At 33.8% G+C, this 72,089-nt stretch overlaps 4 protein-coding genes across 6 annotated transcripts; 1 reads left to right on the forward strand and 3 right to left on the reverse strand.

Moving 5' to 3' along the window:
- LOC109711197 (DNA-binding protein BIN4) lies at nucleotides 7,788-26,123 on the forward strand. Its single transcript, XM_020234125.1, has 10 exons — nucleotides 7,788-7,896; nucleotides 9,488-9,698; nucleotides 11,523-11,590; nucleotides 11,922-11,972; nucleotides 13,744-13,861; nucleotides 15,088-15,134; nucleotides 15,228-15,254; nucleotides 15,684-15,759; nucleotides 24,464-24,606; nucleotides 25,726-26,123. Exons 1-10 carry the CDS (start codon nucleotides 7,849-7,851, stop codon nucleotides 25,825-25,827), a joined length of 891 nt encoding a protein of 296 aa, XP_020089714.1. The 5' UTR covers nucleotides 7,788-7,848; the 3' UTR covers nucleotides 25,828-26,123.
- Nucleotides 28,091-36,039, reverse strand: LOC109712189 (putative clathrin assembly protein At5g57200; the record flags this gene model as incomplete). The annotated part of the gene is given in 15 exon segments (XM_020235621.1): nucleotides 28,091-28,682; nucleotides 30,147-30,271; nucleotides 30,504-30,579; nucleotides 30,665-30,847; nucleotides 31,679-31,759; nucleotides 31,861-31,941; nucleotides 32,051-32,116; nucleotides 32,197-32,262; nucleotides 33,312-33,362; nucleotides 33,559-33,651; nucleotides 33,749-33,876; nucleotides 34,002-34,140; nucleotides 35,371-35,468; nucleotides 35,765-35,834; nucleotides 35,915-36,039. Coding segments are annotated over 15 exon segments (1,701 nt in total). The 3' UTR covers nucleotides 28,091-28,328.
- LOC109711845 (PHD and RING finger domain-containing protein 1-like) lies at nucleotides 42,691-55,897 on the reverse strand. Of its 3 annotated transcripts, none has more exons than XM_020235143.1 (7): nucleotides 55,746-55,896; nucleotides 48,907-50,044; nucleotides 46,716-46,776; nucleotides 46,505-46,620; nucleotides 46,271-46,361; nucleotides 44,246-44,293; nucleotides 42,691-43,252 (listed from the first exon to the last, which is right to left on the reverse strand). In XM_020235143.1, exons 2-7 carry the CDS (start codon nucleotides 49,920-49,922, stop codon nucleotides 43,181-43,183), a joined length of 1,404 nt encoding a protein of 467 aa, XP_020090732.1. In that variant the 5' UTR covers nucleotides 49,923-50,044; nucleotides 55,746-55,896; the 3' UTR covers nucleotides 42,691-43,180. The 3 variants fall into 3 exon arrangements, with proteins under 3 accessions (XP_020090732.1, XP_020090733.1, XP_020090734.1); XM_020235144.1 differs by having other exon boundaries at nucleotides 48,907-50,060; XM_020235145.1 differs by lacking the exons at nucleotides 46,505-46,620; nucleotides 46,716-46,776 and having other exon boundaries at nucleotides 55,746-55,897.
- On the reverse strand, nucleotides 60,285-71,376 carry LOC109711723 (probable aminodeoxychorismate synthase, chloroplastic). The gene is made up of 13 exons (XM_020234911.1): nucleotides 71,029-71,376; nucleotides 69,662-69,793; nucleotides 69,486-69,553; nucleotides 67,962-68,026; nucleotides 67,332-67,398; nucleotides 66,798-67,109; nucleotides 66,611-66,718; nucleotides 65,994-66,245; nucleotides 63,680-63,759; nucleotides 63,456-63,558; nucleotides 63,157-63,239; nucleotides 61,648-62,277; nucleotides 60,285-61,073 (listed from the first exon to the last, which is right to left on the reverse strand). Exons 1-13 carry the CDS (start codon nucleotides 71,324-71,326, stop codon nucleotides 60,548-60,550), a joined length of 2,724 nt encoding a protein of 907 aa, XP_020090500.1. The 5' UTR covers nucleotides 71,327-71,376; the 3' UTR covers nucleotides 60,285-60,547.

Consider the following 72,089-nt stretch of genomic DNA (forward strand, 5'->3'; position numbering starts at 1 on the left):
GGGGTATTAATGTCGGAGTTATTGCTCCACATTATTTCGAGGGGAACTTGTCCTTATCGGTCTCATAAAGGAGCCCACGTGATCGATGAACTCGGCACCGGATTTTGCTTCTTAGTCATAATACGACAAGTCGTCGCCGAGTTCTATATAACGAAGTCGGCGTTGCGTTAGCTACTCTGCCGGTTTCGTTGAACGCTTTGGATTCTCCTTGCCTCGGTTACTATTTAGGAGACAAGTCGTATTAACGGATCCAAATATTTTTCAGAATAATCCACAGAAAAATATCGAATTAAATTTATAAAAGCCAAAATTAGAAAGGATGGAAAAATAAAAATCTAAAAATTAGATATAATGATATGACATTAAAAATATATTTTTTTATAGAAAAAATAATCTAAATATTTTTTGTCTATTACTTCCGCTAAAATATGTCTAGTCAAATTCTGCCAACATATATATAAATTGAGCCTCAAAATATAACCGTCTCAACAGTAAAAAGAGCTTTTTGCTTATTTATTCCGACTATTATTCAAAATTTTTAAATTTATTCTAAAACTATCAAAATATCTTTCTAAACTCTAATTTTAATTAGTAAACTCTAGGGATTTAGGGATATTTTAAAAAAAGTTTGGCATTTCAGTCAACTATTGGTATACTAAATATTTTTGAAGTTTTAAATAACATCTAGAAACTCTTATTAATTTTCATAATTTTGTACACGTGGCAAGCTTACCTTAACTATTGGCTGTGAGGCCCATCTCATTTATCCTTTCTTTGAACCTATCAATTTTTAAAGATCATGTCATTTTTCCTTCCGACTCTTCAGTATAATAGAATTATCAAAGACTTTGTGGTTACTCATTTCATCTGTTCGGTTTTTGTGTTTTTCTTCTAAACTCATCAAAATTTAACTTGAAATCCCACTCATCTTTTACCTAAACTCTTTACAAGTTCTCTTCCCCTTCCTTCACCGCACTCCCCTCAGCGCGGTGGTGGCGCAACTGAAATCGAGACCAGGAACGTGACAAGGAGTATGACCCATTTCCCCTTTTTCAACCTTGTCCCTCCCCAATCTCTTTTAAGATCATGAATGATCGATCAAAGAGGAAGAATAAGCGATCAAGATCAAACATATTGAGAGATACGAAGATCGATCTCTAATTGAGCTCAATTTCATCGATCGATCAATGTAGATCCCTAATTTTGGGAGAACGATTACGTACGGAATATATAAACCCTAATTAGAGATATGCTGCTCCAATAAATATTCATTCGACGCATTGTATGGGTCCCTGCACTAGTATATTAGATATTATTCCATAGTAAAAAAACTAGTATCAAACGCATATGATACCACAATGTACGATAGGAGAACATTCTATTGTGTTGCTGCTTAATTATTGGACCTATTTCGAAAAGAGTTGTATTAGATACATTTTTTTATTATTTGACTAAAATAAAGAAAACCATATGCAAATACCTACTTCTTCTTTTTTTTCCCTGACTTTCAAAAAATTTATTTTACCCTCTAAAAAATTTTAAGTTGATGCATTTAGCGCCCCCCCAACCCCCCGTTAAGGTTCCGTTCACTATTTCGTGTACTTCTTATAATTATATCAAAAATATATTTAAAAGTAACCAAAATATTTTTTTTCTTATAAAATAAATAAGAACAATTTGATCATTTCGCCCACTCTATTAATGCTGTAATTTTTTAAAAATCTTTTTAAAATTTTAAAAAAATAAAATATAGATTTTTGAAAGTTGGGAAGGAAAAGTGAATACAAAAAATTTTTGCAGAATTTTTTTTTTTTTGTATTTTAGCCGTGTTATTTACTTGGTAATAAAGAAAGAGAACATTGCTCTTATTATTGTTGTATTAATACGTTGAGTGGGATTTCGATCCACAATAGGTCTAGCGGCAAGAAACCCTACAATAGACCTAACGTTTATGTAGGCTAAGTCAGGTCGAAATTCGTGAGCGCTGTAGCTGAGCCGCCCTTAAATGCAATAAATGCGCTCTCTCTAACATCATATAATTTTGGAACAAGTGATTAATGCTTACCACCTATACTAATGTTCATAGGTCTCTTCCTATATATTTTGTCCCCCTTTTTTTTTTTGTGTGTTTAGAACACAAACTAAGATTAAGACAAAATGAATCTTTTCATGCATTAATAAGATTAAGACTAAGTTTAGAAGTACATAACAAGACCTTTTTTTAATGCACGTGAGAGATGGAACCCACCATATTTTGTCCTTGCTTTACCTACATCTCACATGGTGGGGACTCCACCTAGTTTATGGCGTGACACATGATTTTGTCATCACCTCTTCAATAATTAATGTTGGGGTGTAAAATGTACCAATCTCATTCAATTGATTGGAATCCAACAATAAATATATATGCTTGTCGCTTTATAACCAAACCAATATGTGACGGCCCAATAATCACATATCATATTAAAAAAATTTATAATTGTGAATATCAGAATCATGGTTTCTAATTCTAATAATTAAGTTTTAAGCATTTTAGATTGGGATTTGGGCCTAACAGGTTTAATCGACGTCAAATGGATATTTTTCTGATTATAAATATAAAAAATAAAAATTCGACAGATTCGAATTTGGATATGATTTCTATTTGTACCCGCCACCAATCTAAACCCGAATAAGTTTTATATTATATAATATATAAAAATTTGAATTTGTACATTAAAAAATTAGATTTGATAATAATACTTTCGGGTTCTGGTTTTTGGGTTCGGATTTTTGGTTTCAGATTTTTTGTCAGGTTAGGATTTGCAAATGGATTTTCATAAACTACTGGTTTCAGATTCGAGTTAGGGTTTCGGTATTAATAGTCGGATTCGGGTTCGAATTTTTGAAAATAATTAATTCTAAACCCGACTCGTTGACATTACGAACTGAGTCGTTATATTTGATATGAAAGTTGTTCGCAAGCACCCATCTCATATCAATTAAACATTTTTATGCTAGAAGAAGGATAATTGATTAGTCTACAAATTACAATGAAAAAAAAAGGGCCCAAAATCAACATGAATTTTAGGTAAATTGCAAATGTTAATTAAAAACCTAATATTACTTAAATACCTAAGTTACAAGATTAATTATATAAATAATTATTTTGTTTCTGTTAAATATTTTTTATGTATTACTATCAAAGTTCCAAATATTGTCAGCACAGGAGTATCACATGGTTACAAATAATATGTAAATTCCGACCTGAACTTACGCTAAATTATAAATCATTGTCCGAACTTTTTTTTACCTTTGGTGCTACAAAGAAAGTTTTTTTTAAAAAAGAAAAAACCTTTTTCTGTATGTGATAGTTATGTGTCGACATTATTTGCGAGATGCGACAAAAAAATTTGAGACAAATGACTGATTCTAATAAATTGCTCATTCATATAACAAATTCAATCTTATTTAGATAGCGATTTGTGTTTGAGATGAAGTTTAATAGGTTTTGTAGTTTTTTTCTCATTCCAATATTTGAAGAAGCATATGGATTTGGAGCCCAATGTTATTGGGTTAAGGTTTGGATTCCAAAATGGTTCGGCCCGAATTCGCCCCGATTTCACCCTCTGGTGGGGCTAAGCCAAGTTGGCCGTTTTGATATAACAATTGATTAAATACAATCATAATGTGACGTTCTCAGGATTTGAAATTTATATATAGTATAATAAGACTAAATCTTTTTATTCGATTATACCATTTTGGGCTATGGTTGAATTCATGATATTAAGAGGATTAAGTATGTTAGGGTTAAAGTAGTTTTAGGATTTGTGACTCCTTTTTTGAAGCAGGACATCACAATTGGTATCGGAGCCAATCATTAATCGGAAGTATGAGATGGATCTTGGCTGAGCTCAGATCATATAGCGGGAAGAATATTGCTCTCCAATTGACGACTGTTGTGGGTAGAGCACAGATTCCGCAAGATGGCTAGTTAAGGCTAGCAATACGAGTCTCAAATCGTCTGTTGCTTGTGAGTGTACTTGAGCCTTGCAAGGACGTCAGAACTTAAAAGGAAGGAATATGATACTTTCAAATTTTGAAATAGTCATGTGTATATATATGGCAGTGTTTGGATTGGGGATAAGGGGAGGGATAACCCCTTATCCCCCTCTTTATACCCAAATGCAAATTTTTTACCCCAGAATAGTAGTAGTTCTAGGATTTCTGAAATAAGCTGGTATAACTATCTCCACTAACACCTCTATTTTTTATATATAACTATCCATTATTTTTCTTATTCCATATTATCTATCCAAACACTATTTTTCTTATCCCCGGGAACAACCCAATTTTCATCCAAACGCTATTTTGCTTATTTCCATACTTGTACCTATCCCTGTAATAGCTAGTTCTTGCTTATACCCGAACCAAACGGGATAATATATGATATGACCAAACTTTTTAACCTGGTTATAGCATTTGGGATGGTGGCTAGATCTAAAAACTTAATAGGGTTAAATGTGGTAGAACTAGAATAGTTTTAGAATAGATGACCCCCCAGAAAGCAGAGTGTGACACATGAATTGTTCGTCTTTATCCTAATTAAACATTAATAACATCGACATTATGGTAAACAAAATTCCCATTTCCATTAGCTGCATTTTCTTCTTCTACTTTTAGCTACAGTTATTTTTTGCAGAATGTTTATCGATGCAAAAGTTTGGATCCAACTGTGGTATAAAATAGATTTAAGATTTCACAATTCAAAAACAATGCAATTTCTATAACTTTTCCAAATGGGCCTGTACAGGAGATCTATGCTTTCATCTTACAAACTTGCAAAGCTTAAGATCTAAATTGGCAAACCAAGCCAACAGGAGATGCTGGCAAATGCTCCTAGGGCTGTTTGGCCTAGATTTAAAGTCTCAATTTAAATTTAAAAATTTGAGTTTAAAATTATATTCAGATTTTAAAAAGCAGACTTTAACTGCTTCTAATTTGAGCCTCTAAAATTAAAAACTTATTTTAGGAATCAAAATCAGATTTTAAAAAAGAGATTATTAAATTCTTTATTGAAAGAAAATTCACTTTTAACCTTAAAATCACTCTGCTTAGATGAAAACGGACTTTGGAACGGTCCCTTTCTATGTGCCATCTTATGGCTTGCCCAAAAGAGCCCTTATTCCAGTTGTTGTGGTTAAGTTTGAGATACTTTCATACAAATAAAAAGGTAAAAATATATAGAATATCCTTGACTTCAAAATTTAAGCTAATTTTTTGCTCCAATGAATTTGTAATTGCGTGAATTATAAAAAGTAGGCTAACTAAATATATAAAGATAAACGTCAAATTTGAAAGTCGAAGTATCATTGACTGGCTCAAATCAAATAAATTAAAAGATTTGATAGTAAATCAAAATTTTGAAAGATTATATATTTAATTCAAAATTATCCATAATTCAAGTAAGTTACATATGTTTTGACCCAAATACTGTCACTATATATTATGCATGTATTAATGTATTATTAGCGCTCCAAAGTCTTAGAACTTTTTGCTGTGTGCAGTAGGCCCATGAGACTAATAAATTAAGTTAAATGAGTCCAACGTTGAGTGGGACTGTGGTCCACAAGAAACCTAACGTTAAGATGGATTCAATTAGGATGAAATCTGTGAGCGCTATGGCTGAGCTTTTAAATGTGATGAGTGCGCCCTTAGTATTAATATGTACTTTTAGAATAGTTAGTCGGCGCTTACGATCCAGATTCGATCTCCGGTGCTCCTAGGGATGTCAATGGGTATGAATAACCGAAATTTTATCTGAACCCGAACCCGAATGAAACGGATATATCCGATATTAAATGGATATGAATATCAAAAATAGAAACCCGACGGATATGGATTCGGATATGGATTTTGAGTTTACCCGACCCGAACCCGAGCCCGACCCGAAACTGAATTTATTTTATATTATATATAATATATATATAAATTCGATGTTATCTTTGAATTTGTATTTTAAAAATTTAGATTTAATATAATATATTTTGAAATATTGAAAAAAGAAATACTTGTTTCGGGTTCAAATTTTCGGGTTCGGGTTCGGGTTCGGGTTTCGGATTTTTGGTCGGATTCAGGTTTGGATATGAATTTTTAAAATTTATCGGGTTCGGGTTCGGGTTCGGGTTCGGGTTCAGGTTTTTGAAAATCCGCCCCAAATCCGACCCGTTGACATCTCTAGGTGCTCCTGTGGTTTTGGAGGAGATTCTTGCTGTTCCAATGGCCACAAAAGAGAGCAATTCTTTCCTCATAAAGATTTCATAAGCCTAACTGGCTGAACTAACCTGGCCCAAAGAACACTTGGCACCAGGTTTTTATACTCAAAAAGTGGATTAGATCCTAATTGTTGGTCCAACAATTCAAAGTTGTATTACTTTGGCAGGGCCAGGTTTGGGGGTATACTTTGAACTTCTAATCTTTTATATACTCTCTTCTAAAAACTTGAGAAATATCTAATATATTTCTGATTGACCAAAATTCTCTTCGAATTTCAAATTCTTTTTTGAAAAATCCAAAAACTCTTAAGGGTTCGGTAATGGGATTGGATTTTAGAAAGATATTATATTTGAAAATTTCGAATAGTTTTGAAGTATAAATTAATAAGCAAAAGCTCCTATTTTGTTTATTTTCAAAACACTATATACTAAATTTCCTAGATAGAAGTATCATGATCATGGATAATGTTTCAATTATGAGAAATATCTCACCATAACTTTTTGCTGCAAAACAGGAATAAGATTTTGCCCTTTAAAAAAACCATTGTAGAATAGGAATAAACTTTTGCCTATAATCTTCTTTGTCTAGAACATGAATAATCTCTTGTATCTTCTCTTGCAGCGAAAATAAGATCTTTACCGCCACGGTTATTAATTAAGGGAAAAAATTAAAATTTTTGGTAAATTAGTCCTCAAACTTTAATTTGTCGTAATTTCTGGTTCGAACTTTCTGAATTATTGTGATTAAATTTCATAATCCAATTTAGTTGGCTAAATATCGTCAAATTATTGACACGGAAGTATTGCAGCATTTTAATTATTGTTGCATTATTAATCACGATATTTTCACATTATGTCTACATTAATAATTTATTATTTAACCAACTAAATTGGGTTGTGAGACTTGATTACCAATAATTCAAAAAGTCCGAGTTAGAAATTACAACAAATAAAAGTTTGAGAATCAAAGTGACACACGTCTCATTCTTTGAGGACTAAAAGTATAATTTATCTTAAATTTTTTTTGTTCCATGTTTGTTGATTAAAGAGAAGAGATGTTGAGAGAAATCATTGATTAGAAAGGAGAGATACCCATGAATAGGGATGTCAACGGATCGAATTTTTAAAAATCCGAATCCGAACCCAACTACAAACCTGAAATCCGAACCTGAATCAAAATCCGACGGATTTTAAAAATCCATATCCAAATCCGAACTCAACCAAAAATTTGAAATCCGAACCCGAATCCGAAAACTTGAATCCGAAATTGTTATTTCTCTTTATCATATTTCAAAATATATTACATTAAATCTAAATTTTTAAAATATAAATTCAAATACAACATCAAATATTTATATACGTATAAATTTATACCCGAATCCAAATTTGTCATATTTTTATTTTTATTTGTTTTATATCTCTTTCGAATTAAGTAAATCCACTTTGTTCGGATTCGGATTCCAAAAGTTATCCGCACCCGTTAACATCCCTAATCGAGTCGCGCTCGAAACCTCTCTCTACACCTAAAAAACGCACTGTTAAAAAGAGCGGCAAAACCCTTCTCTCTCTCTCTCCTCGCTCGCGTTAATTCGCCATGAGCGACTCCCGCGAAGGATCTCCCGATTGGCTACGAGCATTCCAGGTCAATTTCCACCTTTTTTTGATACAATTCGTACGCCTAATTTGTGCTTTTAATCCTTTGATGCTTCTCGAATCATTGTTATTGTTCTTCGAGTGAAAGGATCAAGTCGAAATTGGAAAAAAGCGGAATAAATCGGGGTTAAATCCTCTTTTTATGGTGGTATATGCTTTTTTCTAGCATGATTTGTAGTTTATTTATGTTAAAATTTTGATCTTTTTTTTTTTTTTTTTTATCTTAGGAGTGATTATTGGTAGTATTAGTGTCACATTACCTCATTTGTAGCAATTTAGGGTTCATTTTGATCTTAAATCTTCATCATTTCGCTGAATATGGATGTGGGTTTGGGACATTAGAGTTTATTTGGTATCTAAGAATTTTTATTGGGTAGTATGATTAGAGAGTGTTGGTTTGGAACTTTGTAAATGAATTGGGTTGATAGTATTTTTTTTACTCTTTTCTAGGATTTATCTTTCCCAATTTGGATCGCCAATTCACGAGGATCATCCAAATTTACCCTTTTTTTTCCAATCCTTTCTCCTATTTGAATTTCTGTTCTTGGTGATTCAGGATGATATTTCTTATTGTTATTTAGATATACATTTTTTTCTTTCATCCAAGTCCCTGAAGTTTTAGTCAAGTTTCACTTTATTGAACTTGTAAGTAGAACATATGTCATTCCAAACTTTTAGAATTTCTTCACTTTAGTACGTAAACGTAGAGGAAAAATTGTTTCGTGCATCTGTGCATCCATTCACTGTGAATCTTCAGTCCTCCATCCAACTTAATACTTTCAGTCCTCTGTCTCATTTGTAAGTGGAGTCTGATTTGCAAGTGGAGATAAAGTTGCAAGTCAATGGGTGGTAGCGATCGAAATATGAGATGGATAACGGAATGGTTCTGTGGTGCACGAATGTACGAATGCATTGGGTGTAGGTAATAATATCTCTTCTAACAATAAATAATGACGAGAACTAAAGTGAAGCACTTTCAAAAGTTTGAAATGTCGGATGCCCAAGTCAAAAGTTTGTGGACTAACGGACCACAATGAGACTTGGCTAAAAGCTTAGGGACTAGAGGTGCAATTTACCTAAGAGAATATATATATCTGATCTAGCATATCCTATAATGAGCTTCTATGTTTCTGCACTTTCACTACTTATCCAATTTTTTTACCTGTGAAAGTAATGCAATTTTATGTTGCAGTCTATTTGAAGATCTGGTTAGTTTATTATCATTCGATTTCTTTTTTTTTTCTATTGCATCCTACATACTTGTAATTGAGGAAGCAAATTTTTGGATTCAATAATTTGTATCAATGCAAGTGATTCTTGTTGATACTATGAGGTTAGCAACTAATAGATCACGTTTCTTACATGATTTTCACGAGAATTTTGTTGGACTTATTATCTGATGGAGATCATACAAGTTTTTTAGAGTGCAAAAAAGTCTCTGGTCATCTGGTGTATTTACTTCTTCATCACTGCCTCCAGTTGTTTTAGTTTTAGTGGATAATTGAGAATTTAATGTGACTTGATTTTGAAACTGAATTCTGGCCTTATTCTATTTCACAACATTCCGCTTTCTTGAACAGGCACCTAATAGGGATGTTGTGACACTATCTTCTGGTTCTGATTCTTCTCCCAGAAATAGCCCGTCGAGGCCTACTACTACGCATGACAAAGCACCAAAGAGACATCCGGAGAATGATGACTCAATAGTTATTGAAAGTGGAGAAGATAGTCAAGTTAAGGCTAAAAAGGCAAAAAATGTAAAAGTCGAGAACTGTCCTATTCTAGTAGAAGGTAAATTTAAAGGGATTCAAATCTATTAGGTAATAATGCAACTGTTGCAGCTTTTAAGTGTACAAATGCTTGTGTGCATGCGTGCATGAATTTTTGGAAGCACTAGGGTAACAGTGCTTCTGCTACTTTTCTCTTTGGACGGGTTTTGATATCCGCGCATGCACACTTCATTTCAAGGTGTGTGCCTGCATGATGTACATCAAGCAAGGATTGTCGTGCCACTAGCACGGCCGTGCAGCTGTGCTGACAGCACGGCATGGCACGCCTTCCGTGCCAGTGGCTCATCACTAGCTTTTTGGCACACATTTGCATGAATTCTTTTCAATTAAATTGTCATAAAAATTAGTTTTTTAGAGTGTTTCAACATCTCTAATGATTAGGAAACTAGTTTATATATTATATCTCCCATTATTTAATAGAAATAGAGTCACAAACATCATAATAACTTAAAAAAATAATTTTATACATATTATTGGATAAAAATTTGTAAGAAAACACTGCCATGGGTATATGCAATAGATCTAAAATGATAAAAAACTTGGAGGAAATCTTCTTATTTGTGTATATATATATATATATTTACTTAAAGTTGGTCTTATTATGAAATTGAGCTTACTAATTTCTCCAAGTGTAAGTAGATTTTCAAGAACTACAAATTTTAAGTATGAAAGCACTTAAAAAAACTCTTTACCTCAAAAAAAAAAAAAACTCAAAAAGATTTCAGAAAATGTGAAAAAAACTACTTTCTTGATACCAACCCCGTGCCACGTGCCTGCCAGCACATGGGCAGCATGAGGCGGCAGGCACATGCAATACTTGGCATCAAGATTCCCTCTTATTAGAGGCGTGCATACATGACAAAGCCAATTTGACACAAAAAAATGAAAACTTCAGCCCCTCATTGCCTCCAAAACTATTCCAGCACAACTCCTTTCTCTCTGTATTTTATTTATTATTCATATATATATATATAGAGAGAGAGAGAGAGAGAGAGAGAGAGCTAGGCTGGTATACTATCGGTAGCACGAAAGCCGTGCTACCAAGTTGTTTTCAATGATGCGGCTTTCAAATCGACGATCGGCTCCATTAGACTTGATCTACACTATTAACAGTATTTGGAAACTAAATTTCATAATTTTTCAACATCATTTGGCTTGTGATCAAAAGGTCTCAAAATTGACAATTTTAATGGTAGATGTGATGCATTTGTGAATTTAATGGCGTAAAACAATCCAAATCTGATGAAATTTTTATAGAAATTTTTTTTCACTATTTAGAGTAAGATCAATACCTCTGATCTTAAATTCAAGTCTTTTATCATTATTTTTTATGAGATTTTTATTTTCAGCCGTTCATTTTTAGACTACTCGTTTGATAGGTAAATGATGCCGAAAAATTATGAAATTTAGTTGCCAAATACTTACAATAGTGTAGATCAAGTCTAACGGAGTCGATCGTCGATTTAGAGGTCGCATCATTGAAAGCAACTTGGTAGCACGGAGGCCTTCGTGCTACCGATAGTACACCAGCCTAGCTCTCTCTCTCTCTCTCTCTCTCTCTATATATATATATATATATATATATATATATATATATATATATATATACATTCTCATATGTGCCCTTCGAACACCCTTGGAAAACATCTTCTAAAGCAAGACCAACTTCCCTCTTGGAATTTATAACTCTCTAACTTAGAATAAGGGTATTTTTATACGAAACTCGACATCTGAGGAGTGTATGTGAATATTTAATCTTACACATGTATATAAGCCCCTGTATTATTTTACCTTATTACGATTATCTTGGTGTGTTCTAACATAGATACCTTGGATACACAAGAGGACGGACCTGCTGAAGTGGATATTAAAGAAAAATCTAGTGATCCTCCTGTAAGATGCTAAATATGTGCTGTTTCTCCTCTATCTTCATCCGTATGTGCTAATGTGTTTTGTTTTTGAGTTAACCTATGTTTCAATTCAAATCTTATTAAGATAATTGACATTTAATTATACTGTGTAAATTGTTGTTTCCATGTTATGTAAACTAGGTGCCGAAAACTAGTAGTTTTACATGATCTGTATGAGCAAATGAGGTTTAGTAGTGGTTGTTGATAGGACTGTAGGGACCAGATGTTTGACTTTTTACCTATTTCTATGATGGATTTTCTATTACTCTGTTTGCTTAATTCTTTGATGAAGTACATTTTCTTTTGAACTTTAGGTTTCTCAGAGGTTGCCATTGATCTTCCCTGACAAAGTTCAACGTTCAAAGGTACAACTTCTCCTATCTTTGAATGGTTGTGGGTTGAAGAGAATTTCTTCTTTGCTGGATCTGTTAATTCATAATTTACATTTAACTAGCTCATTAAATTGTTTTTTATGTAGGATCTCCACCAAATAAAAGAATGGGAATTTCAAGAGAAATTTACTTAATTATGTAACACTCCAACCATAAACTTTGGAAGTGCTAAATCATAGGCTAGAAGCAGTTTATGCTTTCTGATAGCAAGAAATCTATGGTTTAGCCAGATAGTATCTAAGCAATCTCATTCAATTACTAAAGCTGAGGATGATTTAAAGCTAGCATTTTCGCGTCATGAGTTTCATTTTGGATATTAAGCTAAAATTGAAAGTTTCTTATGCAACAGAAAGTATAGCCATAGGAACTCGTATTGCCAATGCTTGTAAAAAATTGTTGCACAAGTTAGACTACTCCCCTAATGAAAATCTCATACTAGACTAAACCTCATGAAGTTATTTTGCTATCATGAAGTTGTTGTGCTATATTCTCTGCTTTAGATAACTGTTATAGTATTCTTGAATTTTGTTGTCGCATATGCCTGTGATAAATGTTTCACCACTATACCCGTGTCTGGGGTGTGAATGAATATACATCAGGTTTTCACAGCACACAAGAGAAAACCAAATAGGGGTATTTTTGCAATATTCCATATTTGTATTTGCAGGGGATATGTTTTTGACAAATCCATTTTACAATTTGATATTGTAGTGACACTGCCTGTTTGGAAGATTGTCCCATGAAAACTTGGTTGATGCAAGATCATTGCGAGATCTATCATGTTTTAGTACCAGAATGTCATGGGCATACATAATCAATTCTAAGGGCATTAGGTTTACTGATTCTTTTCTAATTTCAAGTCAAACTACTTCTCCACATTGAAACTACCTATAGATCATGGGTTTGAAAATTTGAAAATCGAATTTCAGTAGGAAGCTTGAGTCATATCTTAAATTGTGCCAAATCTGGGGCATTATGAAGTTGGGTTCAGACTTCAGACTTGTCTACCTTTACTCAGCTTTACCTTAATTCTAAATGCATTAGGTTTACTGATTCGTTTCTAATTTAAAGTTTGAATCAGCTCTGAAACTACTTGTAAATCATGAATTTGAAACTTGAAAATTGAATTTGAGTAGGAAGCTTGAGTCATTACTAAAATTGTGCCAAATTTGGGCACTTTAAAGCTGTGTTCAGACTTCAGACTTGTCTATCTTTTCTCATCTTTACCGCGAAGTGTGTGCTGTATTGTATCTCCAATAAGAGTTCATCTTATGAGCAAAAAGTAGATTTTATTGAAATTATCTAATTGGTTTTGTTCAGTTCCTTCGGTTACATCCTGTTGAAATGTAAGTTACAGTATGGAAACAACAAACTCACTAGAACTACATTATCATATTTAAATATGGAAAATATGCCGCACCATGCCTTCCAGAGAAGTCCACATAAATAACCGTAAGTTAGATTTTTCTACAAAGTATCTTTTTGGTAGTGCAGTGCGAAAAAGATGTGTATAATCTGACTATCAGAGTGTCAATTGTTCTGCTTGATACAACAAACTTTGGTGAAGAAATTCACAACATATCAAGAGAGTTGTAACCTGTAAGATGTCAAATATTTGGCTATCGACACTATGATTTTTAGTAGCAATGACTGTAATTGCTCACTGTGGTGCTTGGCTATTTTTAGCTGAAGTTGATTATGTACAATATAATCTCAGTTCCTCTCTTTTTGGTTTTACATCTAGGCCCTTGTTGAATGTGATGGAGACTCTATAGACTTGAGCGGAGATATTGGAGCTGTTGGACGAATTGTAATTTCAGATGGTCCTGCAGGGAACCAAGAATTGCTATTAGACCTAAAAGGTAGCTTTTAAGAACTTTAACATCTTCAAGTTTGTTATGCAGCTAAATGTCAATATGCTCAATTTTAGTCTTGAATTTTTTTTTCTTTGCTTTTCTTTTTTTTGGAACTTGAAATTCTAATAAAGTACAAGTTTTATCGCATTAGTGAGGAAAGAAGTGTATTCTTGTCAGACTAGTATGCTGATAACTTATATAATATTAATATCTATTAATATCTATGATCAGTTCTTTCATGGTTTCTTGATTTTGCAGAAATAAACATTAAAGAAAATGAAGGTCTAAGTTTTAATTTCTGTTATGTTTCTCGGAGGAGATTGATCTTGTGCTAGATTGATCTTGTGCCTACTCTGTCAGCTAAGGTCTAAATCTTTGCTTGTAGTGAACATACTGTTACCATTTTAGATCTGGCAAGTTTTGGTGTCATTCTAAAGTCTAAACTTTGGGGATGGATGAATATGAATTGAGCCTCTTTCTCTTTCTCTATTTATTATTTTTTTAATAGAATCCTAGCTGGTGCTTGACTAGTGAATTTTAGGTCTAAGGCCATTGCTTTGGAAAGCTAGGCCCATGCCTGGTTATTACAAGTCAGTCGAGAGGGTCAATAACCATTTGACACCACATAAATATTTTGAGTTTGCTTGCATGTATTCAGTTTGGCCTTTTATTCCTATCTGGAGCATGGCTTTATTCTGCTGGTTGATCTTATTTCTCCATGCTTCCTTGCTTAGTCTAGAAAAAATAGAACATAGAGCAAGATGGAAATAGTATATTAAGAGTGCAGGTTGTTCATTTTTCAATGCAGGTCATTAATTTTTTCCTTTTACATGAGACATATATAAACTCACTTAAAAATTGTGAATTTTTTAATTCTAGATATTTCTAATAGTTTAGATATCATCAAAATAGGCATCCTCACTATTATGCCTTTAGTGCAACAGAGTACTGCAACATGACCAGTTTCTGCATAAATAATAGCTATAACTTTCTCATTTGCTAACTTGGTGACTTGTGGATAATTTTCCTTTTAAGAAGATGATTCCTTCGAATGTGTGCTTTGACTTCTTAGAGTTATCTTTTTTGATTCTCTTTCTTATTTCCACTTTGTTTTGACCTCTTGAAATTCTTATGTATTACTTACCTATATTTTCTTTCAATGGGCTTATTAGTTCCTATCACTTTTGTACTTGTAGTTAATGATTTTCTTTCTGTTTCTGTTGGTGGAACAGGCACAATATATAAATCAACTATAGTTCCTTCACGAACATTTTGTGTAGTATGTTATTCGTCCACCTTGAGACCATTTATTTCTTGCTTCTTAGATCATTATCTTTCCTAGATTTGTTTATGGCGGTATTTCTGTATGCAGGTTAGCGTGGGACAATCAGATGCAAAGGTCTGTCAGCCTAAATCTCAGTCTAAGAGTTGTTAAGTTCTCTACCTGTGCTCCCTTTTAGGATACAAGTTCTGTTATGAAAATAGATCAAATTTAAAATCGTCTTCCGTATCTATGAACATGTAGTTTGCTTACGATTTCTTTCATTATTTTTCACGTTATAATTGGTTTTAATGATTCGTTACTTTTCTCCCTTTTCTTGGCAGATTATTGTCTGATAATAATTAGTATTCTGTTCTCATTTATGACTTAGTCGTAATTAATACTTTTGTTTATTATTTGCATTGATTTGGCAATATTTGTTTTAAAAGTAGGTATTTTTCCAGTGATTTTGCTTGGAACTCTTGCAGTTATATCTAACTATATTTTCAGAATTTTCTTTTCTGAAGTTATTCACATAATTAGTGATTTTAAATGGTGACTGTGCAGATAGAAGCTATCATGAATGATTTCATTCAATTGGAGCCCCAATCTAATGTGTTTGAAGCTGAGACAATGATTGAAGGTTCCTATTCTTTGCCCCCTTTTACGTCATTGTTCAAACAGTTTGGATTTACGGGAGCTAATTTTCTAGAACAGATTAATTGAATTCTACTCATTCGCCCTTGATTTCCAAAATTTGTCTGTAATGCTCGAATTCCTTAAGCCAAGCTTATTGACTTTTCGGGTAGTAATACTTTAGAAATATCTTAGTTCTTTTACAAGTATTTGTACTAGGGCTATTAGCTGAGCAGTTGCTTAACTTCATCATGCAGAGAATTGCTAATTCTGATTAGTTGTTTGACTTTGCTCTTATGATGTTCACAGCCATTGCCTTTTGAAAATCACAAAGCAGACTTGTCCGTTGTCCCATTACCCCTTGGGTCTCTTGGCATTTGATTGTTAATGCAGTTTGCTGCTTGACAAACATCAGCTGACAGCCATGTCTTTATTTATAACAAGGATTTAAGTGCCGTGACACGGAGTCGTGCCAGAAACTTGCTGGCACGGTGTATGCCAAGCCGTGCCGATGCGTGTCAATCACAAAAATTTTCTGTGTGCTGACACATAATAGTATGTTAGCAACAAAATAGTCTAACTGTTTATTATGTATTTTTATCAAATCTTTTGAATTTTATTGAGAAAATTACTTACTAATTTAAAGAATAGTGGATTTTGAGCTGTGCCATCGGCACGAGGGCTGTATCGTGTCGATATCTTGTTGGCACGATACGGCACGGTAGATTTGATGGACGCTTAAATCCTTGGTTCATAACAATGCAATTTACATTTATGAAGCTAAAATTTGGATAACTTCCTTGTATACTAGTGTAATGGCCCGCGCTTCGCGGCGGGAGCTAATAATGCGGGAAGCTAATAAGATGATTATTTTATTATATTTATTTATTAAGAAATATAGAGATACATATAACATTAACATTATGTAAGATAACTAAATACATAAGACATAATCTAATATGATACAATGTCATTTATAATGCAAATATAATTGGTAAAACAGTTTCCAGATTATGGCCTACCTGTTCCACTTGATTTCTTGCCGATGTTAATCTTGCCCGGCCCTTCCCCAGCTTTCGAACTGCATAAGTATGAACAATATCTCACATATATACGGTTACTGCAAACATGTTGGTTTATCATTAAGTCTGAGTGCATTGCAAGCATAGAGACTTACTGATATTTTTTTCTTTATCTGGTCAAGTCAGCAGTTCTCGGCGTGTATCATGTTGGTTTATCATGTTGGTTTTTAGAGTTTATGTTCATCTCCGAATTCAAGTATGTCACGGCTATTGCAAACATGGCATTCAATTTCAGTACTAATTCCAAATACATTAAAGTGCTGGACTTTTTTCCCACATTAAACATACCTTGATCAAAATAGTAAGGCATTTTCTTATCATTTTAGATAAAGGCATCGAAATATAAACATAGAGCAAGAACAGAAAACTTTGGAGAAAACGTAATTTTCGTAACCAATTATTAATTTATTTTAATTAAGGGAGTAATGGAAAATAAAATGCATCTAACATAAAGAGACGAAAAGACTGTAATTAATTAGTCACATTATTAAACTGTTTTAAAAATTTACCTATGAAGTCAGCAAAATTTAAGAAAGATTAAATTCAGAAAATTCTGCACAAAAATTTGATGACTGATAATTAATTAACTTTAAGTAAGCAAGTCAGGCAAGAAGAAACAAAAAAAAAAAAAAAAGTTACACATTTAATTTTTTTTATTTATCTAAGTTTATCGTTCTAGTATAGAAAGAAACATATTTGTTTAGCCTAAAATATTAATTTATGTATTTTTATACCATCAAGAAGTACACTCTATGAGAGTATACATCAACATAGTTTTACCTTACCTTACGAAAGTAGAAGATATGGACCCCAAATTATTCTAGAAAAAATACATCGATATGACTGGCTGGATTTATATCATTTTGGATCCTCCTCACAAAATTACGAGATAGAGCCAAGGGAAATTACTCCTCCTTCCTAAAGTAAATGGGTCCTAATAACTCTAGTAGAAGTTGTAAGTGTATATATATAGCAAATTGGAGAATATTCTATATCATGGTTGATGTTGAAAGACAAATAGGTAGAGACAAAATTAAAGGTTCATGCACCCTGTGTTTGATGTTAAACAATATTACTATATATAGAAAAAGTTGGGGAGGATGCATGCATCGTAATGATAAGAAAGAAAGCAAAAGGACAAGGAATATTCTAGTACTATGGGAAATCTTGTTTAATGCACCCTGAGTTTGATGTTAAACAACATTGCTATATATAGAAAATGTTGGGGAGGATGCATGCATCGGAATGATAAAAAAGAAGCAAAAGGACAAGGAATATTCTGTAAGAGAAAAGTTTATTTTGTGTGCAAGATACTATTTTTATTGGACTTAGAGAAGTAAAAGGCAATTTACAAATAATTCATGGTGAAATTGGAGTGAAAACAGAAGATTTAGAATTTTCTGTAAGGAACGGAGCTTTTTTTTAGCAGAGAATTCATAGTGTCAGAAAATTATGAAAATTTGAAAATATGTCGGAATTATTTTTCTGAGGGGTTAATTACACCAATTGTCCCTAACCTTTACACTTTTTCAATTTGGTCCCTAACCTGTTTTTTTTGCAATCAAGTCTCTAATCTCTTGATTTCATTTCAATTAAGTCCCAGCTGTTAGATAGCTGTCAAAATTGACGGAAAATGCCACGTTAGTGCCACAGAGGCGTCATGTCAGTGCCACGGAGGCGTTGTATTAGCGCCACGGTGGCGTTGTGTCAGCGGATTGCAAAAAAAAAGGTTAGGGACCAAATTGAAAAACGGTGCAAAGGTTAGGGACCAATGGTGAATTAACCCATTAAAATTATAAATTCAAAAAAAAATTTAATTTAAGATTTAAATTTTAAATTTAAATTTTGATTTTGGATTCAAATTTAAATTGGAATTCAAATTCGGATTTTGTATTTATTTTAAATTTTAAATTTTAAATTCAAATTCACATTTGGAATTCTAAATTCTAATTTAATTTCAAACTTTGATTTGAAATTTCAAATTCAAAATGTGAAGTTTAAATTCAAATTTAGAATTGAAATCAAATCTTAAATTCATATTTAAATTTTGAGTTCAAATTTAAAATTTAAAATCAAAAATTTGAATATGATTTTAAATTTAAATTTGGACTTTAAATTTAAATTTCGGTTTCAAAACTTTCATTTTAAATGTAAATTGAAATATCAAAATCAAAATCAAAATTTTAAGTTTGAATTCAAAATTTAGATTAAATTTAAAATTTAAATTTAAAATTTGAATTTCAATTCAAAATTTTAACTCAGCTTTAAATTCAAATTCAAAATTCTAATTTCTCGTTAGTTTAAAATTTTAATTTTAATATTATTTTTGAATTTAAATTTAAAATTTTGAATTTTTATTTTTAGGGACTAAAATGAAAAACGTGCAAAGTTTAGGGACCTAAATTAACATGCAAAAAGGTGCCAAATAGGCGCTGACGTGGCGATTTCGTTAATTTTAATAGTTTTTTAATGGTTGGGACGTAATTATAATAAAATCAAGAGATTAGGGACTCAATTGCAAAAAAAAAAAGGTTGGGGACTCAAGTGAAAATTGCTGCGAAGGTTGGGGACTACCGGTGTAATTAACCCTTTTTCTGAGGCTGGATTTAAAGTTTCGTGTCATTCGGACACTTGGAAAGTAGAAACGGAACATAACAATAATTTGATAAAGATTTTAGTTGGTAGACCTTTCGGTGACAAAAAATGATTCAAAACTGAAAAATTAAGATCACGTTCTTCTGATTGATTTTAACTGAGTTTGACTTTCAAATTTGAGCGTAAACGGACATTCGGAAGGGCTCCAATTAAAAGTATCAGATTCTGAACTGGACTAAACTGTAAGTTGTAGTTGTTGGGGGGCCTATATGTAAGCCCACACCATCTCTCCCTGGTTTTGCCCAACATGTGTGAGAGTGGAGAAGATTCTCTTTCTCTTTCTCTCCCACACACACCTACAACATGAGAGCTTCTCTCTCTTTCTCTCAAACCCTCTACATTTTCGCTTTAGGTAGGCTTAAATTTTCAAACCAGTAGCACATTAATGGATTAAGTAAACTAAATATTCCATTGTTAGTGGTTAAGTCAATTATTTTTGTGAGTAAATTTAATAATTTTTAAGCTTTCATGATTTCTAGGTCGGTTTTGCTGAATTATTGGAATGAATTCTGACAAACCAATTTAGTTGCGTAAATATAAATATTTTCGAAATATGAAAGTAATGTGCTAGTATTACAATTAGCCAACTAAAATTACCTAATCCAATTTAGTTAGATAAATATTGGGCCCAAAATTAAGCTACTTACACCACAGCAAATTTTCTTAGACTTGAAAGCTGAAATGTGGTAAATATATGTTGCTAAATTACACTGCAGGGCCTTAAATTAGAAATTTAGATGCAATTCGCTATCAAATTTTAATCTACCATATTTCCTAGGTTGGTTAAACTATTATAATATGACAGATAACGACTTAAGGCATACAATTGCAGACAGTTGTGTAATTATTGATATTTTATGTAAAAAAATAAAAGTTATGCAAATCGCTCGTACGTTTTATTTTTTCTACCCAAAATTTGAATTCCATTGTATGCTTAATTATTGAAGTTGTTTGGTTAAATGGCGAATTATTAGCGATGATATTATCAGTTCAAAAAAATCGAGTTTATCTCTGAGTCCGAGTGCAGTGCAAACACAGAGACATAATGTTTTTTTTTTTATTTATCTGGTCAAGTTAGCAGTTCTGAGCATGCATCATGTAGGTTCTTGAAGTCTAAGTTCATAATTGAATTCAAACCCGCACGGCTACTGCAAACATGGCATCCAATTTCTATCCCAACTATGCCGATCTAGAAATTTTTTCTTTCAAATAAGATCACTCTATAATTTACTGCACAAATTCAATTTGATGATAAGAAAGAAAGCAAAAGGACAAGGAATATTCTATGTACTATGGGAAATTTTGTAAGAGAAAAGTTTATCTTGTGTGTGAGATATTATTTTTATTGGACTTAGAGAAGTAAAAGGCAATTTAGAAATGATTCACGGTGAAATTGGAATGAAAACAGGAGATTTAGAATTTTCTGTAAGGAACGGAGCTTTTTTTTAGCAGAAAATTCAGTGTCAGAAAATTTGAAAATTTGAGAGTATGTCGGAATTATTTTTCTGAGGCTAGATTAAAGTTTCATGTCATTCGGACATTCGGAAAGTGGAAACGGAACATAACAACAATCTGATAAAGATTTTAGTTGGTAGACCTTTTGGTGGCCAAAATTGATTCAAAACTGAAAAATTAAGATCACGTTCTTCTGATTGATTTTAACTGAGCTTGACTTTCAAATTTGAGCGTAAACGGACATTCAGAAGGGCTCCAACTAAAAGTATTAGATTCTGAACTGGACTAAACTGTAAGTTGTAGTTGTTGGGGGGCCTATATGTAAGCCCACATCATCTCTCCCTTGTTTTGCCCAACACGTGTGAGAGTGGAGAAGATTCTTTCTCTCTTTCTCTCCCACACACACCCACAACATGAGAGCTTCTCTTTCTTTCTCTCAAACCCTCTACATTTTCGGTTTAGGTAGGTTTGAATTTTCAAACCAGCAGCACATTAATGGATTAAGTAAACTAAATATTCTATTGTTAGTGGTTAAGTAAATTATTTTTTTGAGTCAATTTAATAATTTCTAAGCTTTCATGATTTCTAGGTCGGTTTTGCTGAATTATTGGAATGAATTCTGACAAACCAATTTAGTTGCGTAAATATAAATATTTTCGAAATATGAAAGTAATGTGCTAGTATTACAATTAGCCAACTAAAATTACCTAATCCAATTTAGTTAGATAAATATTGGGCCCAAAATTAAGTTACTTAACTCACACCACAGCAAATTTTCTTAGACTTGAAAGCTGGAATGTGGTAAATATATGTTGCTAAATTATACTGCAGAGCCTTAAATTAGAAATTTCAACGCAATTCGCTATCAAATTTTAATCTACCATATTTCCTAGATTGGTTTTATAAACTATTATAATATGACAGATAACGACTTAAGGCATACAGTTGCAGACAGTTGTATAATTATTAATATTTTATGTAAAAAAAAAAAGTTATGCAAATTGCTCGTACGTTTTATTTTTTCTACCCAAAATTTGAATTCCATTGTATGCTTAATTATTGAAGTTGTTTGGTTAAATGGCGAATTATTAGCGATGATATTATCGGTTCAAAAAAATCGAGTTTATCTCTGAGTCTGAGTGCAGTGCAAACACAGAGACATAATATATATATATATTTTTATTTATCTAGTCAAGTTAGCAGTTCTGAGCATGCATCATGTTGGTTCTTGAAGTTTAAGTTCATATTTGATTTTTCCTTCCTGAATTCCTTTGTGTGTGCGTGTCTTGGGTTAGGTAAAAATGTAGAGAGAGCGGAAGGAGAGATGACAATTTTAATTGGAGAGCAAATACATGCCCTCTGGACAAGAGGCCATGTGAGCACATGTGTGCGTGTGTTGGGATGGAAAGAAATGTAGAGAGAGGGGGAAGAGAGAGGGGATGTAAAATAGGCAAGTACATGGCCTATGGATATTGAGTCCATGTGGGACCATGTTAAAGGGAAGAGAGGCCATGTGAGAGAGAGAAAATTCATATGAAAAAATGGCGACGTGGCTCGATGGAGGTACGTCGTTTGTTTTCTCCTTAAGTATAGAGTTTAATATCACGATTTGTGCTTTTTCGGATTTAATAATCAAGACCTACTTATTACCCCCTGATTTATTAGAAAATCATTCCCTTTACCCTCTTAGAGGAGAGTAAGCTACTAATATTTTATAGTTTTAGGGGTTTGTTTGTAGGTTTTGATTCTCCATTGGGGACGGGGTCAAATTGCAATATAGTCACTGGGGTTATATGTAGGGGTGAAAACGGTTGAATACGGTCGGATTTTGACAAAATCATATTTATATCCATATTTTCTTTCGGATGCGAATTCGGATCCGGTTTTGTATCGGATGCTAAATTTTCATTACCATATCCGCTAAAAACGGATTCGTATTCGGATATGGATCATATTTGTATTCGGATATTATTTCAATAATAATATATACTAATATGTATGAATTAGCGTGAATAAGATACAATGCAACTAAAGTTCTATACTCGTGTTCAAATTTGATGCCTATATTTTATTCAATAAAATCTAACAAGATTAAATGCAATTTTAGCATGAAACTTATAATAAAATAAACGAAGAACACGACAGAAAACCACCTTTATCTCCCTACAATTTATATTAACATTGCCCCTTATCTCATAGGGGTGAAATGGTCGAATATGGTAGGATTTTTGACAAAACCATATTCGTATCCATATTTTTTTTTTCGGATGCGAATTCGGATGTCCGAATTTGTGTCTGATGCTAAATTTTGACATCCGTATTCGCATCCTATTGAATCCTGTGTTGGATTTGATCGAGGTTTTTCTTAACCACTTTCACTCCTAGTTATATGCCTTTAGAGATGGTAAAGTTGTATCTTACTTGTTTTGGTCATGAATTGCTTATGCAAATAGCTCATTATTTTTTTCATTTATTTGTTCTTTATCCTTTTTTCTGTCCCTTTCAACTTTCAAGGGAGAGAATGTATTTCTATGATGTTATTTCATGCCTATCAAGTAGATGATGGCTAATCGTTGTTTGCGGTACCTCTTGATTGTGCATGTTTCTGTTCAAAATTCTTTTATTTTACAAATAGTTCCTAATCCTATGGAGTTGCTATTTAAGCTCCACATATGCTCATAAAAATCGATTATTTGAATTTATTAGGTTTAATTTTGGGTAAATTGAACTACTGGTCCCTGCACTTTAGTCAAGTTTCGCTTTAATCCTTTTTTTTACTTTTAATTTGGACATTTGGCATTCCAAACTTTTAGAAATGCTTTACATAGTCCTTGCCTTAAGAGGAAAATTTATTGCCCACATATACATCCATGCACTAGAATCTGTTAATCCTCCATCCATCTGATAGTTTAGTCCAACCATCAAAGTTTAAAATAGAGAAAAGGCTGCATATCAAGTTATCAACTGATGGCAGATGTTGGGATCGAGGGTTGATGTACAGCAGTATTGATGTACAAATGCACTGGTTGCAGATTATAATTCTTCCTCTAACATTTTCAAAAGTTTGGGTTATCAAGCGTCCAACTTAAAAGTTCGGGGACCAAAATAAATCTTTGCTAAATTTTGTGGACTAGTAGTGCAATTATCCTTTATTTTAGGTAAACTTGATCATGTTGTTGGGTTCGCTGATAAAATCGTACTTCAATATATGTTAGGAACTGTTTTTTTTCTGCACCAAAGTTTGCCGTACACTGGCATGAGGCTTTCAGTGTCCCACTGGCACGGCATAGCATGTCGGCATGCTTCGGCACAGATCTTCTTTTATATGTTGGCACAAGTAGCAAAGCAGCACATGCCTACTGCCACAGAAATTCTTGATCTGCACAAATAAATAATTAGATTTTACGTTATTTCGGATGATCTTTTTTTATACATGTCTTGGTTTCCTGAATGCTTCTATATTTTTATGTATCAACCGCTATAATTATATGATTATACATTGTAGTTATCTTTGAGTAGGTACACTTGAGGGATTTTCATTTGATTCGGATGAGGAGGCTGACAAAGTGCCAAAGTCGTCTGGCCTTCAAAACGATCAAAACAATGAAAATGGAGATCAACCCAATAACACGAAGACCAAAAGGAAAGCTGATAAATCATCGGTATGTTTTGAAGCCCATCCATAGTTTTGCTGATCGTCTTATTTCCTTGTGAAATTCTTTGAGGGGGCATTGAAAAAGTAAATCTTTAGATGTTTCTGAAAAACTTTATCCTTTGGAATTTGTCGTGATCGGCCCTTTCTTTCTGGTTTATAAGTTTCTTAAAAATTATCTTCAGGAATCGAACATCAAGTCTCTTAATTGGTAAATAAATAGGAATGATGGTACGTGCCGACATATGGTTACTTTTTAATGCTGCTTCTTGCTTCTAGTTTATGTAATGTTGAAATATCAAATGCATAATGATTATAGTTTGGCTATTCAATAATGCACAATATTTTTTTTTTTAATTCTTTTAAAGACTTGATGTGGTTAAAATTTTTTGAGATACTTCTACATATAAACAGATTGAAACCAGCAGGTCTATAATGACATAGAATTTAACAGCTACTGACTTTTGATAAGGTAAAAAATGCTCCCCTATTCCGCCGTGGAAAAACTATTATTTCTTTTATGTAAAATGTATAAAACTTGCCTGAACTATAGACTATTTTGATTCGACTACCCAACATTTCAAAATTTTAATTATAGTACACAACCTTTCAATTTGTTTGATTTAAGTAATTTGATGGCTCTTCAAATGCAAAATTTAACCCGACTGCTTATTTTAATGAATTTATAGTTACGTAATTTGTATAAAATATACTAAATAAACCCGTAAAGATAAACGGTGCTTTCAAATTTTGACTTTAAAAAGTCACTAATTGGCTCAAATCAAATAAATTAAAAGGTCAGGTAGTAAAATCAAAATTTTTGAAGGTTCGGTAGTCGGATCCAAATGGGTGATAGTTGAGTTAATGTTTAAACATTTTTACCTTTCTTTCATCTTGAAAATTAGGGTGGAGGTCTTTCGGAATTTTCCTTTGGGTAATGATTACTTTGAATTCCAGTCTTTTGTGTCTGAGGGAATTGCTTCTATTTGGCCATGAAAGTTTTTATTGACTTATTCTTAGATGCTTATGAATGAATTTTCACCATTAGGTCACTATAACAGTTTATTAAGGTCGATTTAAAAGAAAAATACCACTGCTCATGGTGACTAACAGTGAATGAAACATGCAGGGTCCGGTGCATAAGAAGGCAAAAAAAGTGGAAAGACCATCAACTAAAAAAGCAGTAAAGAAACATCAAGCTGTGAAGAGAACAAAGAAGTCGAAGAAATGAGACTTTCACATGGTTTTTAATCATGCATCTTATTTCGATCATTAGAGGAAAACATTCGGTTCGGTTTCTTTCTACCATTTATTCTTCGACGGTCCGCAATTATTGCTAGTGTATTACACCGTGTATCGTATCTGTATCATATCTTTCTTTTCACTGAATTATATATTCTAGTAGTATTACATTGTTTATATATCATCTTGACAATCAGTGACTCAGAATCTTTGATATTTAGTCATCTTGACAATCAATGACTCATAATCTTTGATATTTAGTCAAAAAGCATTAGTTGCTTCCGCTTTGTAATCGTGTCTGACGTTTTGAAACTTCCTTTCTTCCCATCATCATAGAAAAAAATACCTTCCAATATTTGCGGTGAGCGCATGCGGTTGTATGTTTATTGCAGTTCTTATATATGTATATTTTTTCCAAGTATGGGACATTGAAACTTCCTGTTCCCTCTGCCTATTGCTCTCTCTTATTCAGATATTGTTTTCTTTAATTCTTCAGAATAAAGTCTGCGAAAAGTAATTCTTTTACTTACAAGGAATTGCCAAGACAGCATCCGTCATGAACTGATCCTATCAAACTCAATTCTAGGCGGCTTCAATGTTAGAGGTTGTTTGGTTGCATGCAGATGCTATTTCATTGCCGAGTTAATTGTATGCAAATTCAAATACGGTATTCGAATACAGAATTCAATTGTTGCAGTTTAAATTGTATCCAAATTGGTTGTAGTTCTATCCACTGCAATTATCGAACAGTTGAATCACTCAAAAAAAAAAAAAAAAGTTTAAAAAGATATCTTCAAGCTACCGAACTACTTATTTGGCCCCCAAATCAGTCGATGTTCCAACAACATCTTCTTAAAGGACTATATATCCAAAACAAGCCTTCTCTAGTCAGTTCTCCGAAATTGCATAATTTTAGTTAATGAGAATGCATTGTTCCACCACAACCCTTAGAATAAAAGACAAGATGTTAATGAAATGGTGTTGGAAACGGGCTTTTTTTGCAAATAGACCCCTGACAAAATTTTATTTTAAAATTAGCCCTATCAAATTTGAAATTGCAAAAATGATCCTACTCCTGCCAGCAGGCGTTACGTCAGCGCCACGCGGGCAAGCTGGGGCCAGGTATGTAAGTTGAACACAGTGAACCATTCACCGTGTTCAAACACGGTGAATGGTTCACCGTGTTCAATTTAAACAACCTGGCCCCCGCCAAGCCCAGGGCGTGGCGCTGACGTGGCGCCCGCGTGACTGGCCCAGGGCCATTTTTGCAATTTAAATTTTGACAGGATCATTTTTGAAATAAAATTTGTCCAGGGGGCTAATTGCAAAAAAAAACCCGTTGGAAACCTTCTGCTGGAGAAGCATCAAGCAAGACGCTTCTTCCATGGAGGTTCCTACCGACATTTTGTAGCGCTGAAGGAGTGGAGCTTTCAATATATAAATATATATATTTTTTAAGCTCTAAAGCATTAAATTGATTGCATTTTATTACTCACTCCCATACAAGGACCGAGCCATTGGCATAATGTCACGGCCTTAGCATTTTTACTCGCAAAGTCCGTGCAACGTCTGCTTTCCTCCTCAAAAATAGACAAGCCTAACTCGCTATTGCTAATCTAGACCTCCATGCCCTACGACTAAATATGCAAAAAGTGACTACATATGCAAAAACGAGAAAAAAGAGAGAGAGAGTGATTCCCAAAAAATTAAATACTCCGCCTATTTAGAAAAATAGAACTACAATACACAACTACTCTTCTTGTTTCCTCCTTAGCCTTAGCCAACCCTCTATTTATTGATACAAAATATATTGAACCTAGCCTATAATAATTCACCCACTAAGCATATATTAACTCTCTCACTATCACATAGTAAAATAACTCTCATGAACGTAAGGTGATCTTAAAGGTTGCGCGTGACTTTTTCTCGATAGTTTTGGAGCCTTTATATCCAGCAATTACATATCCTTTTATTTCCCACAATGGCTGCTGGTTTGAGTCTCTTTGACAGCCCGTTCAGCTAGCGAAGTTGCTATGCTAGGGACTTGGCCGAGCTGAAATTTTCCTACGTCCCTGACAATAAGGTACGCAAAGCATATTTACAGTCCAAACATGATATCGAACTCATAATGGTGTTTTCAGATCTTCCTCTGCACAAACATTTTACTGCAAGGTTAGCGAGCGTTTACAAACCTCTACACAATAACAACTAAATATACATGAACCTCAGCAGGTTTTCGACAAAGCGCAGCACACGGCAAAAAACAAGAATTTATTGCGCGTCTCATTGCCCGGTCACCAGCATCTCTAAGGACAAACAAATTGTATGCAAGAGAGAGGCATTCATAAACCCACAACCCAAAATAATCTAAAAGTTCACTTCACAATTTACCTATTTCGAGATGAGAAAAGGATGTGCATTTATAGACAAACAAAGGAAAGAATTAGAGTATGTCTTATTTAAAAAAAGAAATTTAAAATTGTTTTAATGTCAGATCAAACTAGAAGTGCCTTGGAGAGGAGGAGCGCCGCTCTGGGGTGAAAACCCTGTGAATGGATCGCTGAACGGATTGGCCGGTGCAACGGCCTGGGGATGTTGAGGGTAGTTAGGTTGATGATAAGGATGCGGCGTCATGTTCATCGTCATCGTCATGTCATGTTGCTGTTGAGCCATCATAGACATCTGTACGTTGGTCGGAGGTGCAATGCTATTGGACATCGCGAACGGGTCGTGCGGCTCGAAAGGATTGGTGGCGGCCGGGCCACCATATGTTGCTGTGGTTTGTTGTCTTCTTGCACCATCGTCGTATAAGCTATCAAGCAGAAGCTTATCGAAGCCACCAGCCTAGTTGGACGAAAAGGCCAAACATTATCAAGACAGTTAAAACTATACTAATGAGTCAAACAGAAAAAGAAATCCTTCTTACTACCCAACAAAGAGAGAGAGAGAGAGAGAGAGAGAGAGAGAGAGAGAGAGAGAGAGAGACTTTGAAAAACTCTTAGGACCAACCTGCTGCTTCAGTTACATGACCATGTCGCACAATATCAAATGGTTAATGCACAGCTTTGAACGACAGTTGCATTCTTTGCCCGATGAAAAATTTTGGATCACTTCTTATGGTCTAGGAATTTTGACTACTCAGTTGATTCAACACCACTCCACTACATGAGCATTTCAGAATGTAAATTTCTTCCTTGAAATTCAGAGAAAGAAAGACTACATCCAGAAACTGTATCTCAACCATTCAAAATTGTACACTGTTGTCCTGATTTTTTTCCCTAAAAGTTGAAAAGTGGGCAAAGGTTTCAAAATGAAAGTGCTTAATTTTTCTTGCAAATACAAAGTTATATACTTCTTCTATTCCAATAAAAGGCCAATGTTATAAGAAATGGAGGAAAAATGGAAAGGAGGTTACTTTAAAAAGACATTTCATCACGTATTTTCTTCCTATGCAATGTGCTAAAAGGTACCAAAATGGGCCATTCCGAGACTACTCTGTATTTGTTCCTAAGGAATTCGGTTCTATGGGTTCCAATACCAAATTTAATGCTTCATGCTCGTATAATCTAGCTACTACATTTTTGAAATACTTTTCATAAATTTAGCAGCGTTTCGTCATTTAGATTAATAATAAATACTCGTATGCAGAAATCTGCTTCTAACATCTACTTTATTGACACGTATGTATCGTAGATAATAGAATTAGGTAATCACTTAATACCGCTCCTCTGTTCGAGGGCAGAGATGACTTTGAGAACTTCTTCTTTGAGAGGAAGATCATCACATTCTCCTTAAGATATTATGATCTACAAAATAAACCCCTACTTCTCTCATACTTCACAGTGAAAAGAGGAGAGGATCCATTTATAATTCATGCCCTTTAACGAGATCAACCAAATAAACTCACCAACAAGAGGAGAAAGGCAGAAACAAAAGAGATAGACATAAACTAGAAGACCAGTTTCGGTGACTAGCTGATTGTAGATAGGAGCTCTTGGGTTTCAAACATTCAAAGAGGACGCCCAACCAGTCGACCGGGTTAGTCCACCTCTAGCCAGGAATGTTCGTGTGATAAACTCACCTATAAAGTAGCAAGTTGGTTTAATAAGTTAAAGGTTTTTTAGAACAAAATACACTACAAGTCGTCCCAAAAAGTCGCAAGAAAATGGCACTTGTTGGCCTGTAAGGTTGAAATTTGCTCTTTGTACAAATTACTGCAACTTTCAAGATATCAGCAGGTGAAGTATCAGAACATTATGTTGTAGTGAAACTAAAAAAAAAAGGAAAAAAAAAGTCAATCAAGCGTACCAGTTTGCTCTCAGTCAATTGGTTATTGTTGTTACTTGCTGACGACACTAAAGCTAATTCCCAACCAGAAGAATCAGTTGCACCACCAAAAAAGCCACTGGTACTAGCTGCTTTGGAACTGTCCCCTGCAAACAACATGTTGCACTTAATAGTTAATACCAACATTAAATGAGCTCATCACTGATACACCAACTATCCGAAGAAACAGAAGGTTCTAAAGCTTCTAGTTTCTTGGCATATTGAATTAAAAAAGCAAAAATGCTCAGTAGAATTTCAGATAGACTTTAAAAAAAGCAAGACTTTAGATTTCAAGTGAATATTTCAAGAATATAAATGTATTATTAACTACAGAATCACCTGATGGAATGATAGCCAGAGCCAGTGCATTACTTTCTTCAAGTTCAGCAGCAACAGGGTTTATTTCGTCCAAACCCTGCATGATCACACACAAGATGAATTTATTTCTATATGATAAAAAGTCCAAATAGTGAGAAATAGATGAAGGATAAAATACTCACCAACAGATCAGCTGTTGTTGCAGTTTGAGCTGCAATCTCAACTGTAGTAGTAGGCTGTGGTTGTTCTTCGGGCTCAACAAGTGTAGGTTTTTCATCTTCAATTGTAGGTTCTTTTATACTCTCTACAGGAGGAAGAGGAGATGATTCTTCTTCCTGTGTCACTAAGTTACTCTTCTGATATTCCTGTTTCAACAGAATTTAGTCCGATAAACACTTGAATTTTATTCTATGCTACACAGAACCAACAACTGACCGACCCAAAACGTATGTATGAAGAGTTACGAGATGCATAGAAGTTTTAAATTACCCACACCCCCTAAGAAAAAAAGCAAGTCCACTCTGTAAGGACTCCACATTGGCAAGAGTTAAAAGACTCGGGAGAAGGATATAAATGTCTTTCTGTACATTTTTACGAATTTCTAACAGGTTACAAATAAAATATTCACATCTTCCACGAGAAAAGGAATTCTTATATGCTAAATTGTATTCGACCAAAAGTTCATTTGTTTATTACAGAAGTCATAATTCCAAAAACAAAATACAAATCATTGACCACTTACTACGCTGGGCTATAGTCAAGATGAACATAAATATGCACAATATACTGACACAATTTCGATAGACAGCAGGAAGAAATAGAGCTGGTAGCAGGGAAAACTCCTTCAACCCCTTTTTGCAATCCGTTAATGTCAAACTATGCACAAATACATATTCATGGTTTACTGAAAATCAAGAAGGTACAAATCCAGTGAATAACTTATTAGTCCAAAACATATTCACTTGTATAGATTAACCTATATATAGAAGTGCAATAGCAATTTAGGCGCCCAACATGCACGTGATAACTATAACACTGAGAAGTCTTTTTGCAGAGTGACTTTTAAATCACAAGCCATTTAATCATTTCTAAAGAAAATATATACCAGTGAAGGCTCCAAATGCATCTAGCACAAGGATGCTTACGATGCTAACTTTCATGCTTAAATCAACATTTGTTCAAATTCTATTACTCACAATGGCCTTATTTGATACAGAGCCGGTTCGAGGTGCTTCTCTTATGTATTCTTCCATCGTTGCGAGAAATGATGGAGGCGGCTGAAGAAAGTCAGCATGGAAAAAAAAGAACATCAATTTTCGAATAAGAATGTAACAAATTTATTCTATCAATTCAAATGCGAATAACCACAATGCTAGACCTCTTTAAGAATTGGAAACTGGAAGTTCCTAGCAAGCTCCAAACCTCTGCAGAACTCATAGAAGTCAGAAAGACTTTTTGCCTGTTGAATAAACAGATCTTCAGCACCCAGAAAATTGAAAAAGAAACAGTTGGCAACATAATTCAGCAAAACCTCTCAACAAGAATATTTCCTGCCAGAAGAGACATACCAGATGGCCAGCTCTTTTGTAGATGTCAAGAGCTTTAATAGCATCAAGTCTTGACATGTCAAAGAACTGCAGTATATTAGTACTTAGTTAAGAGAAAATCTACAGTGATGGGAAAACTGGAAGAAAGAAGAAGGTCATGGAGGTACCATATCGACAATATTGATAATCCCATCGTTAATTGCACAATAGATTTTGAAGCTCTCCTTTAAAACCTGAGTAAAAGGAGCAATTCTAAGTACCCTGTTGTTTTTATAGGAATAAAAATAACTTCACGACAATCAATTTCTTCAAGGATAAAAGGATTAATGACATGTGTGTGTTTAATGAGGAGAAATAGACTCCAAGATAAAATGGATTTGTTTTCAAATGCAGTCAGGCGGGACATATTATTGAATCATCATCAACAATTGCTGAACTACAGGTTCATCCATGAAAAACTCAAGATGTAAAATAACCAAACAATCATATGAAACCTGGCTATTACGTTGACAGCATTTGCAAAACTAATATAAACAATACCATCACTTTCCTGTATAACTGGGGAAAATTAAGCAGAGTTATCACTACTAGATATTTGCCTTTATACATCATTTTTTCTTCCATCTCTGAGAGTAACAAAAGGAAGAGTTTTTTGTCAATGGGTGAACAGATTTAATAAACTTTTATACACTAAGGCGACTAGTGTTAATAAAAGAAGTTAAACAACGGAATTAAAAAAATCTATAGAACATATAAATAAATTAACCAGCACAGTATTAACTGGGAAAGAGTATTGAACAGAAAACATCATAATATCCAGTGCAAGTATAGCCAAGAATAAGCAGTAGTAATCCTTGTTTGCGCATGACAATTACTAACATTCCTATTCATGCAACTCCAGTGAGAATGACAATCATGATGAACTTGGATGATATAGTAACTGTTTATGACTAGTATAACGGTTAAACTAATAGAGCATATGGCTTTGATTAAAGAATCAAGCTACTTCACGCATTACATTTTACAAGGCAACAAAGCTTGTTAGCAAATAAAGTATGTTTTCATTAACAACAAAACATTACAGGTTACTGACAAAGGCCAAAAGTTTACAACTATCACAAGCAAAATAATGCTTATGAAAAGATGATGCATTTTTTACCATTTAAATACTACATAACTATACAGGCTCAGACCTAATAAAAGGGAGAGAGTAATAATGTTCTTTGAGACACGGTAAGTTCGCAACCAATAAGATGGAACATAGCAGGACAAGAGGACATACCAGAGCTAGTGCATATTGTACAAGATAGTTCCCAAAAGCAGCTCCTTCAGGCTGCAATATTCAAATAAGTCAGCAAGCAAGCTATTATCCAGAAAACAAAAAACTAATCAATGACCAGAAAACAAAAGACTAGTCAATGACCAGAAAACAAAAGACTAATCAATGGGAAGTTTCACTAGTTTATTTCTTTAAGAGACTCACCATCAACCAATAAAAGGAACAGAAAGTGGAAGTGGCAATTTACTACCTGGCAGCCAACGAGGCGGAAAAGCAACTGCTGCAATGCAGGCAGCTGTTCTAGAAGATCCTCACAACTTAAATGCCTTGTCCTACTATGCCCCTTAAAATTTCATGAAAATAAAAGAAAAGAGAAATAAATAAAGAGAAGATCAGCAATAGCTCCATCAAACAAACTTTTTGAAAGTGAAGAAACACACCTTAGAAGACCCTTCTGTGGGTTTCGCTAATCGTTCTGCTTCAATATCATATTTTAAGACCCTAAAGCACTCAAGTCGTTCCTCCAAGAATAGTGCATATGTGCGAACCCATGCAGAGCAATCCCAAGCTAGAAGAAAATTCTAAACAATTCAGAAATATGAATTTCAAGATAATTTACTTGCTAAACCTGCCTATACTGCAGAGAAAACTGTGAAAGAACTTTTGCTGCAAAATTTCAGCAGACAACCCTACCTTGAGGACTAGAGTCATCCTTGAAATTGGATATCTGCAAAACATGTCCCTTGTGTGAATAGTTTAATAGGTCCTCTCTAAATGTCGGATCACCCTCTCTCAATATCCTGTGTATAACTATCAATGTTTTAAGAGCAACCTGTAGATATGTAATCGACATAATCATATCTGAAAGATGGATAAAATCAACAAACACTGTAAGAGCATTAAATATCAATAAAATACACAAAGCAGTATTGTACTTTTATAATTGATAATAAACAAGTTTTTTCAACATTGTGACCTTATAGGCCTATTTGGATGCGTAGATCGCTCGTTCGGTTTATGTTTTCTGTGTACTCGAGAGACATTTGGTAATTGGTTGGTGGGAAGATGGAAAGATGTCTGCAACTGTCATGTTATATACAGCCTCTACATCATTCTAAAATTATGAGATGATAAATCATCTCATAGGTGGAATGTACTTCCCTGGAAATTTGGAATTGTTAAGATTTCACAACAGCTAAAAAGATAAAAATCTTAGGCCATAATCACATGAGAAATCTCCGTAAGGCACAAGTATTCCAGCATAGCCTGGTTCAACATCCAAATCAGTCCTATATGTTCCATAGTTGTCAATCAGTTCTAGTATGAATTATAGGCACTTCTCGTCAAAACATCACCCCAGAACAAGCAACTTTGATTAAAACAAATAATGGTCTGTTTTGATTCATGCTTTCTGCTACAATATTTGCTCCCTAGAAAAGAGGAAATACACCTTTATAGTCAAATTAGTGGTGCAAATGAGTCATGAAAGAAAAGATATAATACCCTAATCATAACAAATATTTGAGGACTAAGGGAAGTCTAATGCCAACACCCTTACAGGAAATTGAAGATTTTCATCTTTGTGTGATGTAAATCAATACTTAAGAAACCAAATGAGAAACAAGATGGACAATCAAAATATCAATGAAAAGCGGCACCAGGTTAGTTAAATGCGAGTATTCTTGTTTGCAAAAATCCAAATAACTTATTGCAGTAAATTTTGCCATACTAAAATTCCCTCAAGTAATGACTTGATCGAAGCAAAATTGAGCAGATTATATAAGAACATTGGCCAATCCAAACTTATCTTAACAAACTAGAAAATTCAATATTTCCAATCAGATCCAAATTATTTTCAACTAGTAACAACTTTACATTGTACAAATTGTGCTAGTAACAACAATCAGCAAACATCTTTGCTCTCAGTACGTTGAAGATGGGATTGAACTTGACTAAGAAAGATTTGATACAAAGATAAACACCTAGTAAAGTGACCAAATCGTAAAGTCAACTCACTGCGACAATATAAGCAATAAAGAGATAGATTGATAGAGAAACATACCACCCAGTTATGAGTCTTAGCTAATCTCCTCGCAAGCGTGTGCACGCAATAAGAAACATCCGTTCGTGGACGGGAGGCTGAGGTAGCAGCAAATAACTCTGGACCGCACACAACATGCAGAAATTAACAAATTTAGACAACTTAATCCAGTTACACCAAATGAGAAACAGCAAAATAATTCCTTACCCTACATTCAATAACTCAAAGTACAACATCAATCGAACTAACCCGTAAAAGAACTCAACTCATAACCAATGAATTCTTGTTTAATCACCGCAGCAAAAGATCAAAACACAACCAATTGTATATGATTGTAAACAAACTTCCACAAATCATTGCCAACCCTAAAGAAATCAATGAAATAACAGCAAATTCTACTCAAAGCGCTACTCACTTCTAATGTGCCGCTCCTTCGGCGGCCGCTCCACGTGGTTCGTGGCCTTCACTACAGCGATATCCAGATCCTACTAGCATCAAAAACATAGTCAAAAGAGAGAGAAGGATCGGAGAAGGGAGAGAAAGGGAGAGAGGGAGGGGATCGGACCTTGAATTCGCTGTTGACCTTGGCGAGGCTGACGGTGGTGGAGTCCTTGATGGCGCCGTAGGCCTTGCGCCAGCTCTGGAGCGTCCCCATTGCCCACCTCAAAACCCTAGCCCTAACCCTAACCCTAACCCTTAGCGACGGGGACGAAGAAGAGGAGGCGGAGGAGGGGATCGCGGCGGTGATCGTCACCGCCGCGAGGGGTTTTATTTCGAAACTTCGTTATTCTCCCTTCGCCTCCCTCCGTCGTTCGCTCTGCGTAGAGAATTAATTAATAAAGGAAAAGGGTTAATTTCATATACGTCCCTGTAAACATCACAAATTATAAATATGTCCCTATAAAGTTTAACTTTTATATATATATATTTTTTTAAATTCTGATATTTTTAAATATGTCTCCGCTATTAGAATCCGCTAGAAAAAATTAGTTAATCATAGGTAAAATACTTAATAATAATTAATTAATAAGCATTTTTAACTCTCTTCAATTAGTAATTCTATATATTTGTAATGACAAAAAGGTCATTTCACTTGTAAAATAAATAAAGCTTTAACGATAATAAACCAGAGAGACATATTTAAAAATATTATGACTTTTGTAGGGACAATATATGAAAATTGAACTTTGTAGGAATATATTTATAACACACTGTGTTTGTAAGGACGTGTATGAAAAAAAAAAAAGAATAAAATTTATAGATGGATAGTCCCTGTCCTATCCTGATATTAGGATTCGGTCCCTGTTCTATTTTTTTTGCTTGGAGTGTTAATTGCGACATTGATCCCTAACCTTTACCCATATTTCCACTCGCTGCCTTAAATATTTTACTATTGTTGAATCTTAATCATTCAAGTACTTTATTAATTTTGACGGAACATCTATTGTTATCGTTTAGTAGGTCCCGTCAATATTTTCAAATCTATTTACTCACCGTTTGGTACAGATATAAGCAAGAACTAGCTATTACAGAGATAGATACAAATATGGGGATAAGAAAAATAGCATTTTGATAAAAATTTGGTTGTTTCCGGGAATAAAAAAATAGCATTTGTATAGATAATATGGAATAAGAAAAATAATGGGTGGTTATATATAAAAATTGAAGGTGTTGGTGGAAATAGTTATACTAAATTATTTTAAGTACCTAAGAATTACTATTTTCGGATAAAAAAATTAGTGTTTGGATATAAAAGATTATTCCACCCCTTATTCCCAATCCAAACATGTTAAAGAAAAATTATTTAAATTTTCAATTGATTGCGCACAGTTTCAAAAAAAAAAATATATATATATATATTCATGTCGAGAGTTCCAAGGCATTTTCTTCAAGTAAAATATAGTCATTTTATTAAAAGGGTGGAAAGCAATTACATATTTTTTAAAAAATTCTAATTTTTTCTAGGGTAAACTACAAATTATTTTTCTATAATTTAGCTCATTTTTACTCTGTCACCTTGCGATTTGAAAATTTTCAACTTACTTTCTTGCGATTTAATTTTTATTTTACAAAAAAAAAATTATATAAAATAGAATGACAGAGTAAGATTTTTTTTTTAAACTACAGAATAGCAAAGTGAAAAATATAGTAAACTATAGTGGGATAAACTATAAAGTAAAACTTATTGAACCACAAGGTGGCAAAGTGAAAATAAATTAAACAATAAGGGGGAGGGGGCAAAGTGAAATTTTTTGGACCATAAGGTGTGGTTACTACTATTTTTTTTCACCTGTATATATTTTCGGTTATAATTTGTTTATAATTATATTGAACTAAACGACTTCGAAGTAGAATAGCGTAAGTAATAAAAATAGGCTAAAATATAGAAAAACTCTCTGTAAATACTGTTTTTTCTCTTTTACTTTTTCTCTTGACTTTCAAAAATTTAGATTTTGCCCTCTTAATATTTTAGAAATATTTTTAGAGAATTATAGCGTTAATGGAGAGGACAAATTAATCAAATTATCTTTACTTATTTTATAAGAAAAAAAATAATTTTTTTAGTATGTTTTTGTTATTTTTAAAGATATTTTTAAGATAAATTATAAGAAATAGATAAAATAGTGATGGAATCTTGATGAAGGGGGAGCTGAATATATTAACTAAAAATTTGGAGAGGGTAAAATATGATTTTTTGTAAGTAAGAAAAAAGTGAAAAGTAAATATTTACAGAATTTTATTTTTTGTATTTTAGCTAAAAAAAAAGAATTAAAAAATACCACTAACAAAAATGGACCTTTTTCAAAATGACCCTGTAAAATACTGTAATTGGGCTAATAATCCTAAAAAAAATTAAATTTGGCAAAAGGAGGGTTAGTTTGCCAAATTTAAATTTTGTAGGGTTATTAATCCAATTACGGTATTTTACAGGGTCATTTGAAAAAAAGTCCAACAAAAACAGTGTAAAGGATCTCTTCTTAAATCGCACATAGTTGAGGGGTCTCTGTGCATGTTTTATCAACTTAAATGCACCAAACAAAATTTTTTTTTTTTTTCAGTGAGTTTTATTAGACTTTTTAGTCGCATAAAAAATATTATCCGGGATCGTACAAAACGGAAACAGTGGATTTCGCGGGATTTAGCTCTGCAGTGGTTATGCTGAGCTGTAACTAGGTGGCCAATCGTCTACTTCCACGTGGCACAACTTGATTGGATGACGTTTTTTTTTTTTGCTTAGTTATGAAAACTCCGCATATTGCTCCGTGTCAAAAATACTTTTTATATAAAAAAAATTTAGGAACAATTGCTTATTGCTTCATGCAAAGATATTAACTAGCTAATATATCCTCATAAAACTTAAGTTGGTAGATTTATCCTCCTAAAAAAAATTTTCGTTTATAAATATAATTTTCTGTTAATAAAATTTAGATAACTATGAGGTAAAAAAACTAACCAAATTAGCTAAGCGGTAAAATAACCTTTTTTTTATCCTTTATATATATATATATATATATATATATATATATATATATATATATATAGAGTTGAGTTAGATAGTATCGACAGTAAACGAGCCGTTTTACTATCGATTTGTTTTCGATGATAGAGCTTCCAAATTGACGATCGGCTCCGTTAATATGATCTAAACCATTAAAACTATCTAGAATCAAAATTCACGCACTTTCGATATTGTTCTTTATCCATCAAGTGAACAAAAAAATAAATGGTTGAAAAATAATATTCTTTAAAAATGATGATAGGAGTCTGTAATCAAGATCAAGAGTATAGATCTTGTTCTAAATAGTTTAAAGAATTTTCTAACAAAATTCAATTGATTTGGATATCTTTACGTCGTTAAACGAGAAAACGCCTCTTATCGACCATTAAAATTATAATTTTGAAACTCTTTGATCATTAGGCAAATAATGTCGAAAAGATTTAAAATTTGATTTCTAAAACACTTCAAGTGTAAGATCATGTTCAATGGAGCCGATCGTCAATTTGGAAGCTCTATCCATCGAAAATAGGTAGTAAAACGGCTCGTTACTACTGATAGTATTCTAGCAAAACTCTAATATATATGAATTGAGCTCCTATACTTTGAAAAGTACCAGTCACTGTTACTTGTAGTTTTCGGCCCTTGGATTTAAGGGATGTGCGTTTAGGATGATGTGGGTCCTCTAGGGTTGAGTGGGTAGTTGGTTGAATAGTATAATCTAACGGTTGAAAATAATTAAAGACGTAGATCTAACGGTAAAAATTTACAAGTACAAGTGCTTGGTGCTTTTACAAGCACCATAGGCGGGACTCTATATATATTATATATATAAATATATAATAATATAAATATATATATATATATATATATAGTAGGCCTCCGTGCTCCTAAGCCGATCGTCGATTAGAGAACCGATCGTCGATTCAGATACTTCATAATCGAAAACGGCTTAGGAGCACGGAGGCCTCCGTGCTCCTAATAGCACACAAGAATCTACTCTATAAATAATCATATATATATATATATATATCATAATAATATATATATGTATATATATATACATACATATATATATATATGTATACATATATATATATAATATATATTACATATATATTATATGTATATATATGTATAACATAATATATATATGTATACATATATATACATATACATATATATGTATACATATATGTATAATACATATATATGTATATATATATATATATATATCATATATGTATGTATATATATATACATACATATATGTATATATATAGTATATACATATATATGTATATATACATATATTGTATGTATATATATATAATACATATATACATATATGTATACATATAATATATATACATATATATATAGTATACATTATATATGTATACATATGATGTATGTATACATATATACTATGTATACATTATACTATATATAATATATGTATATATTATATTAATATATATGTATATATATATACATATATATGTATATATACATATACATATATGTATATATATATATACATATATACATATATATGTATACATATATTGTTATTACATATATGTATATATTATATATACATATTATATATATATGTATACATACATATATGTATCAATATATATGTATACATATATATAATGATACATATATATACATTTATATTATGTATACATATATATATATATATATATATGTATACATAATATATATATATATAGTTGAGCTAGAATACTATCGATAGTAAACGAGTTATTTTACTACCGATTTGTTTCGATGAAAGAGCTTCCAGATTGACGACCGCTCCCGTTAAATATGATCTAAACCATTAAACTAAGTAGAAATAAAATTTCTCGCACTTATATACTATCTCAACTCTATATATAGAGTTGAGCTAGAATACTATCGATAGTAAACGAGCCGTTTTACTACCGATTTGTTTTCGATGATAGATTCCAAATTGACGATCGGCTCCGTTAAATATGATCTAAACCATTTAAACTACCTAGAAATCAAATTTTACGCACTTTTCGATATTGTTCTTTTATCCATCAAGTGAACAGAAAATGAAGGCTAAAAATGAATATTTTTTAAAAAATAATGATAGGAGTCTTGTAATCAAGATCAAGAGTATAAGATCTTGTTTTAAATAGTTTAAAGAATTTTCTAACAAAAATTCAACTGATTTGGATATCTTTACACCGTAACGAGAAAACGCCTCTTTTCGACCATTAAAATTACAAAATTTGAAACTCTTTGTCATTAGGAAAATGATGTTGAAAGATTTGAAATTTGATTTCTAAACACTTCAAGTGGTATAGATCATGTCAACGGAGCCGATCGTCAATTTGGAAGCTCCATCATCAAAACAAATAGGTAGTAAAACGGCTTGTTTACTACCGATAGTATTCTAGCAGAACTCCTATATTATTATATATAATATATATTATATATATATATATATAAGTACATCACTCGTACTTTCGAAAGTACGAAAACCTCCGTACTTGTAAGTTATTTCTATGATAGGAATCCGATTTGACGATCGCTTCGTTAAGTATAATCTATCATATTGGAATGTTTAGTAACCAAATTTTATAATTTTTTGACATCATTTACCAAGCGATCAAAAGGTCTCAAAATATGACTATTTTAATAGCGCGATGTGGCCAACGTTTTAAGTTCAACGGTGTAGAAGTATCCAAATTAGATAAAAATTTAATAGAAAATTCAACTTAACATCAATAGCAAGATGAATACTTTCAATTTAAAATTTGAGTCATTTATCACTATTTTTTATGAGATTTTTATTTTCAGCCGTTCATTTTAAAACTACTCGTTCACTAGACAAACGAAGCCAAAAAATTATGAAATTTGGTTTCTAGATAGTTCCAATAGCGTAGATCATGTTTAACGGAATCGATCGTTGAATCGGAAATCCTATCATCGAAAACGATTTATAAGTACGGAGGCCTCCGTACTTTCGAAAGCATAGGAGCCTAGCTNGAGCCTCTCTCTCTCTCTCTCTCTCTCTCTCTATATAATAATAATACTAATAATAATAATAATAAATATTATGTATTGTAATTAAATGTATATAGAGTTTAGGTAAAACCAAACCAATAAAATCTTACTCTAGTTGCTCTCTATTTTCATTTGCTCGCAGAGTGGTTTCCCCTATTTCTTTAATATTATAATATCGTATCTCATACATTTTATTTTGTATATTGAATTATTAGACATTTTTTTAATCAAATTTTAGATAATATTTTATAAAAATTAAACTATAGATTACACGATGTTAAGAATTACAAGCGGCTCGTTTAGGGCTAGAGCTCGCTCGACTCGAAGTTAGGCTCGCTCAAGCTCGGCTCGAATTGATTTCAAGTCGAATTTGAGCTTAAATTTAGATTCTCAACTCGAAGTTAGGCTCGCTCGAGCTCAGCTCAAATTAATTTCGAGCCGAGCTTAAGCTTAAATTTAAATTCGAAATTAATTTCAAGCCAAGCTTGAAACTGAGATAAGCTCGCTCAGGCTCGCCTCATTTCCACCCCTATTGGTGAATGGATTCGATGCATGGGACTTTGAAACATTAATTTGGTGCATTAAATGAGGATTAGCTCTTCCATGCAACGTAGTGTTTGGCACGTTAATGGGAGAAGGGGACCTCTTCTTCAATGGCACATTACTCTCTCTCTCTCTCTCTCTTTTGATTATAGTACTAAAATCAATTCACCATACTTAGAAGCAATATAAATCCACCAAGGCCTTTGACCAAACAACATTATAAATTCATCATATTTGAAGATAAGTTACCTACCAACTGAATGATTAGCACTGCTAATAACAACACAAAAATCTTCGAGCGCAGCAAATCATCAAGATCTTACAATGAATCTGAAGCATGAACAGAATAGTTCAGAAAAAAAAAAAGAAAAAGAAAAAACACAAGCACAAATTTCAACACTCAAAATTGCTCGAATTACTTCCATCTTTTGTTTCATTTTTCCGCTCAGCCGTCGACACAACACCTGAGAACTGAGACGGATACAACATTTACTAATGCTTATCGCCAAATTCCCTCCCACAAGAAAGCAAGCACATGAATGGTAATATGTTTCCAGTTTTGTTTAATATGCTCGCAAATGCCATCAAGAAATGCACTCGTCGCTCAAATAAATGCAAGCGGGTGATGCTCCGACTTGTAAAAAAGTGCATATTCAGAATTACAACATAAATTTGTACAGAATGCACGGCACAGCACGGCACGGCAAGATTCAGGGTTGATGACCACCTTCCATCATGATTATGAATTTACGGTTTCTGCTCAGAGCTGTTGCTTCTGGCTTGGCTGTTCTGCTTGGTGTTAGCCAGGCGCGGCCTTAGCTGCAAGAAATCCAATGCAATTTTAATACGACGAACATTTGTGCACAAATAACTACCGAGATGGTCTAGAAACTCTCTTAGATATAACTCAAAATGTCAAGTAAATAACAGCACATTGATAACATGAGATATCTCCAAAGAGAGTATCAAATCATAGAATGCCACCAAAAGAAAAACATTTTCTATTTCTTAGTCTTCCTGTCGACAATGAGATGTGAAACTATTAAGTACGAACAAACTACAATGGTTTCTTGTTAAATATTTTGTTCCTAAAATCTTTCACATTGTGTATCTCATTATTTACATCGTTGTGCCACAATTAACCCTCAGTTACGCATCTTTGTCCCTCAGGTTAAGTTTAATGAGTTCAAGGAGTATTCCCCTAACGACATTTGCTCCTCAACAACAAATTAATATTAGGACATTCCACGTCTGAGGCCCTACCTAATGGATCACAGATACCGTTCGAAGCATCTTCCTGAAAACTTAAACACGCCTGTCTCTCTTAATTTCTAACTATTTAGGACTCTTCAAAGGCATAGGATTGCCACTGCATGGAAATAGAACTCAATATAGGAGCTAATTTCCTTTAAATTAGCAATTTGGAACTTCCAGTTTTTCCATAAGACTTTTTTTCAGACTAAGGTATTAGTGTTATTAGAGGACATACAGATCGCTTTGAGGAGAGGAGCGTAAAAGGAAAAATGGGATTGGAAGAGTGGTGATTTAGGGACGAATAAGAACCCTAGGGGCAAAGTGGACATTTTGCTTCTCCAACTTACACGGTTTAAAGGATTTGACAGAAGGATCAATATGCACAAAGGAAAATGTTTTCAAGGACAATCATGCAAACAACAATTTTCCAGAGATTTACATGCATTATTAAACAATTTTAGGGAGGACTAAGTGACTAAGATGCCAAAAAAGTAAAAGACATTTCTCAAATTGAAAGTTACAAGTAATCGAAGTTTCACAACGAGCTGCTTGACTTACCATCTCTATGTACTTTAGATGCTTGAGGACAACTTCAGTTTCAACCTCCTACAATGAAATGCAAGAACGTATTAGGAAAGAAACATAGTAAAAAAGTATTAACATGCTCACGTGTAATCAAAAGCACAAATACAAGAAAAATATATAACAAAGTACGAGCACTAGAAATCACATGAGATTTAAAAAAGAAAGCAGCTAAAACAATAAAAAAGTAGACATTGTACTTCCTGTCTTCTGATGGAAAACATTAAACTCCAAAGCAAGTAGAATTCAAGGCTTAAGCTGTCTACATAACAAAACAACTGAAGTCACAACATAAATCTCACGGAGCCTATGGACCCATACAAGATGTCTCTTAAACTTTAGTTTAATTCATCTCGGAGTTACTTAGATCCTACAGGACCGCCAAATATGAGAATAATCAGTTCACAATTAACTGCCAGTAATAACTGAAGTGCAATTGAAAAAGAATGAAGAAGAAATTCCGTGCTGCTAGACAGCTTAAATTGCTTCAAAATTCTTTTCGACAAAAATGTTTGAATGGATTTAACTAACTTTACACATCCCCTAAAAGATCCCATGCTTCATTGCCCTTACTTTGAGGTAATCTCAAGGCATCTCCACAACTCAACCCAGTAGACTCAATAAGTTGTTGACTAACTTCACAAGTCACAATTACTTTCCTGGCAACACCAGAGTTCTTCTTAAATTATTACAATCCCTTTTGACATTTAAAATACTTGTATCAAGAGACGTGTCAGAGGAGTGGATATAACATAAACGTGCAGAAAGAACTGTATTCCCCCATGTATTACGATAATGCCTTATGTTAGGTTTTAAGTGTGCAGGAAAATCAGGATGATGAACTAACTTACGAAAGCATGGATTCTTGTACTACATATGCCACTAGGCACGGAACAAAAATATATTTCACATGGGCGCATCATCTTCAATATTACCCCTGGCACTTAGTACTATCTATTTCCTTCCAGTTCTTTAGTTTTCTTGTATAAGATAAGCTTAGATGGTCCTGAAATTTCATGCTATTATTTTCCCTGTTGGAAACAAGTCCCGCCTTCTTTCGCATTCAAAAGACCTAAAATTGCCGAGTACCAGGCATACCACAGTATGTAGCATGCCAGCCAATCAATGGCATGCACCCATGCACGTCATAGCAAACATCATATACACATTCACATAAGTATCTACCAGTGGTACACCTTTACCTTGGGCAAAATGGAATAGTTAGATTACATTTAGGAAATATGAAGAAAATTCAACAGGAGAAAAACGTCCAAGTTATCGCTTAACTCCTAAAGCCAACTATCAGCTGCAATGCTTCCCTACTGCCCTACGTAAGTACACAGAGCACTTAATTAACATTGATCAGGGAAGTACACCCTTTAATGAACAACAAGAGCAGATGGTGCCTGATGAATTACAACCCAGAAGGGTTGCTATAGAAAAATCTACAGATTCCAACGTTTCGAGAAACAAAGACAAGGAGAAAGCAATGCATTACTTAATAAAAATTGCCAAAAGTATGAAACAAGAAAACTCTTGAAAAGTTTCTAGAGATAGAAAAGAAGCCAAGCAATGTGGTCTAGGATAGAGTACTCTTTCGTATATATTTTTTCGTATATATTTTCTTTTATACTGCAGAACTAGTAAATATCAGGTATCAATCATGTCGTAACACACAAGACATGAGGCATGTCACACCAATTGCGCTACACAGCAGGGAATCAGAGACGTAGGATGTGCAAACACTAGTGGTTAAAGCTTTCATTAACAGTCAACAATTCTGCTTATAAAAATTAACACATCACTAATTGCAATATAATAACAATAGTACCATTTGTTCAGATATATGTAAGACAAACTGATAGAAACTGTCCAATGAATTAACTTGTGATGACCATATTACAGCATGAGACCAGATAACAGCATATTGTTAGAACCAGTAGAACATGTTATTTTGAAAGTTGCATTCAAAATATCAGCACAACTAATATGTAGCATTACCTGAGGGACTGCACAATCAGCATGAAATGGATCCCAAGGCAAAGCACAGGAACAGTCCCATTCATCAGTTTGAACTACGAAAAGAGGAGCCCTAAGAAAATGATGTAACGTAGTTAGGTAAGATGAGCAATAAAGCATGACACATAATTAACTTAAAAGTGAAAAGCAGCTCTTTTATTTGAAAAGCTAACAATGATTAATGCCATCTAGTGCATGGCTTATGCTATATTTTACCTGCGCCACTTCCCACATATAGTTCCCTCATTGCTGTCACTTGTATATAAGACGTCTTGACATTGAATCCAATTACCAATAGATGTTGTTTTTTGTGGCTTATAATTATTCCAACACTGAGGAAAATTATTTTTTGTAAAGAAAGTCAATACTAGCTGGAAGCACAAACATTTATGTAGAATAACTGAAAGATATATTTTGTTATTCTTACATCCAGACTAGCACATTCGGGTGAATCCAGGAGGGAGAATTCTAGAACAGAATCGGAATCACTGCATTAAATGTATAAGAAAACATCAATAAGAGAAGTCACTTAATGCGAGAAGTTCAAATATATAAGAAAACAAAAGCTAATAAAAGCCATCTATATGCCAATAACAGTTTCTCTTTAAGGACTTACTGGTCATAGTTGATTCAAAAGCCGTTATGAAATGAACATAAAAAATGGACAAAAAGGAAAGAAGCTTTGAATGAAGAAGTCATTAATCATTATCTGCTCATGCATAAATAATAGGTTGATAGCATTGATTGGAGTCATGAAAGAATCTGCTTGCCACAACCATTATTGTCAGAGCCACCATATCTCTTTCGAGCTTTGCCGATCCTAACTTATCGAGAAAAAACTCTAAACGATAATTTGAGCTTCTTCAGAATTGTTATATATAATAGGTAAGCACATACGGGACGAACCTGAACTATGGCCTATTTTGGGACAATTATCCAACCTTAAGTGAGTTTCGAGTTGGCTTTCTCATTTCAATTCGTTTGGTACGAGCCATTAAATGGCTCTTCTGTAATATAATTTGGGCATGCCATCTGCTTTAGCGGACTTCATTATAGTATAGCATGTGACTCCATCCCGTTAAAACATATGACACGTAGAAATTTTGCAACAAAGAGCGATCAAATTAATTGAAAGGCTAGGTAGAAAAATCAAATTCTTAAAGGTTGGATAGTCATCACAAAATGTGTCATAGTTCAAGTCAGTTGTTGACTCAGATATGTTATACCTAAATAAAACTATTGCCTATCCATAGCATTTAAGGCCTTCCGCTTTCTATGTATATTCCCCCATAGATAGTTTTTCCGTGCAATCTCCTAATGGGTTTCATTCAGAAAGGGTAAAGACGCTGGAACTAATGTAACTTTGGGTCATTTGGAACAACTTCCAGCATTCAAAAATTTTGATTTAACTATTTGATCTTTTGATTTGTTTGAATTGCCTCCTGAGAAATTATTGCCTGCATGTGGAGCATCCATACATTTGCCCATCAAGTATACATCTATCGTTGATGCATCTCTGGCTTTTAATCCAGCCATTCAATTATTAAATATAGAAAACTACAACTCATTGAAATGAGGTTAGGCATCAAATGGGCATCAAATGGGCATCAAATTGGCTGGATGCTGATGAAGGTTTGGTACACATGTATGGATCACTTTGTGCAGGAAATAGTTTCTTAGAGCTCCAAATCAAACAAATTGAAAGGTTAGGTAGTAAAGTAAAAATTTTCCACAGTTGAGTAGTTCTTTCAAAATCCCAAAGTTCATGTTAGTGACGTGTGTTTTTTACCTTCTTAAATTTCCTTTGCACATGTGCAAAGCAATCAAATTCCAAGTACCTCTTTAATCTACCTTTGCAATCGCAGCTGGGTAGTTTCATTACTCCAAAAGCTCATTCCTTAGTCTACCGGTATGAAATTGATTTTATGCTAAAGATTGTCCCCTAGAACCAAAAAGTCTCACCTCAAAAAAAGTCCCGTGAGGCAGTTTCTAATATTTAAATCAGTTTAAACTGACAAAAACTAACAATTATGACAAATAAAAGAAAAATAAAAACAAGGCAAAGCAACAATTTTTGGTGCATTTAGCGATATGGATATATTGCTTTAGCCAAAATTGTTTCACAATTTGGTGGTTTGGGAGTGAATATTTAGTTTTCAAGGTAGTTTAAGTCTACAGATCCATGGTAAAATCAAGTCTAGAAGGACTGTTAAAAATCAAATCTGATGATCAGAAGTCCAAAATATTGAAGCATAGGGTATGTCCACCCTAGTTATGACTTAAATAACACAGATACTATCAATCTCCTTGTATTCTAGAAGATACTATTGAGCTTGGGGTGAAATCTCCATTTTTGCAATAAAACTATGGGGCCTAAAAGCCCTTTCAGCTTTCTGCTAGAACAAAAGCTTCAATATCTATTAGCCAAAATATGGTTTTCGAAAACTACTTTCTAGAGTAGAGAGTTATTCTGCAAGCCAAGCTAAACAGGCAATTAGACTATGAAATAAGCTACTGATGAAGTTTAAAAATAAAAAGGAAAGGTCCACCAATGCTAACTATCACAAAACATAGATTGAAATTTGCAAAGCAGAAAGAGAGGAAATGACAGGACATACTCAGCAATTGGACCGGACCATGCAGGAACTTCTACTTGGAAAGCTTTACCGATTCGAACACGGGATATATGAGGCCGGCTATCTCTCAACATGGCTAAAAGCGGACCCAAATCCCCATAAGACACATTTTTTTCTTCCTCGGGAGTTGTGCCTGTGATACAGGATGAAACTGTTTCTTTACTTCTAGAACACGGTTGACAGTACCACTCAACATTTCGTAACTTCTTGACTCTTGGGCTGCAGCAAGTGACATGAAATGCTTCCTCACAAAGGTCACAAATTAACATCTTCAATGGATTTTCTGAATGACCACAAGTTTTGCATTTTAAAAATGAATTTGGGTCGTCGCTTCCAAGAAATTCTAAAGAAGCCAATTCCTTTTTTTCACATACACTGCCGAGCAAGCCATGATTTTTAAGTACTGAGATGCATAATTCTCTCTCTGAAATGAGCTCATCCAACACTAAATTAGCAATAGCATTTCCAGAAGAGGAGCACTCGCCAGTATCCTTCACCCCATTGTTACATGAAGAAACATTGGTATTATCTTTTGGTGATAGGTACCTTTCATTTTTCCCACATTTACCTTCTACAGCAGAACATCCATCCTTATCATTATTAGCCCTCACTGCTGAATTTTGGTCTTTGGAAGTTATTCTCGAATAATAGGCACCACTTTCTTTAGAAAATCCGTCTGTATTTTCTTCCGATAAAAGGGCAACACCGTTATACTGCAATTTCCTTCTTTTGTAGACAAAGCCATCCCTCTTAGGCAGTGGACTTGATATATCAGAACATGTCGACAATTCAAGAACCTTGCATTTAAGTAATTGGTTTTCTTCTGTTCTATGATCAAGACATTCTCTGCAGCTCTCTGAAGGGCATTCCTCACAGCTCGAGCACAACTGCCAAGTTTTAGTAAAGTGTGGCCAATCGTAAGATGAATCCATGTTCTCTTGTTTCGTAATGGACAACGTTGTGCTCAGAGAATCAGGAAGAGTGCTTTCGATCAACATGTCACCTGAACAGATGTCTAGCCTAGTCACCTGAACAGATGGACAACGTTGTACTTATTGCACGTTGAAAGGCATATGCTCACATAGGCAAATTATAAACCTTGATCTTGAGAATAAACATCCTGGAAGGAAAAACAACTACCAAAATGAAAATGAGTCTCGATAAAAAGAACGTGGAGTCCAAATATGCAAGTGATTAGCAAAGATAAACATGAATAATGGACTAAATGGCCAAGAAAGAGAAGTAACAATAGGAAACAAGTACTGCGACAATATTTTTTTCACGCACCTACTTTTAGGTCATTGTACATCACTTACCATACAATACAAAAAATTGCCAAGGAAATATAGTGTAGTTGCTAAAAAAAACATAGTGCAACTGTGCAAGATTCAGTTATAAGTACAAATTTAGAACAAAGGGCTGGTTTATTAGTCTACGGGTTTTAAGAATTTAAAGAAAGAATGAATATATTAAGGACAAATAAAAGAAAAATTAAACAAGACGGCAGAAAGGTTTAGTATAGATTGAAGGAGAATGCATACACAGAATTGAGAACTACTAATAAAACTCAGGTCAATGATCCAATACGGCAAGAATCTTGGGTGAGCAATAGAATTAATGATTAAGGTTGGAGGACAGAGTGAAGGGCTCTAGTTAGTCTTCTGAAATTGACTAATAACACAAGTACTAAAAGTAGAATTTGCAGGACAAGGCCCTGCCATGCTTTATGATATCAAATGTTGGGCCGTTAGGAAACAAAGAAACATATACAAAAATGATAGCAGTGAATATGATAATGTTAAGGCAGAAGAGTGCAACAAACAGAATGATATAACAATTAAATGAAGACATCCAAACCTAAGATAAGCAAACTCAACAGAGGACAAATAAAACAGAAACAGACAAATGTGCCAACCTCCAAAAATAAAGCAAAATATCCCAGGAAGATGATGTGAAAAACGTTGAGAGAGGCTGCACGGTTATAGATAATAGGATATATTTAGCTGTATATAAAGCTAGAGGAATGGATCGATCAGAGTAAGGTTGAAGATCCCACTTCAATTCTTCAAGGATTAATAAAAACAAACCTTACTTTGCATGGAAGACAGAAGTTTCTGCCTGAATTGAATTGAGGTGAGTTTAGTAAAACAACATGATTTGCAAATATTAAGCTTGAATTTTCGTCTCCACCCGAAGCCAGAAGTTTCTGTCTTGAATTGGGATTCAAAGCTGCCTGCTGTTGGTTCAAGAGTATTCCAGCCAAGGTTTAAAGTGCCGTGGCACGGGGGCGTGCCGTTACGTCCCTGGCACGGTACGGCACGGGCACGCTTGCGTGCCAACACGTGGCACGCTTGCGTGCCGACAGATACGCACGACCTCCTGCTGGCACGCTTTGGCACGGACTTATTTTAGCTTTTTTGGTTCCAGTAAACTCTTATAATATTATTTTGAAAGATTTAAACAAAATAATATGAATATTTATTATGTACATCTTACTATACTCATCAAATAACATGCATGAAAGCTTTTTGTAAGTAAAATACAGCTATATCTGATATATAATAGAAATTAAAATATAATAATAAAATTCACAGTACAATAATTATTTAAATTTACATCTTTACATAGAGATGACTGCTTAATTTCACATAGATCGTCGCGCTGGATCATATGTCATATTGTTATCTGCGGATACAAGATTTATTTGACAATATTGATACAAGTATTGCTGGCATTGTGAGAAATTCATATATTCCCAATATTACATCTATATTTTTTATTTTTTTGTTCTTATTAAAAATATCTGATCAAAATTTGTTTAGGAAATCGATTTTTGTTTCTTTGATTCATCGAAAGTTTCGCGGTGCGACAAATTTTGATAAAATATTTTGTGAAGAAAAAATGGATGTCAGTGGTGGAAGCGGAGGGCTCGGGCCGACATATGGATCAGATAAATAATAAGTTAAATTATAAGTTTTTAATTTAATAAAAGAAAAACCAAAAAAAAAGCCAAAAGGCAAAAAAAAAAAAAAAGAAAAAGAGTTGACAAAAAGGCATCACGATGTCAAAAAAATAAGATAAAAGTGAAAAAAATACAATATAGATGGCCTGGGGGGTTGTATCCCAGAGAACAAAAAAAAAAAAGAAGCCAACAAGTCAAAAAAAAAAAAACCCGGCGGCATGCCGGTACGTGCCTGCGGCACGCGGGGGGGTGCGATACCCCCCCTGTACCGTGCCCCTTTCTTGGGGGCACGGTACGGCACGGGGCGTGCCGTACGGCACGCCCCGGCACTTAAAACCTTGATTCCAGCTGTAATCCTGGAAAGTCCTTAAGGAGTTTTCAAGACAGAATTCAGTTTTTTCCTCCCCGCCTACTCGTTAATGAAGAAATGGAAGGGAGAATCTAGTTGAGTTCTATTGATTTTCAAAGTCACCTAGTGCCTTTTAAGTGTTTTGTTTGCAAGAATCCTTGAGAAATTAACTCACAAAAATTTTTGCAATTCCAATCACCTTTTGGAAGATTATTGTGGGTAAAGTTCTGCAAAAAGAACAGTACTAAATCCCCGTTTTAGGCTAGATTTAGAGATGAACAAAAACTTTTTAAATGAATGCTAAAGTAATGGAAGAATTTCTTCAATCCTCATTTCCTAAGACCCTGAATAAATACGAAAGATCTAAAAATTAAAATCTAAGAATGTGCATTGTCTAAGGAAACATAAGAATTCAGAAGCTTATTTATTCTCTTCTAGAATGATAAATAGTTGTCACCTCAAAGGCAAACACCTAAGCCATATTTTGTGCATGCAAAGAAAAAAAAAGAAGAAAAAGGACGGTTGAGGAGTTTAAAGAATGGCAATAATGCATTAGGTGAAAAAGATATTAAAAGTTATTCTAGAAATCCTTCTTTACCAAGTGTTTAAATTGGTATTGGATATTTTCTTGTGAGCGGCGCGACCGAAGAAGAATTCTACTCCAAGTGACTTGTTATGCTTATTTGGTGAAAACAGTCCAGATTTTAGAGATTAGAACTTACAAATCATTTTTTTGAGGGGAAGAATTTAATAATTGTTTGTTCAAAAACTTAATACTATCCGGGATATTACATGCAATAAGATGGTCATTGTAGCATATAACACATCCAATCTTCGAAGTTCAATATATAGTTAAAATCTAAATAAAAAGTAAAACATTCCGGTTGTATTGATTTCTCAAACAACAAAAGGCCATTACTTATGGTTCCAACACCTTTAGCAGGGATGGCAAGTTATCAGGTTGTTTCAGTGTTCTAAATAGCGGCCAGTACAACCGACATAGCAGCCAATATAGCAGTGTTAAAGATTAACCACAATGCTATGTAATAAAAAGTGAAATTTAGCAACCTAGGATCGTAGTAACCACTGTATTAGCCGTAGCAGACACTAATTCTCATAGCGGCCTCTATAGTGCTCGATATATAGCAGGTCCGTATAGGACGCGTTAGGCCTCAAACCCATAAAGATTTTGGACAAGCTGATTTTGGCGCAAAAAAAAATCCTAAAACATCCAAGAAACTCTTCAGGAAATTAAATATATTTTATTGACAGAACAATTCAATCATGTTTTTTTGTGGGAACACAACAAGAAAACTAAAGTTTTCTTCATATAGGGAGAAAAGCACACAATGATCACACTGGTTCACTAACAACTAAGAGGGTTTATAGGCAGCTACCAAGGATCACCAGCAAACCCCAAAGATCACCAAGTACAATTCAACTAGGAATGTAGAACTATAGAAATTTGGAAAAACTACACACCTATATTTGGAATAGATGTATTATTTCTACCATGTTAAATAAAAATGCAATGAAGAATATAAGCATTTCAGAAGTTTTGTCAATCCCTTGTATCGGCTCATAGCGGTTGCTACGGCACCCGTATCCACTATCCATTGTCTCTGTGTCTGCTATGTGGCATGTGCTATTTACAACCTTGGTCGTTTAGATTTGGGGCTGATCGAGGTGGCATACAATGGGCATATAGACTTGAATTGAGCCCTAAGAAGCTCAAGCTGGATCAATGCAAACCAGAGACACTGAGTACACGGGCTGAAAGAACGCATCTTACTTACCTTAAGTAGGTCGGGTACAAGGGTTGACTTGACCAGAAACAACATGCTCGGCAAAATAAGGACAATTTTATCTTGTTTTCCTTTTTGAAGAAAAGGAAAAGAAAATAGGAAAAAAGAAAAGGAAAATAGGAAAAACAAAAGGATAATGAGTGGGGTGTCATAACCTTTCATTCGATGAATCTTTACTCGAAACCGACATGCTCACATGATCTATTTACAAGTTAACAGGTCACATGCTCTTGACGTAAACCGGGTTTATTTACCTCATGGGTCACACAAATGGATTGTGCTAAGTCTACAGGTTAAAGTCAAGATTACTAACCCCAGGTTTTCCATCCACAATGAAGGGCAGTTTAGCAGAGCCAATCCCCAGGTCCCCAAAGAAAATATTTGGAGATAGTCCTAAGCTTCTACATTTTTTCACATGAAAGGCTGCTCTCAAGACTCGTACTAACTTATGGTTTTGACTATTAAGCTTTTTTCCATCGAACAAGCTTTAAGCTTTTTTCCATCGAACAAGCTATAAAATCTTCGATTTCATACCAAATACTCACCATAAATTCTAAAATAGAAGTATTATGCAAATCAAGCAGCCCATTTTTCAAGTTTAAACAATCTTACTCTACAAGACAACACTCAAGGTACTCAGGCTCAAATTCAATCAATCTCCAAAAGCAGTTAAAGAAACAGGAGATTTGATACAATAAAAGCACCATATCACACATCTATTTGGTCATCAGGGATGGGTACATACTACCAATTGCAAAAATTGAGGATAGAGTACCACCAAGAAAGGTATTCCAAAAGGGCCAAATCCCTAGTAACATCCATCTAAAACCTAGGTGGAAAGGAGATAAAAATTTCACAACCACCATGACTGCTCCCAACTGTAGTCAAATTCATCTAGAAAAGGGAAAACCAATTTAAGTGCATAAAACCCTAGAGACTTTTACATAAATCACTTTTCTTCCAACAATGACTAACGTCAAGAAGCCCAATCCAAAAGGTTAAAGTTCACACTTCTCAAATATGCCTCATCAACAAATATCCCAGGGTTCTTGTCATTTTGACGGAAGAGAACAACATATCTATATCTATTTCTGTACAATTCTTACATGCAATTATATTTGATAACTTCTCACGCCTCGTTGCACACTTCTTGTTATTTTGCTATTTCTACTTACGTAATGACTTTCAACTCCCTTAAGATCGTCGACATGCTCTTTTACAATTTTACAATAACATAAACCGCCGTACACTCACACATCAACTATGCTAATCCTAGTATACTTTCCGCATACCCTTTCATGTACTATTCATAGTTAAAACAACACAAAATTGTATGGAGACCTAGTGCACTAACATGATAATTCGACCTAGTTCGAGAACTCGCTTAGCAAATGACTTTCTCCCATAGAATGAACATCGAACCAATTCGGTCATTTCACAAAAGATCAACAAAAATAAACCAAAAGGCAACCATTTTTCCTGCAAACTGTACACAAAAAAACCAGGAAAAGAACAGCAAAGCGGAGCAGATCCACCCGCTCCCTAAAACACCTAACAAAACAAGGAAAATAACCTAAAAATACATATTAATCCGACCACATCATACAAGGAAAAAGATCAATTATTAGATCTATAATCTAAACGAATTACAGAGATCGGATGAAACAAAATCAAATAGATACATCTAGAGAAAGATCTATCTCACCTTGCTAGAGAATTGCTGCGGCGACGAATCGAACGGAGATGGAGGAGGTGAGATCGGAGATTGAGGGAGAGAGGGGTCGGATTTTTCGGAATCCGCCGCGAGGGTTCCGGGGAGGGTTCGGGGGGCGGAAAAAATTTTGTTGGAGCCCTTAATTGCACGAATACCCTTTAAAAAGTCGACAATTTCAAATTTAAAATTTCAAATTATATTTTTAAATATTAAAATTTTATATTTTAAATTTCATAATTATTTATATTTTTAAATTTAAATTTTATATTTTTAATTAAAATTTTAAATTTTAAATAAATTTCAAATTTCAAATTTCAAACTTTGAAATTTCAAATTTCAAATTATATTTTTAAATATTAAAATTTTATATTTTATATTTTATAATTATATGTATTTTTAAATTTTTATTTTATTTTTATATTTTATATTTTATATTTCATATTATTTTTAATTTTAAATTTTAATTTTAAATTTTAAATTTAATTTTAAATTTTAAATTTAAATTTTATCTTAAATATTAAATTTTAATATTTAAAATTTTAAAATTTTTTTAAATTAAAATATCAAATTTTAAATTTTGTACAATTTTGAAATTTAAAAATTCTAATTTTAATTCAAATTTAAATTTAAATTTTAAATTATTTTAAAATAAAATTTTTAAAAAATATTAATTTATGCAAACATCAAAAAAATTTTACCAAACAGCTTTTCAAAATCACTTCTGAAAAATCGCTTTTATCTAAACTCAGCCAAACGCTCTATAAGGCTTCAAGTCTATATGCTTTTACCCCAACTCTATTTTATCCGATAGCGTCAGAAGGGCCTCAATACCAAACTAAAGGTCCATATGTTGTTATTAGATAAAATAGAGTTGAGGTAAAATTATATAGGGATATGCTTCCAGCGTTCTTCAGTGGGACTCTAGAAAATATATCGTAACTGACTCATCGCGATATGCGGAACGATAATATTACATACGGAAACAAACAGGATATTTTTCTAACGTACTGCTCACCGTAGGTAATGCAATTTTTTTGCAATCCCAAACGAAGCCTTAGGATGTTTGGTAACCTCTGTTGTAAAATATAATTTTTATTTTAACAATTAGGTTTTTAATTTTAGAGGCTTCAAAATTGTAGTCATCTGCTTTGTAAAATCAAATATATATTCTGGGTCCAAATTTTAAATTTAAATCTTGATTCAAGATTTTAATTTTATATTAAAATTTAGATTTTAAATTCAAAATTGATAAATTTTAAATTTCAACACTTTAAAATTTAAAATTTAAAATTTTACATGTTAAATTTATTTTAAATTAGAATTTGATATTTTAAATTTTAAATTGTATAAATTACTTTAAAAAGGTTTGTCAAACAATTTTACATAATCGCTTCAAAAAATTAAAAGGTTGGATATTCAAATTAAATTTTCAAAAGGACAGATAGTTGCTTCAAAATTGTTCATAATTCAGGTATGTTTTATATGCTTTTACAAAAAAAAATAATAATAAAGTACAAAAAGCCAATCCAAAATTTTAAAATTTTAAGGGGTTTCAGGAAGAAAAGGTTAATGTAAAAGGGGTTAATTTCAACAAGGCAGATAAATGAGAGGTATATTTTTCACCCACTAATAGTTAGAGGTGTGGGAGGATATTAGTATAAATTTCAAACTTTAACGGAGTATATTTATGATACTTTTAAAATTTGGAAGGATGTCTGTGTAATTGTCCCTAAAAAATTTGCAAAATATATTGCTGGCTCTCTTTTGATATATATCTTGTCTATATTTTTTTTTTCAAATTAAGTAAAACCAATTTTACATACTATTATAGTATGTATAAATTTTAAATATTTTTTACATTAGTCAAAACAATTCTTTATTTCAATATGAAGAACTCTTTCAATATTAAAAATTCAGAAAGAGTGCCTAAACTCTTAGAATTTTAAATGTCTCATTTATTTTTGAGTTTTTAAATTTTTGAAAGGGAGATATTTCAGGTTACTCACAATTTTTACCTTTGTATATTATTAACGTATTAATAATATATAAGTTGTTGATTAGTTTAGAGTTTTTAGAACGTAATTTAATATTTTTTATATTAATTTACTAATAGCCTTAATAAAATATTAGAGCAATATTATATAGAATCTATAATAAAACTCTCTCAGCCTATGCAGTTGAAAAAGACTAGCGCTACAAGTCTCTCATAATATTATACTTTATATTATTGATGTGTCGATAATCTTATATAATGCTTTAGAATGTGTACATGAGTCCATCGGATTTTTCTCTTTCTTTGCTTGAACAGAATCAATTATTGTTGAGTATAGGCTTTTCCAAGCTCGCTCAATTTCTTCACATATTTTTCTCTTTCTTTGCTTAAACCAAACCTGATTTTTCTCTTTTTTTGTTTGAACGGAACCGAGTCATATCTTTGCATTTTGCCCAACTGTTCCTCTTCCATTTTCTTCGGTCGTTATCTTCCTTCATCAACAAGATGAATCTCACTCCTTATCGTCGCTTCATTTAACGTTGTTTTCTCTTCCTTTGTCGTCGTTTTCTACTTTTTCTCTAATTATCTATCCATTACATCGTATGAATTACTATATTAGTTATAACATTCTTTGTAGGTGGAATTAGAAGCATTAAATTTGAGCTTTTCTTTTTCGAGCATTGTATCTCATTTTTGCTTAAAGTAGATGCTCATAAATATATTAATAAAATGTTCTTGAATGTATAATTAGGATAGTATTAATTTAGATGGTTTTTGGCTCTCGAAAAAAAAAAAAAAAGTTTTCTGGCCAGAAAAGCAATTTCCATCCATTTGATTTTCGGAAAAAGTGTAAGAAAAGTGTAAATTTTTATTTAAAAAAGTGTAAGAAAAGCAATTTCCATCAACGGCTGGGATCACTCAAACTCAGAACCTCCTACTCTGCTACCATGTGAAAGATAAGCGAAAGAGTTTATTCCCTTTCTAGAGTTTCATTGATACTAGTTAAGGGACCCGCGCAATGCTGCGGGTAGTTATTTTAAAATTTATTTTTAAAAATTAGTTATAAAAATTAATTTTAGAATTTAAATGATGCAATAGGTGCATCAAAAAATTTTAGTAGGCATAGTAGTCCCCCATTAGTTAGTGAAATAATTTTAGTAGGTATCGTAGTCCCCCAGTAGTTAGTAAATGAGAAGATAAATTATTGCTTGTGATTTTTGCAATTAATTTTCATCAAATATAAAAGTAACTTAAACTGCATCAATTTTATTTTATTTTTTAATGTATAATTTATATGTGAATGCACAATATTATAAAATTAATATTTATATCTAATACCAGTAGTCTAACTTATTTAACATTTATTTATATATTTTACATTTTATAAAAATAAATAGTAAATTATATAATAAATTATTAAATAATAATATATCTATATACAAATAAAATACTATATATAATAAATAAATATATATAATAAATATAATATATATATTTATAAATAAAATTATATATATATATAAATAAATAAATATATTTTATAAATAAAATTATATATATATATATATATTATATATATATATATATAATATATATATATATATATATATATATATATTATATAGAAAGAGAGAAGAGAGAGGAGAGAGAGAGTTCGTGAGAGGGAGGTCCACCGTGGACCTCCCTCTCATGTGGTCCACGAGGCCACTTCGGCCTCGTGGACCCCGTGAACACCACCCCTATGAGCCCCGATGTTTTTTCGGCTCCGCGCTGCGCCGCGCCGTGCCGCGCCCCGCGCTCGCGCCCTCGCGTGCCCCGCGCCCCGTGCCGCGCCCCGCCCCCGTGCCCGCTCCCGCAGCGCCAGCGCCAGAGCCCGCCCCCGCGTCGGCCCCCGCGTCAGCGGCCGCCCTTGCCCCGCGGCACCAGCGCCGGAGCCCGCCCCCGAGTCGGCGCCCCCGCCCGTGCACGCGCCGACCCCCGCGCCAGCGCCCGCCCCGCGCCACGCCCGCTCCCGCTCCGCGCCAGCGCCCGCGGCCGCCCGCGCCCCGCGCCCTCGCCCATGCCGCGGCCTCCTCGCGACACGTGTGCAGTTATTGAGGAATAATATATAGTTATTATAGATTATAGATGTTTATATAATTACAAGAGATGTATATATAGTAACCATTGTTACCATATAACCTTATAGTGTATTTGGAATGTACTATATAGGTTCCATTATATATGTAATGTTAGTATATACATGTTAAAAACATCTTAATATACTAAATATATCCTAACAATCCCATACATCAATTTCTGCAGAAAGGGATACAAAACATAAATAGATCCACATTGTGCTAATAAATTTTGTAACACCTTAAATTACATTTCTTATCTAGCAATAGACATCATCTCCACTGTGTCATGCATCATCAACAGATGGTTACTTTAATATGCTGATATACAGAGTCTCATGCAAACAACAAGCAGTTCAAGCCCGAGAAACTCAGAAAACAATCGAAAAAATGGGGGGCGAAAATAAAGACTGAAGAAGGTTAAACAAAAAATTTCCTCAGGTTCTCATTGTTTTGCTGTGGTTCCATCTGTTAAATAATTATAAGAGGTCCCAGATCCTTCTACATGGAAAATAAGCATCATTTCCACTTTCATTCCTTATTATTACAATCTCGTAACCCCATATGAGTAAAATGAATGTAGCAAAAGGGGAAGGGAAAAAAAAAAAAAAAAGCAGGTGATAATTGTGTAGTGTAACAAATTTCCTGTGTAAGTTCTAACCCTTAACTTATTAAGCCTTTCATCAGGTAACAACCTCTTTGCACGAGCCACTATGAATATCCACTTCTCTGTTGCACAATTCGACAACTTTGGTAGGCGCCTTTGCTTTCAACATCATCTCAGCAAACTCGTCCTCAGGCTTCGATAATGCTACAATAGCCCCGCCGGCCCCCACCGACGCTTCACTATTGTGTAAAACGACAGTCCGAATCACAATATTTAGATCGAAAGTCTGATTGTATGAAAAGAATCCGATTGATCCAGAATAAACACCCCTCGAGCAGTTTTCTAGCGAATCAAGAATTTCCATCGACCTAATTTTGGGTGCACCGGTCATTGATCCTCCTGGAAAAGCAGCTTTTACGCAGTCCATTGGGCTCAAGTCGGGTTTTTTCCTGCCTTGGATTGTGCTTACCATAGTGTGGACAGTCGCGTACGATTCAATTTCCATTAGGCGAGGGACGCGCACGCTGCCAGGAGTACAGACTCTGCCGAGATCATTTCTTAGAAGATCAACAATCATTAGGTTTTCTGCCTGGTCTTTCTCACTATTTTGAAGATTGGCATAGACATTTGACCCCATAGAAAGAAAAAAAAAAAAAAAAGAACACAGGTGAGAAGCTTGTCGGATAGCAAGTGTTGATCTCAAACATCAATAACAAATTACAACAGGAAAGAAATAAAAGTATGATTCTCAATATGGGATTTCCGGATATGCGTAAAATTAAACGAAGGGTTCTCAACCTTCTTAGGATCGATTCTCAACCTTCCTGTTGTTGTAATTGGTCCACAACCTTAGAATTCATTGCGATCTTTACCCTTTCAGTTATATCCCTCCATTGAATTGGGGAGAAATATTCATGTAATCACCATCTGACTGCCATGTAAGCAATTTTTTGGACTTCTAATATGGTGATTGCATTTGTATTTCTATGCAATTTACCCAAGGAATTTCCTAACAAGGATAAGGACCCAATTGTGAGACAATTGAAAGGCCAGGAGAAGTCAAGCTGAGACCCCAGGTACAACTTATATTTTTCAGAAATTTTACATGAAAGAAACACATTTTTATCACTACAGCTAAAAACTGAAAAGAGACAAAAGAATAGCTTACACACTTGCCTGTATTGCAGCTGTAATCTAAGTTGTTCATCTTCTTCAGGTGTTCTGCCCCGTGCTATAGTACCTTTAATAGGTTTCGCCTCCAGAGTACCGCTCTTGTCCAATCGCAGAAACCTTTCAGGAGAAGAGCAGCAGATACATAGATTTTCTTCAGCAAAATTCAACCAAGCCGCATAAGGGGCCGGATTTTGCTCTCTTAGGTTAAAGTACAGTTTTAGAGCATTTATATTACCAACCCTTTTCCTCATTTGTGTTGTTAAACACAGTTCATAGCTTTCACCATCTCTGATTAACTTCAAGCACTTCTCGACATCTTTTATATACTGATTCTTTGATTTTTCAACAACAAAACTTCCCTTGTTTGGAACTGAGCTACTAGACAGTCGTTGCTCTTTGAGGTTTATTCTCGTTGAGCCTATAGTACTTAACCTGAGAAGCCTCCTCTCTGCCTCAATCAACCATGATTTATCATTTGATCTGTCACTATGAATATCATGGATTGATAGAATATATACGTCTCCATTGTCATGATCGATCGCTACAAGGTTATCAGCAAAGAAAAAACAGGCATCTGGAGTGGTTGATTTGTATTTGTTAGATGACGCTCCACATTCAACTTTAAGGCCATACCTGGTTTCATCAATAAAGATACAGTAAATGCAAAAGAGCTTCATTAAGCCTTGAAAAATACTAACAGAATTATAAATTAATTAGATGAAATAGACAGTAGACTAAAGTATATACTGAGCATTTTTTTTTCGTCTAATATGATCCATACAATATTTTTCTTATGATCAGTTCAACATTTCTCCACGAGGAAACATTATCAAACAAAGTAAGATTCACACTGTTCCCATTCATTAAAGACACTGCTCACTGCTGCAATTACTAAAAGATCGATCTGATAGGAAACAGCATACGAATTTGTCTTAAGAGAATAAACTGTGGCAACCTTCTACTAATTATCCGGCGTTAACTAAATTGATGTAAGTTCTTTAATCTGGTTCAAGTGCATGTCCACGACTCCTCGAAACTTGATTCCAAGAGGCTAACTTGATGAAGTGGATTTTCTAAAGCACAAAATGTAATTGTCTTGACAAAGTTGGACAAATGATTCAGAGATTATCCACTTCATCAATAACTACAAAAAGCTAGCACTACTCTTGAATCATATTTTGTCTTGGTGAGACAAAATATCATACTGTTGTCCTTTCTTAAATTGTAATAAAAAACTTTTCCAATGTTGAACTTCTCAAAATGTGGATGGCTTTAAATGTATGCCAAATTTCTCTCTCTCTGGTTTTTCTAGTGAGACTCCAAATTTGCTCGCCGCCTTAAACCATAACGAAGCATGAACAGATTATGGTGTTTTTCATTGGTTCAAAAGTGCATAAACAAAATGGCGACCATCCAGCATCGTAGAACTCATAAATATTAATTATGCTGTGATTTCATGAAAAATGTTATAACTTATAACAAGATTATTCTTTAACATAATTAATAACATACCCAAGGAAGCCAACAAATCCACCACAGAAGTCGAAAGGCAATCCTTCATAATCTTTTGTGTCATATTGAAACGACTGAAGTTCCTGACAAATATATCCAGAAATATCAAAAAAAACAAAATAATAACCACTTCAGAGAAGCACAACCAGCATGAATTTATGGTCTTAAGTAGAAACTACATTGATAAAACCAGGTCTTAGCGCTGACCAAAATGGTAACAATTAAGGCTAATAACAGATCTAACAATAAAATATAAGATTTTTATGTGATAAAACATTTTTTAAATATGGAATATATACCTCATTAAGGAAATCCAAAAACCCGTTCTTGAGAAACCTTGTGCTCACAGATCCGTGGACATCTTGAATAGAAAGGTAACCTCCAAATTTACTTGTTGCTTTACTGAAACATAATGTAGACGTCTGTCATTGACTCTATGTATCAACAAAAGAATGCTTAATCACTAAAGAGAGGAGCAGTTAAACTAGCAGTGCTCTGTGCTTGAGAAAAATTGTCTTCAGACCTTTGATCAGAGAGGCGAAAAGTTAGTTGCTTCCACAATGGACCTCCTTTACCACCCATGAATGAAAACCGTGCCCTATTCTGAAAGCAATCACATGTACAAATAAAAAAATCAACTGACAGTAACCTACTAATCCAAATAGCAAAAAGGCCAATCACCAACAGTTACACATATAGCAGGAGATAGCACATAAGATATTTAAATGCTGGACGTTTTTGATGTACTGTTTTAGGGATGTATAGTTGCTTTAGCATCTATTTTTTTATTATAAAAAGGCAAGTTACTAATAAAGAGCTTCTGTGGCAATTTTCCCCTATACATGTGACACAACAATAGAGACTACACACACAGCTTCACCGCTGCAATCAGGATTTGTTCATAAAAGAGCCATTCAAGTTAGAAATTGTAGTTAAGTCTATGCCATAATACTTGTATCNCCAACACACATATAGCTAGAATACTCATAATAGTAACCGGCTTGTTTTACTATGGAGTCATTTTCAAAGATGGGATTTCCGAATCAATCAACAGAGCTAAACATGATCTAAAGTATTTGAAGTATTTGAATACCGAATTCCGTAATATTTTAAATCATTTACCTAGCGATGAAAGGGTTCAAAATAGACAAATTTTTAACAGTCTACATAAGCCATTTGCTCGTTTAATAGTGTGGAGCAATCCAAATCCATTGAATTTTTAACAGAAAATTCTTTCCACTATCTAGATCATGTTCAATAACTCTAATCTTGAATTGAAAAATTCTAACAACAATTTTCACAATGTTATTCATTTCGACCGCTCTCTTTGTAGTCACTTGATGGACTTGATAACAATTTAAAAAAGCCATAAAACCTGGTTATTAGATACTTTAAATGCTTTAGATCATATTTAACGATGTCGATTGTTAATTCATATGCCCCATCTTCAAAAACAATTTGATATTAAAATGGCCCATTTACACTCGAGTATTCTAGCCCAACTAAGGATGTCAACCGGTCGGATTCGGGGCGGATGTTCAAAAACCCGAACCCGAACCCGAACCCAACTCCAAAACCAAAACCCAAATCCAACCCGAATCCGACAGATTTTAAGAATCCATATCCAAACACGAACCTGACCAAAAATCCGAAACCCGAACCCGAGCCCGAACCCGAAAATCCGAACCCGAAACAATTATTTCTCTTTTCAATATTTCAAAATATATTACATTAAATCTAAATATTTAAAATACAAGTTCAAATATAACATCAAACATATATATATATATATATATATATATATATATATATATATATATATATATATTATATAATGTAAAATAAAATCGTGACCGGGTCAAATTCCGGTCGGATTCAGGTTCGGGTCGGGTACAATTAAAATCCATACTAGAATCCAAATCCGTCGGGTTTTTGTTTTTAATATCCATATCTGAAACTATATCCATTTAGCATCAAGTAAATCCACTTTGTTCGGGTTCGGGTTCGGGTTCGGGTTCGGATAAAATTTCGGGTATCCGCATCCATTGACATCCCTAAACCCAACTCTCTCTCTCTCTCTCTCTCTCTCTCTCTCACAAACAGAAGCACAAAGGCCTCCATACATGTAAGTTGTTTTCGATGAAGAAACTTTCAATTTGACGATTAGCTCCGTTAGACTTGATATAGATTATTTAAAGTATCTAAAAAATAAATTTCATAGTTTTTTAACACAATTTACCTAATAATCGAAAAGGCTCAAAATCAACAATTTTCATAGTCGACATGAGCTATCAAATCATATGAAATTTTAATAGAAAATTTTTGCATACTATTTAAAGTAAGATAAGTACCTCTAATCTAAAATTTTAGTATTGTATCGTCATCTTTCATGAGATTCTTATTTTCAGCCATTTATTTTGAGCCCGCTCAATCACTAGGTAAATGATATCGAAAATCACAAAATTTATTTTTAGATACTTCAAATAGTCTAGATCTGGTGTTAATTATTGATTCGGAAGTCCCCTCATCAAAAACAATCGGGAAGCACCAAGCACAAAGCACAGAGGCCTCTGTGGTTCTAAAAGAGCAATATGTGTATATATATGTGGTAAAAGCATCTCAACTCAGCATTAATTGGACGCTGGAATCAACATCAGTCACACCATATTGGTATGTTGCTATTTAGCGAAGTCATAAATGCAAGTATCTTCTAAGTCAAGCATTAAACTGACTTTTTAGAAATGTTTATGGGCTAGCATCAGCATCTGGCCTACTTTTTTACAAGAAAAAAAAGGACGGTATGCAGGCAGTAATAGATAACATAACATCAACAATACCTGATCTGTTGAGGAGCTGTCCAGCCAAAATGTCTCTTCAGAATTACAATATCCAAACAGCTCATAGAATATATTCGCCGAGCCACCCACGCGGCTTACTAAGTTATCAATCTTCTTCCATTGCAATTGCAAATGCTTGGTGCTGCTTCTTAATGGAGAGGTTGCAAGCATATCTAAGTGATCCTTATTTTTTGCTTTGAACTGCAATAGCTCATTATAAGCGAAACCCGATGATTGGCATGCATGAGACCCCTGCATAATGACACTGAAGTCAGATTTTGACAAACAATCGCAAGGATTGCCGCGCCAGCATGGTAGGCGCATGCCGACTGAGGGGATATGCCCATGTCCACTGTGCCCACAAATAAAAATGGCTTCATACATGGTCTGTGCCGACCGTTCTGAGTGGCAGTGTGTTCTGTGCTGCAGCACGTGCCATTCCAATGGCTTACCAGCTCGCCCCGTGTCAATGCTATGGCAATCCTTGAATCGGAGTGATTAAAGAAATAGTAACACATGCCTATATATCATAGAGAAATGTTGATGGTCTAGAATAACAAAGATACCACAAATTTAAAGAACATTAGAAATATTGGCAGTTTACCAATATTGTGAACCTTTCTTTCATGACGCGATGATGTCCTCAGTCCAAATTCAATAGTCTTCTTCTTAAAATTCTTGAATATTTGTCTTCCATGGCAAGTAGCAATACTCTCAGGATGGAACTGAATGTAAAAACAATGATTAGATAATAAAACCATTGTCAAATGAGAAATGGATGAGCAATGCTAATGCACAAGATACCTGTAAGCCATAATGAGGTCTCGTAGAATGCATGACACCCATAAGGACTTTTTTGCAGTGTAAGTCATCAGTATACTTAATACCCCTTGCATTAATATTATCCAAAAGGTCAATTGTGCAGAGTTCATGTGGCCGACCCAAAAGGTCAATTGTGCAGAGTTCATGTGGCCGACCCCAGAGGGAACCATTCATCGCAGCTGGCCGGTCACTCTCAAGAAAAGAGAGTGTACGAAGAGACGTAGTCCATGCTATAGGAATAAGATCATTAGGGAGCGATTCTGCATCAATTACAAGTGAATGATACCGCACAACCTGAAAGTTATTACTCGAACATCAAATTAGTAGAACAACAGATAATTGCATTATTGCAATAAAAAAATTAGCCAGATAATTCATTTCTATTGAAGGAAATATTGTGAAGCATATATCCCTAATTGCCTATCATGACCAAAAGTAAAGAATTTTTTTAAAGAGAATCATCATTTATTAATCTTTAAGGACTCGTAGTTATTACATCTGAAATGCAAAACTAACCTTGAATCCAGAGTTTCTGCCTGATGGAATATGACTGAAAAGCTCACACCCTGTATGTTCTATTTCACTGAAAGTACATGGAAATAGTTTCACTAAAAAGCTTGCACAGCTAAGAACTTGGCTACAAACCAAGAAGAGCTCTTACAACCTCAAAAACAAGAGCAACACCATAAAGGATAAAATGTATGGATAGTCCTTCTACTATCCTAATATTGCAACATAGTCCCCAATTATTTCATGTAAACACTTCCATTTGAACTTTCTCATATAGTCCAATTCCATCTAAAGATTCTAAACTTTCTTATATACTCCAACCCATCTCATGCTGCTAAACAAAAATCTGACAGAAAGTGACTTTTCCTACAAAATATCCCTATTGACCCTGTTTGAGGTACACTAAAGCAAGAAAGTCATTCTACAGTAAAAGCATAGAATGGTCATTTTCCAAGAAAAAGTTTGATTTTTCTTTTTTGAACAAATTTGGATGGATTTGCAGTCTGTGAGAATGATCAGGGCCCAAGTTGTTTAAGTAAAAAGTTAAGGAGCATTGAGATAGTCCGGAATTATCCATATATTTCAGCTACCAATAAATAATACAAACTCAAAAAAAAAAAAACCTTGTATTTTCACCTGAGACGTCCATGTACTGGTTCAAGAGCATGAACAACTTGTGCACCATGAATGAAACCTAAGGCCTGTGATAGTGTGAAAACAGAAAAATGAAGCATCAGTATTGAAGTTTAAGTCGATCTTCACATTAGCCTTCTTAACGCAAAATATTCATAAGACTCGTGACTAAAAATTTCTTTCCATTAAGTAGGTCAAGTATTCAGCACTAGCATTCATCAAAAATAAAGCTATACAAAGGAGGAACCATTCCATAAAACACATGTTTAACCAAATGAAGTTCATAATTAGCTCTTCATATTATACCATTTGAAAGCTCAGGGATTCATCAAACTACAGCTATATATAGCAAATAGACCACCTAATGTTCAACCCATGATAGATGATCTTTATGTTTTGTTATAAGATAATAATATAATAAATATACAAATTTTATTAGAAATAGTTGCTCATGATATTTGGTTTTAACTAGCATGATCTATTACAGCATGCAGGGAGCCATGTTGGAGGTTATAGTTATAAATGCTGGCTCAAACCCTCTTATGAAGTTATGCTTTGCCCACAAGATGCTTCATATGATGACACACTTAGCCCACAACATCTTCCTGTTCCTAATTATTTATCTGTTGCTTCCTAAAAGGATAACCACTAAAACTACATATCATGAACAATGGAAGTTTTAAAGAAAAAAGATGTCCTACAAAACTTTCCATTTAACCGGAGTGACAAAGAGTGATCACGGTCAGGAAATGTTGTCCGCTATAACGATCTTGCTTACCTTTAATACAGAGTTCATTAATCTTTTATTCTAATTCAGAAACACACAGCTTTTATGTCCTTATGGAGCTAATTGTTTGGTCCTAGTTTTCATATTCTTCCAGTTTAATGTCTAAGTCTGCTTTGACTCACTTCTATAATCTAGTTTGCTTAACATATTGCAGAAAAATGACTATTTTCTTTTCTTCTCCCTCACCCCACCTTAAGCAAAACAAAACATAATCTATATATAAATAAGGTGTCATATAGCTCCACCAGATTGCACTACCAAAGAAACAAATACTTCTAGTCATCATTTGAAATGTATGCAAACAAACACACTAAAAAGAGAACAGCGACAACCTTTGGTTCATGATGCATCGGCATTGTCATGGACCTTGAGCACGGAACATCAGTTTATCTATTGAAAAATTGACAAGAACAGAGAGTTCCAAGCCAATTTGAAGGCCATCACAATTTCAAAAGATACTTGCCCGATTATCTGTACCTTTAGTAGTAATATTGCTTAAACTAGCTAATCTCAGTCCGCTGCTAATGGCTACCATTTTATGTTATAGAGTTGTCTCCTATGATATTATAAATTTTACTACCAGCCTACCAGGTAGACTCAAATAAGTTTTTATGAGATCTCATAACAATAATATACATCTTATTCTCATATAATAAGTTTTAACAGTTAATTCTGTGTGTTATTGTAAAAGGAGACTAAAACATATGATTGTAACAAAAATGGAACATATAAACAATCACCTGGTGGCCAAGGCAAACACCTAATATTGGAATATCTCCACACTCACGAAGTATTTGCAGACAAATTCCTACATAGCCACAGACAACCCAACAATTTGCCAATTAATTTATATCAGCTGAAATATAAGCCATACAATCAGACTTGGCAAATAGCTAAATAAGAACGAAACACTAACCTATGTCCGCTGGGCAAGCGGGAGTACCGGGTCCAGGTGATATGACTATATTATCAAAAGCCTCCTCTTCATATAGCCAAAAGCGTATGCATTCCCATGCCCACTCGTCATTACGAACCACCACAGGTGGCACTAAGGAATGGAATCAAAAAATTACTATTGTTTTAGTAAAACAGGGTAATAAAGGATGCCAAAAATTTTGGAAATGCTAGAAATGAGTAATTTTATAATTTATATATAATTTATAGCATGTACCAAGAAGCTTGTGACGGTGAGGAATGAATAATTCGGCAAATGCAAGAGTAAGGATCACTTTAAATAGTTCAAATAACCATATTCCATTAATAAATTTAAAACAACAACCCTGCTGCTGCAAAAATATAAATCGTCAATGAGCAAATGGCCAACAAAGTTTGTGGCATCAATAAATCAAGAATACATGCATATTGTGCCAAAGTATCAGATTTCTCTGTAAAGACCAAATCTTGCAAACAACCTATGCAAAAACCTGCAACCTCAAGTCTCACCAGCTCGATTTGAACCTAGAAACCACAGAATCAGGGCACATCTGGTTTAAAATAGGAACCGAAATCGGAAAGGAATGGGAATGGACCGGGATTGAAAACAGAATGATGAAAATTTCTAATCTGTTTGGTTTATAAGAGGAATCAGAATTAAAATTCAAAGACCTCAAAAATTAAATTAAATTTTAAATTTACTGTCCAAGTTCGTAATCAAATGAATTCAAATTGGAACTCATAATTTGAACAAAAAAATTAAACTTATAATTCAAATTCAAGTTCAACGTCAAAATTTAATTTACACAAATATCAAACTTATATTACAATTTAAATTTCAACTTAAGAAGCTAAAATTGAATTTTGAATTCATAATTCAAATTCAAAATTTCAAATTATAATTAAGTTTTATCTTAAAATAAATATAATATAATATTTGAACTAACATAATTGTTAGTGGGGAAAAAAAAAAAGAGTTCTCTTCTCACTCCCTTCCGGAATCAAAGTTGATTCCCACCTCCATGGTGGGAATCATTTTGCAGGGATTCGATTCCCTATGACATGGGAATCAGAATGTCAATCCTTCAAACCAAATACCAATAATAGAAATGGATCGGAACGATCCCAATTCCAAGCATCAAATCATTTTGTTCACACTTCAATTCATGACAATCATAAGTAAAACGTTCATATTCATCAATCATTCATGAACAATCTAGTCACAGTTACCACAAAACGTACGTATCCCGAAATTTGAACTATTATTAAAGCAATAGTCTCTCTCAACAAGGGATCAGTTGATCTCACAAGAGAGAGAGAGAGAGAGAGAGAGAGAGAGAGAGAGCTCACCGCCATTAACAACGGAGAGCTCCTGGTATATGTTGTAGGTGTAGCTATCGTAGTTGTCGATCAAGAGCGTCCGCACGAGCTCGTCCCCTCCCCTTTCACCTCCTCCCTCGCCCTCCCGCCGACGGCGCCGCCGCGCCATGAGCGGCGGTGGCCGGAGAGCGCCGCCGCGGCGGGCGCCCGGGATCCGCAGGGAGCGCGGCGGAGGGAGGCGGGGGGCGGCGGCGGCGGCGGCGGCGGCGGCGGCGCTGGGGCGGAGGAGGCACGAGCGCGGTGACCGGATCCCGAGGCTCGCACACATCCTTACGAATCCAACGGTGGAGAGAGAGAGTGGGTGGAGAGGGCGCGGGATCTCGCGCTCTCTTATTACTTATTTATTTACTCGTCGAGCGGGGTCCTGTTGAAGGATCCTCTGCAAGGTAGGATGTACACATCTTTGTCCGATTGCTACGTGGCTTATTTTGATTGGATTTTATGTGATTTTGTAGAAAAATTTTCCGGGTGTAAAAGAAAATGTACGGAGAACCTCTAAATTATGTGATATTGTGAAATGCGCCTTCACCTTTAACTTTTTGAATTTTGACTCCCTCAACTTTAAATTTTCTAAAATTCAGTCAAATAAATTAGAGATCTTATTAAATTTATTACTAACTTTGTTAATTTATTAGTTTTGATCACTTTTTAACAAAATGAGACTAAAATAATTAATGGCTAATAGCTAATAGAATTACTCTAACTTAATAAAATTTTCAATTATAGTATCTAGAATAGCTCAATTTTTTAAAAAAAATCAAAAAGTTAAAAAGGTCTCAATATAAAAAAAATAAAATAAAAAAAAATAAAAAAATAAAAATAAAAATTTCAGGGGTCCAATTTTAAATTACCCTAAAAGTACTTTTTTGATAAAAAGGTAAGGGAATATTAGGATGTTAAAAAGAAAAGTTTATTTAAAATAGTAGAAAGAATCTGAGGCAAGTAAAGAATATCTTATGTAAGTTTTTATACTTAGTTAAGTTAAACATTTTCTCAAAATTTAGTAACTCTATTAGTTATTAATGGTTAGT

The sequence above is a fragment of the Ananas comosus genome, linkage group 6, assembly GCF_001540865.1.
Source record: "Ananas comosus cultivar F153 linkage group 6, ASM154086v1, whole genome shotgun sequence".
NCBI lineage: Eukaryota > Viridiplantae > Streptophyta > Magnoliopsida > Poales > Bromeliaceae > Ananas > Ananas comosus.

Coding starts and splice junctions, on each gene's coding strand:
- LOC109711197 (XM_020234125.1), top strand. CDS start 7,849: ATGAGCGACTCCCGCGAAGGATCTCCCGATTGGCTACGAGCATTCCAG. Junction 15,135..15,227: donor CTTCACGAACATTTTGTGTA/GTATGTTATTCG, acceptor TTCTGTATGCAG/GTTAGCGTGGGACAATCAGA. Junction 15,255..15,683: donor TGGGACAATCAGATGCAAAG/GTCTGTCAGCCT, acceptor GTGACTGTGCAG/ATAGAAGCTATCATGAATGA.
- LOC109711723 (XM_020234911.1), bottom strand. CDS start 71,326: ATGTGTGCGAGCCTCGGGATCCGGTCACCGCGCTCGTGCCTCCTCCGC. Junction 66,719..66,797: donor GACCTCATTATGGCTTACAG/GTATCTTGTGCA, acceptor TTTTACATTCAG/TTCCATCCTGAGAGTATTGC. Junction 62,278..63,156: donor GGATTTGTTGGCTTCCTTGG/GTATGTTATTAA, acceptor TGATGAAACCAG/GTATGGCCTTAAAGTTGAAT.
- LOC109711845 (XM_020235143.1), bottom strand. CDS start 49,922: ATGTTGATCGAAAGCACTCTTCCTGATTCTCTGAGCACAACGTTGTCC. Junction 46,621..46,715: donor CCGAATGTGCTAGTCTGGAT/GTAAGAATAACA, acceptor AATTTTCCTCAG/TGTTGGAATAATTATAAGCC. Junction 46,362..46,504: donor ATATGTGGGAAGTGGCGCAG/GTAAAATATAGC, acceptor TCATTTTCTTAG/GGCTCCTCTTTTCGTAGTTC.